This window comes from Nyctibius grandis, chromosome Z (assembly GCF_013368605.1).
Source record: "Nyctibius grandis isolate bNycGra1 chromosome Z, bNycGra1.pri, whole genome shotgun sequence".
NCBI classification, from domain to species: Eukaryota; Metazoa; Chordata; class Aves; order Nyctibiiformes; family Nyctibiidae; genus Nyctibius; species Nyctibius grandis.
This window is the reverse complement of record NC_090695.1, coordinates 46,548,390-46,619,248: the sequence shown is the minus strand read 5'-3', so window position 1 is coordinate 46,619,248 and position 70,859 is coordinate 46,548,390. Positions and strand designations below refer to the sequence as shown.

Here is a 70,859-nt window from a genome sequence, read left to right as displayed (position 1 = left end):
GCCTTTCACCAGAAGTTTTAAAAATCTACTTTTCCAATTAGGAATTTTTAAAAATCTGCACAACACTTACTCTAGGATATTGCCAGACAGCTGTTCTTCCACTGCTGAAAAACAGGAACTTTATTATTACTTCAGTGGAAAATCAAGGACCAAAAGTAATGCCAAGTCATTGAACAGTGATGGAGAGCTAGTTTTTCATGGCAAAGATGGGTACCTTAACTGCCCATCAAGTGCTTTCGCACTAAACTCCCCCCCCCTCTCTGTTTATGGTACCACTGCATGGTAGTTCTTTAAGAATTAGGATGCCATTTTTCACACACATTATTCTTGTCTTCTTTGTGAAGTGTCTGAAAGGATTAAAAAAATATTTTTAGTGCTTTAACTTTGTTTTTAGCCTCAAAAACCTAAAGGGCAATACAGTGGTCTGTGTGTTGAGAAGATAATTAACCTATTATTGTTCCCTTAGAGCTCATTAAAATGGCGATGCATGTTTTTTAAGGGGACAAGGCTACTAACTCTGGTGCTAATGATACAGTGATCATCTCTCCGGTTTTTTTTCCCCCTCTTCTTTCAAAGGTTTGGCGTTCATGGGAAAAAGGATAGCTTGGTCACCATTAAATCAATCTCACCTCATATCCTTTCATAAGTGTGAAATTAATTCTGAGTGATACTGATTATAGCACCTGTATCCTGGCCTTGGTCAAACCTAATTACTGTTTCATGTGGTGTCGCACTCCATTATTGTTTCCAGGTAATGTGGCCTCCTTTTCACTCAGCAGCCTTTACAGGCAGCTCCTTGCTAATGAATAGTAAGAGCTGAAAAAACCTACAGAGAGTCTCAAATGACCTCTTTTGCATTGTAAAAAGATATGTGGATTGATAAATACACTAGGATGTGTTATTATCCATTATTCAGTTTCACAATTAGTGAACACCTGGCATGGGGAAGGTGAGATGGCTGTTCGGTTCCCATCAGTATTAATGTTGGTTTCCAACGGCACCAGAAAGCACACCAATTTCACCCTGTTAAAGGAGATAAAAATGTGAAACAAAAATAATTTTACCTAATATTAAGAGATACAGATTTAAATGTTAACTTTAAAGGTTATGGATTACATGCCTTTTCTTAAAGTATCATTTATATGAGGCTTCCTTACGGAGTTGAAATAAGACTAACAAGGATTGTGAAAGGTCAGTCTATTTCAAGTCTACAAAATAACAAGGAGATAGGTCAAGGAGGTGTAACACTGCAGTTGGGTATAGCCACACAAAGAACATTTTGTTTTGTCTAGTTGATATTATCCAGTAGAGCTGAATCAAGCTGATTTTCAAATATAATTTAAAAAAATCTCTTCTGTAAACCACAGGTATGAAAGCTTGATAATGTTTGTTTGACCTCTGTTGGCTGTTGATTGGTTCTGTGTCTTTGGTCTCCAGATTTAACATTTTCCATTTTCATGTGTAAGCTACAAACTTCAAAGAAACATATGGATACATCAGGCTTGCCAAACAACAGTATCTTATAAAAAAGAAATGTTGAATGAAATTAAGGGGAATAGAATATCTGTTTAAGAGTGCCTTTTGGACCCCCCGAAATTCACAGCTAAGACTGCAAGTAAAACAAATGGTGCAAGTGAAAATATTAATTTTAACTTTGACTAGTCCTCATGGAATAAAGGAAGATTTATGCACAAAGGTGTGGATTATTTTTCTTTATTGTGTGCAGGGTTGTGTTTTTCTCAGCACTGAATGAATTTCTTGTCATTTATACTAAAAGCAATGTGACTCGCAGATACCAAGTAGTATATTTACCAAGAGCATTGATATTTTGATCAATAGGTATGTCAAAGTAACCCAGAATGCTTTTACAGAGGGAATGGACAGAGAAAGAAGAAAAAAGAAAGGCTTATTAAAGAGTTACAAGGAAGAAAAAAGACAGACATGTTAAGGAATATGTTATAAATACAAAAAAATTCTCACTCATTTATAGCATCAGTTCACATAAAGCCCAAACTGTCCGATGCGCTAGTAAACAAGGAATAGTCAACCACAAAACACTAAGGCACAAAATGTTTTCCATAATAAGCATCTCTTAAAATGACAGTGTGAGAAGGCAAGCTGGAGACTTTCAGTGCAACCTGCAAATTTTTCACACCTGAGGATATTTCAGCTGACTTCAGCAGGCTGCTGGGATTTGTTGTTCCAAGTGTGTGGTTAAAGGCCACTCACTGATCATGAGAAGTGGGACAGGGCGACAGAGGCATTGATGCTGTTCCGGCTCATAAAATGTACTGACTAAAGCCCAACAACACAGCACTGCGTTTATACCACCACCTCACAGGAAAAAGCATGCTTTTGTTTTCCTTTCCTGTTCCTGTCTCCCACTCTACCCTGTCTGCAGGATCTGTAGGATGCACACAGCCTGTCAGCCAGACACAACAATGCCATAAGGAAGGGCAGGAATCAATGCCAGTGAGTCTGGCTGGCCACACTACAGGACCCCACAACTCAACATAAGCAAGTCTTCCTTCCTTCCTCACCAGGTAAAATGTTTTTCAGACGAGGTTTTGAAAAACTATGCTGTCCTTTAAAGAACAAGTAGCAATAGCTGCTGTCTTCAGATCTACAGTTGTATTTGACATGTACAGCTGATTTTGTCTGCTATTTCAATACTAGGATAAAATAACTAATACAAATATGTTAAGTTTTATTAGCCATGAAAGTCATATCTCCCACGGACACCTCAAATGCATATGCATTGTCATCTTTATGGCTTTCATATTGATACAAAAAATCGGAGATCTCCAAACCCCCTTGCTTTCTAACTTTCCTCACCGAAGTGGGAAGCTAGGTGCGGCTGGGTAAGGAGTCCGAAAGAAAACTCAATAACACCAGAGTGTGTTATTAAGCAGGCATTCTTTATTGCAGCGCTGGGCAGCACTGGGGATTATCCACCATGAGTGCTCCGCCGATTTTGCAGATTTTCAGAGGTTATATACCATAAAGTTATACATAGTCATAAGATTCCCAATAACTCATTTGCATAGTCATGAGATTTCCTGGAACTCATTAATATATGTAAATGTCCGTTCCGCATGCGCAGTCGTTTTCTCTGGTGGTCGTCAGGGGTCTTCAGATGAAGGCTTATAGTCTTCCTCGCTGTGTTCGCTAACTGACCCCTGCTTCTGCGCAAACTCAGTCCAGGGATCACGTAGGTCACGTAGGCTGTGTCCTTCAAGGCAGCTGTTGCAACTCCCTTATCTTTAGGTTTCTGTGCCTCTGTTTTCCCAAGGCCAAGTTGTCTGAAGTGAAATACAGCCATCCTAATTAGAAACTATCTTTTCAAGGCCCAGTTGTCTGAAGTGAGATATACCCATCTAAATTAAAAAAAAGGCTCCCTTTGTTTATTTATATAACTAGGTTAGTCGAATGTCTAAGGTATTTATAACATCCTCCTTGTTCTTGGGGCCCTCAACCGTTTCAAGTTCTCCATCAGCAACTAGAGAAATTTGATCACAAACTAGGGTGATTTCACAATGTTGTGAGAATACTGCGAAGCCAAAGTGTTAATCAGGAAAGTAGATTTTGAAGGTGCTGCTGGTGAAGCTTCACAAGAACAAAATATACCCAGCAGAAAAAAAAAAACCCAGAGTGTGTTTCTGCTAACTACAAAAGCAAAGAGGAGACCAGCCTCTTCTACCATGCTGCTAATCACCTACAGGTGACTTTTCCACTCTATTGCATACTTATTTTACAAGTGGCTTTTCAAAGCAGGTGTTCCCATTTACAAAAGTCCTTCCCCTGAAGGGTCTTTACTTTTCCATCTACGATTAGCATTGCCAGTGTTGTTTTTCTAGGCTCTTTCATTCTCATTTTCTTTTGGTTCTTATATTACGTTGTGAGATTTTTCTTTTCTTCTGAGTCTCTATACTTTTCACCTTTTCATCTGGGATTGAGAACTTCTGTATGATTTGTTGCCAACCCTGTCTTGCTTTTTTCCATCTGAGGTGTGTTCTCTGGGTGTACGCTGTTCTAAGAGAAATCGTACACTCCCAACATTTTACACAAATGTACTTCCTATTCCATTCTTTTTTTCTAATTCTCTTTCTAATGAGGCTTGAAAGAATGTCACTGTTTACTACCGGGTCTGCTGTGTAGTAACCATTGCCTACTTCTATTGAAGCAAGTTAAGGATACTCCACTCATTTAAGAAGGTACTTAGAACTCTGAATTATATGTGCTCCATAAGACTGTATTAATCTGTACTCTAGCAGACAGACTAGATTCATAAAACTAGTACAACTACATGGTAGCACATCTGTCTGTCAGAGTCCAAGGCATTTATAAAAAAGTATGAGTTTAGTTGTACAAATGTTACAGTGCCACAAATAAGGCATGTTTAATTTTCAGTGATTTCTTTTTAATCTGATACTAACATGGACAGAAGAATAAAATTTTTAAACTATGTTAGAGAAAAGGCTCAAAGCTTAGAGAAGGAAACTGAAAAGGAGAGTATCATCAAATTAGCAACAAAACTGGGAACAGAAGAGAGGTCTTTCTCTTCCCAGTCTCAACACTTACGCACTTACTCAGGCTATAAAACTGTGAAATAAAAAGTGGTTGTTTTCTGTAATAGCATCCTTGGCTTGCCTACATTAGTTGGCAAAAAACAGAGATAAATGGAGTGTATCCACCTCCACTTTGAAGAACAAAAATTGTCAAAAGTTACTTACAACTTAAAGATGAAGCTCTGTTTTTACCACTAAGATAGTGACTTGACATGTTTTGATATGTGACACCCTTAGCAATGGAAAATTCATACATATAGTTTGGAAAGGCCCTGAGATTTACAAACTATTAAGTCCAACTGCTACCTCTTTGTACTTAAGAAATATTTCAGTCATGGTAAGAAATTTAAGCTGCTGATATAGGAAGAGGTTAGACTACATAGACCAACTGCTCTGGAAGATAACACAGACTCTTCATTCTAGTAAGGGTTGGGGAGTGTCGGGTTGGGGTATTTTGATGCAATTATCCTTAAAATGCATTTTGCTGAAACACTGTATAAGCAGCATAATTCCTTCTTCTACTTACTTCCCGTGCTTATGATACAGTATGAAACAATTAAGAAACGCCTCATTAAAATGTTTGCTATAATTTAAAGCTAGCTCAATTTGGGAAAGATTTGACTCTTTGTCTTGCATATAATGTTGTGATTTATCTGTTTGCAATTCCTTCTTGTTTGTTTCAGTGTTGCCATAGCAATTCTTGCCTTTCAAGTACCAAGTAAGTTGTTGAAAAGCACATCTTTTCTTGATTATGGAAACAGTATGCTCCTATAGAAGGAAATACTTTACTATTATGTGCACTAACATTTCATCTATTATAGCTACAGTCCTCCATTTCAATAGCAGTATATCTGTTAAGGTCTTATTTTTAAACTCTTTTTTTATTGTGACTTCAAAAGGCTGTCTCCTCACAATGGCATTCAAAAGATTTGCTCCTCAAAAAGTGCATGGTAATCAAATTATGAACGTTAATATATTGCCTTTTCGATAACTGTTTTGTAATATCCTTGTGCAAAGCCAAGCACTTAACATCAAAAGTCTGCAGCACATATGCCAGAATTCCAGTCTAGTATCTCTCTGTAGATGGAATTACTTTCAGGCATCTGAGCAAACCCAAAAACAAAAAGAAATGCATTAGAAGATACAAAGCTCACAAATGATGTGGCATTTTCCTGCATGCAAAAGCAATGTCTTGTGAGAACTGCAAATAAATGTAAAGGGAAAAGGAGAATGGATATTGCACAGAGAGATGTCATTGGTTCTTTGGGAATGGGGGTTAGGAATTTTTTTATTTTTCAAGATCATAGGATAACCTAGGTTGGAAGGAACTAAGGTATCTAGTTCAACCTCCTGCCCAAAGCAGCGTTGGCTTTGACATCATACAAGACTGCTCAGGGCTTTATACAGGAAAACCTTCAATGCTAGAGACAGTACAGTCTCTTCAGGCCCCTCTTTCACTTCTTGGTTCTCCTCATGTGGAAAATATTTCTCCTGATATCCAGTCCAAACCTCTCTTGTTTCAATCCATGCTTGTTGACTTTCTCCTTCAACTTCCTGCCATGGACCACTCTGAAGAACCTGGCTTTATTTTCTCAGTGACATCCCCATAGGTACTGGAGGGTTGCTGTTAGGTGGCCCCCAAGCCATTCCTCTTTCAGGCTGGACTAACACCAGTCCTGCAGCCTCTCATCACAGGGCCTGTACTCCAGCCTCCAATTCTCTTGGTGGCCCTCTGCTAAACTCCCTCCAGTTTATCAAGATCTTTTCTGTATAGAGGGCCCCAAACTCACTGCAGCATCTAGATATGGCCTAACAAATGCTGAGTAGTGAGGGATAATCACCCCACTCAAACTCCTGGTCGTGCCCCTGTTCACAGAGCCCAGAAGGTTGCTGCCCCTTGCTGCTGCACAGGCACATGTCTTGTGCCTGCTCAGCTCACTGGCCATGAAATGCCACCACGCCATCTACACAGTGCTTCTCCGCAGCTGGTCCATTCCCAGCCTGTGCCATTGCCAGGGTCTGTGTCTTTTCCAGGGTCTTAGCCGTCCCTGTACTCAGCACTTGTTCCTGTTGAATTTCATCAAGTTCCTGCCGATGGGTTCCTGCAGCTTACCTAGGTTCCTCTGTATGGCAGCTTTTTCCTCAAGGGTATCAACTGTTTCCTCCCGATTTGGTGACATACAACAAATGGACAAAGGTGATGATGGACAAAAGTGTCCATCGTCCCCTCCCCCACGTCACTGATAAAGATGTTAAACAGGATGGGTCCCAGAACAGATTCCTGCTGTATCCTGTTTGTTACCAGCCTCTGGGTAGAGTAAGATTTGTTAACTACTACCAATCATTCAATCACTTTTTATCCATCTGATTGTCCGCCATAATGTTCTAATTTGGATACAGGAATATTGTGGAAGAGCCTTGTTAAAGGTAACTTACATTCACTCTTCTTCCCCTGTCCACAAATCCAATCATTTTATTATCAAAGACAGTCAGGTTGATCAGTCATGATACATCCTTGGAAAATACATGCTTGCTGTTCATTGCTTCCTTCTTCAACTTCCTCTGCTCAGAAATGGGCTGTAAGAAGAATCTGTGACTTTTCCAGGGACTAAACTGAAGGTAATCACCTTGTAGTTCCCTGGGCTGACTTTTGGCCTTTTTTCAATATGGGCATATGTTTTGCAGCATTTACATTTCTTTGCTTGTCAGAAACATTTCCCAATCTCCATGACCTTTTGAAGGTGACAGAGAGCAGCCTGTCAAGGCATTTGGACATCTCCCTCAGCACCTTTAGGTGCAGACCATTGGATCCCAGGGATTTGTGTAGGTTGATGTCTTGCAAGCAATTTCTTATTCAACCCTCATCCTCAGCTGGTAGTCCCTCTCCTCCTTGAGCCTTGTCACTAAGCATAGAGGTCTGGCAGACCTTGCTTGTGAGATAAGGAAGGCCAAAAGTACTTCAGCTTTACCTGTGTACAGTCATTAAATCACCCCCACCCCATCTGCCAGCAGCAGTCTCAACTTTTCCTTTTCAGTCTTTCACTGCCCATGTTGTGGTAGAAGCTCTTCCTGGTGCCCTTGACTCAACTCCCCAACCTCAGCCCTAGCTGAGCTTTGGCTTTTCTGGTAACATTCCTCCTGCACAGGCAACATTTCTTAAATTCTTCCTGTGTAGCCTTGCCCTCCTCCCCTCTCCTGTAAGCTGCCTTTCTGAAATAAGCTGTACCATGGGCTCCCCACTTATCCAAGCTGATCTCCCAATACATTTACTTGATATCTTGACTTTAGGGGGTGGTCTGCGCTTGTGTTTCTGAATAAGCCTAAATCTTTTCTCCTAAAGTCCAGGATCTGTGCTCTGCTGATCTCCTTCCTCACTCCTCTTGGGATCTTGAAAACCATTATTTCATGGTCACTGTAGTCAGGGCTGCCATTGATTACCACATGCTCAATCAGTGCCTCCTTGTTAGTGAACAGCAGATCCAGCTATGTGTCACCCCTACTTGGCCCACCCAGTACCTGTATTAGGAAGTTACCCCCGACACTCTCCAGAAATTTTGATTGCTTGTGTCCTGTTAAACTGTTCTTCTGGAAGATGTCACGGAGGTTAAAGACCCCCACAGAAGAGCCAGGGTCTATGACACAGAGACCTCCTCGACTTGTTTAAAGAAGGCTTTGCACACTCCCTCACCTGGACTGGCTGGTCTATAACTCAGTCCCACTACGTTGTCAGCTTTACTGGTCTTTCCTCCAACCCTGGCCCACAAGCCTCCTGTACCCACCATCTGTCTCATGCATCTGACTGCTCCTTCACACAGAGAGCATACCCCTCCTCTTTTCCCTGTGTGTGTCTCCTGAAGGGCTTTTGTTTGTCCAACACAGCACTCCAGTCACGTGAGCCATCCCACCTCCTCTGAGTGATATCAGTGATGTCTCAGCTGTATGACTGCACATAGTGCGCCAGTCCCTCCTACTTGTCTCTCAGGCTACATCCGTATGTACTTACACCCTTGAGATGCCTGTCCCATTGCTCCATTTTACCATTTCTGAGGTTTCCCTTCTTCTAGAACCAACATCTCGTTTAACTGTGGGTCACCACCTCCTTTTTCCATCATTCCTAGTTTAAAACTCTCCTCAACAGTTTGGCCAGCCTGTTGACAAAGGTGCTCTTGCTCTGTTTCTCCAGGTGGACCCCATCTCTTCCTAGCAGTCCTCAATCCACAAATTGGGTCCTGTGGGAATAAAAGCCCAGCTCCTGTCCATGACACCTGCTGTGCAATGACATGCTGATTGGTGTTGATCTGCAGAATCCATCAGCTCCCATCCAAGTCTTTCCCCTGAACCAGCAGGGCAGTTGAGACCCAACCTGGGCTATCATGCCCTTGACCTTCACCTCCAGAGCCATACCATCTCTCTCGATATGCCTTGGCCATATCACTGGAGCCCACAGGGCTGAGCAGCAGGGAGGAATAGTCCAAAGGCTGGGTAAGCCACAGATTCTCAAATCCGAGCTCCCCACAAGCAGCAAACCTCGCCAGACAGCAAGTCAGAGAGAGAGCGGTGGGGTAGCGTTGTATGTTAGGGAGTGCTTGGACTGTGTCGAAATTGAGGAAGATGGTGAGGATGACAAGGTTGAATGTCTATGGGTAAAGATCAGGGGGAAAGTCGGCAGGGCGGACATTATGGTGGGAGTCTGGTATAGACCACCCAACCAGGATGAGCAGGTGGACGAGGTGTTTTACAAGCGGCTGTCAGAAGCTGCCCGGTCGCCGGCCCTTGTACTCATGGGCAACTTCAACTTGCCAGATGTCTGCTGGAAATACAACATGGCAGAGAGGAAGCAATCTAGGAGGTTCCTCGAATGTGTGGAGGACAACTTCCTCATGCAAGTGGTAAATGAGCCCACTAGAGGTGGGGTCCTGCTTCACCTGTTGTTTGTGAACAGAGAAGGACTAGTGGGAGATGTGAGGGTCGGTGGCCGTCTTGGGAATAGCGACCATGAAATGTTAGTGTTTTCGACAGTGGGGGAAGTAAGGAGGGGCAAGGGTAGAACTTCTGCCTTAGATTTCTGCAGGGCAGACTTTAGCCTATTTAAGAGGTTGGTGGACCGAGTCCCTTGGGAGTCGATCCTGAAGGGCAAAGGAGTCCAGGAAGGCTGGACGTGCTTCAAAAGGGAATTGCTAAATATTCAGGAGCAGGCTGTCCCAGTGTGTAGGAAGACAAGCCATCGGGGAAAAAGACCAGCCTGGTTAAACAGAGAACTTAGGCTAGAACTTAAGGAAAAAAAGAGAGCCTACCTGCTCTGGAAGAAGGGTCGGGTAACTTGGGAGGTCTATAGGGACATGGCCAGGTCATGTAGGGAGAAGATTAGAAGGGCCAAATCTCAATTAGAGCTTGATTTGGCTGCTACGGTCAAGGATAACAAAAAAAGCTTCTACAAATACATTAACAGCAAAAGGAGGGTCAAGGAGAGCCTCCACCACTTGCTGAATTAGGAGGGTAGTGTAGTGTCAGGGGATGAGGAAAAGGCAGAGGTGCTCAGTGCCTTCTTTGCCTCGGTCTTTAATGTCAGGACCAGTTGTCCTCAGGAGATGCAGCCCCCAGAGCCTGAAGTTAGGGATGGGAGGCTGTGTGAACCCCCTGTAATCCAGGAGGAGATGGTTAGTGACCTGCTGTGCCAGTTGGACACCCACAAGGCTATGGGCCTGGATGGGATTCACCCCAGAGTAATGAAGAAACTGGCAGATGAACTTGCCAAAACACTCTCTATTATCTACCGGCAGTCCTGGTTAACTGGAGAAGTTCCAGCTGACTGGAAATTAGTAAATGTAATGCCCATCTACAAGAAGGGTCGGAAGGATGATCCAGGGAACTATAGGCCTGTCAGCCTGACCTCGGTGCCAGGCAAGGTGATGGAACAGATCATCCTGAGTGCCATTACACGGCACATGCAGGACTATCAGGGCATCGGGGCCAGCCAACATGGATTCATGAAAGGCAGGTCCTGCTTGACCAACCTGGTCTCCTTCTATGACAAAGTGACCCGCTTAGTAGATGAGGGCAGGGCTGTGGATGTAGTCTATCTAGACTTCAGTAAGGCATTCGACACTGTCTCCCACAGCATCCTCCTAGACAAACTGGCTGCCCGGGACTTGGATGGGTGGACTCTTCGATGGGTTAAAAACCAGCTGGATGGCCGAGCCCAGAGAGTGGTGGTGAATGGGACAAAGTCCAACTGGCGGCCAGTCACTAGCGGTGTTCCCCAGGGCTCAGTTCTGGGGCCGGTGCTGTTCAATATCTTTATAGATGATCTAGACATAGGGATTGAGTGCACCCTCAGCAAATTTTCAGATGACACCAAGCTGGGTGCGAGTGTCGATCTACTGGAGGGTAGGAAGGCCCTACAGAGGGATCTGGACAGGTTAGATAGATGAGCCGACACCAACGGCATGAGGTTCAACAAGAACAAGTGGCGGGTCTTACACTTCGGCAGTCTTACAACCCCATGAAGTGCTACAGGCTGGGGGAAGAGTGGTTAGAAAGCGGCCTGGCGGAAAGAGACCTGGGGGTGCTGATCGACAGCCGGCTAAACATGAGCCAGCAGCGTGCCCAGGTGGCCAAGAAGGCCAACGGCATCCTGACCTCTATTAGGAATAGTGTAGCCAGCCGGTCTAGAGAAGTGATCGTCCCTCTGTACTCGGCACTGTTGAGGCCGCACCTTGAATCCTGTGTCCAGTTTTGGGCCCTGCACTTCAAGAAAGATGTTGAGGTGTTGGAGCGAGTCCAGAGGAGGGCGACCAAGCTGGAAGGGTCTGGAGGGTCTGTCCTACGAGGAACGGCTGAGGGAGCTGGGGTTGTTTAGCCTGGAGAAGAGGAGGCTCAGAGGTGACCTTATTGCAGTCTACAACTACCTGAAGGGAGGTTGTAGTGAAGTGAGAGTCGGCCTCTTCTCCCGGGCAACTAGCGATAGGACCAGAGGACACAGCCTCAAGCTTCGCCAGGGGAGGTTCAGGTTGGACATTAGGAAGCATTTCTTTTCAGAAGGGGTTATTAGACATTGGAATGGGCTGCCCAGGGAGGTGGTGGAGTCACCAGCTCTGGATGTGTTTAAGAAAAGACTGGACATGGCACTTAGTGCCATGGTCTAGTTGACAGGGTGGTGTCAGGGCAATGGTTGGACTCGATGATCCCAGAGGTCTCTTCCAGCCTGGTTGATTCTGTGATTCTGTGTGATTCTGTGCAGCCCTGGGCACATGGACCTGCCTCCTCCCTCTGGAGCTCTGCCTGAGTCCAGGCCTCTGACATGTTTTGCCCTCTATAACTCGAGTAAACAATCAGAACGTCAAAGCAGGGGACAGTCAGTTCCAAACCCCAAGATATTTCACAAAAATTCAGCTGCATCCCTGTGAGTGAATCGTGTTGAAAGTAAAGGCCATTCTGCATCTGGTCTTCCCAGTCACGGTATTACAGACCTTTCCCATGAATGCAGTATCCAATATTTCCAATACTATCTGGCACCAGGTAGCTGGGGCAGAACAGCATTTTCCTGTAAAGCATTATGCTGCCAACCATTAAAGTGTCTTCTCACAGTAGCCGTTCAGTCTGGCATTACCTCTGGTACACGTGTCCTGCACCTGCAACCTACATACCTAGCCTCACATTGAGGATTGCACCATAGAGGAAGGTCTTGATGCCATATCAGGCCTTATTTATTCTAACAATTTGCACAGACAAATAAGGCGGTCACATTCTGACCACTATAGTTTTCCATTCCTGTTACCTAAACCCCTAGTGTTTACAAGCGGTCCCAACACCCAGTCTGAAGCCTAATGCCTATTGCCATGTTGTTCCCGCTCGGTTTGCATCCCTCACACAAGGCAACGGCAGCTGTGATTAGTCAGTGAATTTCTGCTGGGTCCATATTCGTAAAGAAAAGCATAGCGAGACCTTGAAGGACTAATAAATTTAATCAGAAACTGAATTGTTTGTCACAGACCTGCCAGAAACTTCTGCTGCCTGACCACCAGCTGAATTATTTATCTTCTCCTGGGTATGAGAGTAGCTCACAGGAAATTCCAGACCTTTTGTCGGAAAAGTCTGTTCACTAAAATATTTGGAAAACTAATTTCCTAAGGGTAGATTCACCAACGTGCTCCTCCTCTTCTCCTCTGCATGAGAGAGAGAGACTGGAAAATATGATCTTCTCTGATTCCTACTTTTTCAGGGACTCCTAGGAAGACATAGATCTGACAAGATCTCCTACACTTTGCCCTGTGAGACCAGAGCAGAGGACTGGAAGAGCATGGCTGCTGTTCAACTGCCAGCCCCTGTAAGCTTGAGTTTCCAGCTAAGCCCTAATTAGTTTTGGGGTTTGGGAAGCAGACAGTCACAGACACAGAACCACAACTGCAGTCACTTCTGAGTGGAAGCTATGTGGGACATAGCTTGGTTTCAGGCACAGAATATTGAAGTGCATGGGAAAAAGCAGTTGATTTTCTTTCCGAGGTGATATTAACATAGGGTTGCGGCTGAGGTCTCTAAGAAACAAAACATGTCACCCTTCCCAAAGGGTGATAGTCACATATCAACAAACAGGTAAATAATTCTATTCCATAATTCTTCCGTTTTTCTGGAACAAATGGAAAAATGTACACATCTGTATTTATGTAAAGATGTACACACCTATATACCTTCATGTTTTTATGTACAGAAATCCACACTTTCATGCTGATAAATGTGGTGGCAGCTAAGCTAAGTCTACCTCCCTATTTAACTTGAGTTTCAAAAGATCTAGTAACATTCTTCAAAGCTCCCATAATACTGGTAGTAAGTCCTATTTTCTTCTACCTACCTACTTGCTTTTCTTGACCTAACTTATAATAAGCAGGTCCAATATAATGTAGACCTGCAGTCTTCCACCCTGGTGCAAGTAATGCTAATATCACCTTATTTACATTCAAAATTCTGTTTCACGTCCAGCCAGCGCCTTATCTGTAGTCATAAACATCAACCTTTTCCAAAATTTCTGAAAAATCCCTTTGGAAACTACACTGAGGCACACGGAAATCAAGGAGGTGACTGGTGACAGCTAATATGGCTTCACCAAGGGCAAATCATGTCTGATAAATTTGGTGGTCTTCTACGACGGGGTTACAGCACTGGTGGATAGGGGAAGAACAACTGATGTCATCTACCTGGATTTGTGCAAAGCATTTGACACTGTCCTGCACGACATCCTTGTCTCTAAGTTGGAGAGACATGGACTTGATGGATGAACTACTTGGTGGACAAAGAATTGGCTGGATGGTCGCACTCAAAGAGTTACGGTCAACAGCTCAATGTCCAAGTGGACATCAGTGACAAGTGGCATTCCTCAGGGGTCGGTATTGGGACCAGTCCTGTTTAACATCTTTGTTGGCGACATGGATAGTGGCATTGAGTGTGCCCTCAGCAAGTTTGCCGACAACACCAAGCTATGCGGTGTGATCGACACGCTGGAGGGAAGGGATGCCATCCAGAGGGACCTTGACAGGCTTGAGAGCTGGGCTTGTGTGAACTGCATGAAGTTCAATAAGGCCAAGTCCAACGTCCTGCACGTGGGTGGGGGCAATCCCAAGCACAAATACAGGCTGGGCGGAGAATGGATTGAGAGCAGCCCCGAGGAGAAGGACTTGGGGTGATGGTTGACGAGAAGCTCAACATGAGCTGGCAGTGTGCGCTTGCAGCCCAGAAGGCCAACCGTATCCTGGGCTGCATCAAAAGAAGCGTGGCCAGCAGGTCGAGGGAGGTGATTCTGCCCCTTCACTCTGCTCTTGTGAGACCCCACATGGAATACTGCGTTCAGCTCTAGGGCCCCCAACATAAGAAGGACATAGAGCTGTTGGAGTGAGTCCAGAGGAGGACCACGAAGATGATCAGAGGGCTGGAGCACCTCTTCTATGAAGACAGGCTGAGAGAGTTGGGGCTGTGTAGCCTGAAGAGAAGGCTCCGGGGAGACCTCATAGCAGCCTTCCAGTACCTGAAGGGGGCCTACAGAAAAGCAGGAAAGGGACTTTTTACAAGGGCAAGTAGTGACAGGATGAGGGACAATGGTTTTAAACTGAAAGAGGGTAGATTTAGGTTAGATATTAGGAAGAAATTCTTTACAGTGAGGGTGATGAGACACTGGAACAGGTTGCCCAGAGAACCTGTGGATGCCCCCTCCCTGGCAGTGTTTAAGGCCAGGTTGGATGAGGCTTTGAGCAACCTGGTCTAGAGGAAAGATGTCCCTGCCTGTGGCAGGGGGCTTGGAACTAGATGATCTTTAAGGTGCCTTCCAACCCAAACCATTCTATGATTCTATAATTCCCACACTCATAAGCAATACAGTACCCTATCTGGAGCTGCAGGTGCACTCATTAAAGGAAAACAAACAGTATTTCTCATCTGATATTTGAGACCCAGATTTGGAGGCTGTATTATACAACAAGAAAGCACCATGAGAATTTTTTTGTAACATGATTGACTACTCAGCCCACATCCCTTCTCCCAGCATTCTGGAGAACCAGACAGACACATTCGCAGACCATAGCCAATATTTGGGAATCCTGTAGAGCACTAGTGGCAACTTTTATAAGTATTAGATATGAGGACTCCACAGATTAGAATCTGCTTTTTTTTCCCTGAGCCAGCTTTCAATAGCTGTGAAGATCAAGTTTGGAAGTGTATAGAAATCCCTGCAGTTGTTCTGGGATACCTTCACCTAAAAAGACTAACCCACTTAAAGTCCCATTCCAATCAGAAATTTGCCCTATAAAAATTCCAGCACAAACTTTCTTTTTGATTAGATTAGATCCAAGAGACTTCCGGTCTATATCTTTTAGCCTTAAAAATTCAACCTGGAAGTTACGAATTTGGATTTTTTTTCCTTTACTTGCATGCTGTTGGCCAAGCAAACCCTGCAACTGAAATGTGAATTTTGGCTGCCCATATGCATCTATGAGTCAGAACGGAACCTGTTCACTTGCTCACCACTCAGTTCTGCAGTGCCAGGAGCAATAACCTACTGCAGGCATTAAAGTCAACACAAGCAATTTTCACAAGTGCTGTGAAGAATGATTGCACTAATTTACTTCTTAAACAATTACAGAAGACATCTACCTATCTTAATGGACTTTCAACTTTCAAATATTATTATTGCATACCAATAGGAACCTTATGACATTCTGAATATATTTTATTGGTGGTGCCACTGCTTTCAGCAAAATTAAAAAAAGGATACAGGAGCCACAGTTAAATAACCTTAGATCTTGACTTCTTTGGGAATGTGTGCAGGTACATCACAAGTAGGATATAATTGATCAATAAATATTTCAATCAGTAAATCTGATTGCAACATTTTCAAAACAAATTTTTGTGAAAATATCCTGATTGTCCAAGCTGAAACTTATGAAAGACATTAATGTAGCTTTATGGATTTTTTTATTGGGAAGGTTTTATAGCATCCCAGGTCAGACAGTTATTTCAGATGAGAGAGGATGAAATTAAAAATCTGAATATTTTATCCAGAGATTGATATTTTAATCCGACTTTATTTGTGAAATGCCTTAAAATTTTTGGGTTTACTCCAGTGCAGAACAGAAACAAACTTTAAAAGCTTGACTGTTATAATGAAATTGAATTCTTGTCTTTCACAAACTCTAATAATTTTATTATTTTCCAGAGGATTACAAAACTGGACTCAAAATATTCATTCAGACAACAGTACTTTTAGAGCCTTTTTCATGAGAGGATCTCAAGTGTAATTAATTAAGCCTTTCAATACTCCAGCCATGAACATTATGCCTACATACTACAGAAAACACAGCACAGAGATTAAATAATTTCCTGCTGTCACACTAGCAGCCTGCCATGGAAATCACACCTCCTGACTCACAGTCCTTTTACCTGAACACAACGATTCTGTCAAGTTGTGGGAACTAACGACTATCATTAAACCAATCCAAAATATTACTGTCCACAAAAGCAGAAGTCACACTGTAGGTCTCAGAGGAGACAAAAGCTAAAAAGAACCTGTATTTAGTAAGTGATTTGCTATCTGTCAACAAGTAAAGTTCAAAATAATTTTTCTTTTTCAAAAAATGAGCTATTTCAGTATTATTGTCATCAAGCGATGCATCAGTTATTTATTAAATAAGAGACCACTATTACATCTGAAATGTGGACTAATTATTCTAAAAGCATTAATCAAGAACTCTTCGGTAATAATGTAGTCTCTTTGTTGCTACCATGGTAAGATTTACCTCACATAACCATAATCTGCTTACTGATACAAATACCACCTCCTTTTAGTTAATTTCAGGAAAACATTTTAGAAGTGTTCTAGGCTGAAAGGGATGATAAATAATTTTTAGACTGAAGGTTGAAGTGAAGCAATTTTTTATGTTTTACACAATAAAAAGATGAACTGCATGGTTCATGGAGCCAATTTGCAGAGCAACCTCTTCTCTCTAATTGCTGCTAGACTAATGTAGAAGTACACTCCTAGGAAGTAGACAAATCCATTTACCCAATCATGTCATTTATGTAGCGAACACAAGTAGTGGATTTTTCCATTACCTTTCATATTAGCCTTGCTACATTCCACCTGTGACCCTCATTTTAAGAGTGCAATGCTCTTTAATACAATTTTGTGACCATAATAAAGGTCTACTTCAAAATTTTTCAAAGTAGACTAAGGACATTTTTAAAAAAACATAATTGGGGACATAACCAATCTCACTAATTCCTGGTAATGTATTGTAAACCCAAATTATTTACTAAAAGGTCTAATAAATTCCCATCTTCAGGAGGAGAAAAGAACATTTCCTCTATTTCCTCTGGCACAAGAATCTAGTGACCATTCCCTTCTGATTGCTTTCTCTGTGGTTGTCCTGGCTGTATTAAATTTATTTTAAGAATTGTTTGGGGTTTTTTTAACAGGAAATGAACAAGCTCCTATTTAAAGCAAGATAGGATTTTTCTTTAGTACTATGCACATGAAAATAGATAATACATTTTTGTTGGAGAGAAAAAAGGCACATTTTTACCTTCGCCCATTACAGCAAGTCAGAGTAGACAGCATAATTAGCTTTATGTTCCAGATGTCCCCTCTAAGGACTATTTCTATTAATTGCTGGAACTGCATTCAAAAGAATAATGTAAGTAAAGACAACTGTGGGAGCAGAAGTTGGTTCTGTGCAATGCTTCTAAGTATCTTTATTGAAATAAGAACGTGTTTTAAAAGTTATTTTCATAAATACCTAGTAAGAAAATGCAAACATGTTTGAAGAAAGTATTCTTCATTATTTCAGAATAAAAGCAAACAACATCATTGACAATGTCAGGTTATAGAGAGTTTCCTAAGACTGAAATACTTTTATATAGTGTTTTCTGATCTTTGGATGAAATGTATTAAATAAGTGCAAGGTTTGTGACCCTGTTATTGCAAAATATTTTCTATGTTATAGCAAGACAATCATTAAAGAAATGATTCAGGAATAACTGCTCTAATTCTTCATTAAACACACAGACACCTCCAAAATCTGAAAAACTGTTACAGCTTTTGCTGTAGGATACAAAAGATCTGCACAGAGAAAAATGAAGAATTGGAGATGCCAGCTTAGTTTTTTTAATGACAGCAGTGCTACTTGTAACACATTAATACAGCTAATAACATTCTCTTTGCTTAATGCTCTGCTTTAAAACATAATTAGAGAAACCTGACACTTCCTGAAATCTGTATTAACAACATTAACTGCAGTAATTCAAAACAAAAGTTAAATAACTGCTACTTGTCTAAAGTCTACTACTGATTTGAATGTATTATTTCGATACCATAACATCAAAGCTAGCAAGGATACATTTGTGTTGTAGTATGAAATGGTTTTCAGCAGTACCTGGGGTTTTAAAACAGGCCTTACAATGACCTGGTTGGGATGTTTGGGAAAAAGAAAGGAGCTAGTAAATACATTTTTTACAAAGGCACATTTTAATGAACATATTGCACATACTGATAAAGACAGGGCATAGTGCTTTTAAAATAATTAGCATCTTGAAAAAGGGTCAGTAGTCACGGTCCACCTGCTGCATGCGCTGGTAATCCCACTACAGATACGGGATTTACTGAAGATTTAGATAAAATGAGTTAAGTAACTCAATCTTCAAAAGAATATGACTTCTCCAAGCCATATGTAGCTCATGACCTATTCCAAGGAAACCAAGGAGCAAGTGAAAAATGGGCTATGATGTTCTGTTTGAACAGCAGGGACTGAATTAGCGAAGGGTGTTACAGACAACATCTACAAGTTCCCTGGAAGCACAGCTGCAGGTTCAGTTCCACCACATAATAGTGAAGTGGGATCTGGACAAGATGGGTGTAATTTTCTGCCTTGAATTCCTTCTAAAGGCCCTTCTTTTTTGGTCTCTCCTGAGATCCTTCCTAGCAAATGTTTGATATTGAGTAGGGAAAGTTGTGCCCTAAAATATTTACTGATTTTTTTTTTCAAACTCCGTTTTAGCAGCATAATTTCAATGTCTTTGCTAGATTTAAAACTGATTTATATCAGTAAAACTGTGAAGGGAAGCAGGCCAGCATATTTACTTAACATTAGTGTAAAAAACTTAAATGAGAACAAAACTGGCTTTTAAGGTGTAAATGGAATTCTGATAATCAAGGTTTCAGACTGGCACAGTGTGGATGATATAAGCATTTTGCCTGCTGATTTTTTAAAACAAGTTACTGAACAAGCAAGATTTGCAAAATAAGGTATATAGTGTTTTAAAATCAGATTGCGGTTTTGAAAATTGGAAAACCTCCAGTTCTCTAGTACTGGAGGCAGTCATCAGCAGTTAGCTTCTTCATGGATTCAGTTCTGGATATCACAAAAGTTTCCCTTCCTGCTACAGGGACCATATCTTCTTTACCATTTCTTGCTATGTATTGCACAGGTTGCAATCCTAAAGTTAAAACTACCCAAATAAGCCTGGTTTATATCAGAGATGCCTGCTATTTGTGAAGTGGTATGATGGCTGAGTGACAGGAGTTGTGTGAGCAGAAGTCTCTTGCATAAATAGGACTCCACTGGCAAAACTGCATCGATGATTCTAAGTGGTAGATGCAGAAAGTATACAGCTGCGGATAAGCAAAGACAGCACACTTGTAGATCACAGTCCACTTTTGTTAGGATAAAACCAAACCTTTTAGGTAAGCCCACATTTTCTACGTATAACTGCATCCACCCCTGGAACAGCTTTAGGAATATCTCAAGTGTTGGTACTCTTGAACAGAAAAGCACTCTGTATTTTAATCCTAAAAGACTTTACAGCTGCTTATAATTTTACAGTCATAGGAAAAAACATCTGAAGGGATCTACCTCTATTCTGCAGCTCCAAACCAGATAGCCATGTTCAAGGCTTTCCCAACTGATCTGGCCTAACCTCTTCCTAAAAGTTTCCTGGCTATGGAGACCACCACCTCCCCAGGTTCATAAAAGATTTATTTGAGGTCTCTGCAGAGGTACCTTTAAGAATATTTTTCTCCTGTCTAATCTGAATCTTTTCTGCAGTACTTTAAACCTGTTACTTCTTGTCCTACTGCAGACACAGAAAATAGATTAATTTCTTTCAGTGTGTAACAATCTTCTATAAAAATCTTACGTGTATTTGAAGACCATCATGTTTCCCCATCCCTCCTTCCAATCTTATTTCAGGAAAACAACCTGATTTCTTTCAACCTGTCCTCTCCACACCTTTTCTCATCATTCCTGCTGCTTCTCTGTATTTTTCCTGTTTGGTTCACATCTTCCCTGAAGTGTAGTTCCTCAGTCTACATGGGGTAAACTTGCACAGACTTAGCAGTGATGACAAGAGAATTATTTCATGCGTTGTGCCGGTTTTGGCTGGGAGGCAGTTAATTTTCTTCATAGCCCCTCATATGGTGCTATGTTTTGGATTTGTGACCAAACCAGTGTAGATAACACAGGGATGTTTTAGTTATTGCAGAGCAGTTGCTGAGCAGTATCAGGGTCTTCTCTGTTTCTCACGCTGTCCCACCAGCGAACAGACTGGGGGTGCACAAGACGTTGGGAGGGGACACAGCCAGGACAGCTGACCCCAGCTGACCAGGGGGATATCTGATGCCACACGGCATAGTGCTCAGCCATATAAGTTGGGGGAAAGAAGAAGGAAGGGGGTACATTTGGCGTTACAACGCCTGTCTTCCCAAGTAACCGTCAAAAGTGATGGAGCCCTGCCATCCTGGAGATGGCTGAACACCTGCCTGCTGATGGGAAGGAGTGAATGAATCCCTTATTTTGCTTTGCTTATGCGTAGTTATTGCTTTACCTACTAAGATGTTATCTCAACCACACGTTTGCTCTTTTACCCTTCGATTCCCTCTCCCATCCCACTGGTGGGGAGGGAGTGTGTGGCTGCATGAGGCTCAGCTGCCCACCAGGGTTAGCTTACCACATGTGTCTTTCAGGTTTTAACCCTTTTCATATTTCCCTGTCTGACACCTGTCATTTTCAGAGTCACAAAAGGCTGAGGATCACCTGCTCTGTGGTCCACTACACCCCATAACTCCCTTCCTGAAGAGCTGCTGCATAACCAGCTACTGCCCATACTTAATTTGAGTGGTCTGTTGCTCCTCAAGTGTAATACCTTGTACTTGTTCTGACTGAATTTCATTGTTGGTTGTTTTTAAACTACACGTTCAATTTGCCTAGACTGTTTTGAATCATACTTAAAATATTCAAGCATCATCCTAGATTTCTGCCCCAGGCTAAACTCAGTGAAATTTTAGCAAAATGGTTAAGTAATTTCTGAGAAGAGGATGACAGAAAAAACATACTATTTTGGCAGTGACTTGAAAGATGTTTTAGAAACTGGTGCATACGATCCCATCTCTCTTATCTCTATGCTCATAGGCATCATATCTTCAGCTTGGCTGCCTGTCCCTTTCTGCCATACCATCAAGCTTTTTTTTCCAGCTCTGCAAGTTTTCAGTGTCCCAACTTTCAGCTTCTGCCCATCTACCATCATCTTACTGTTCATGCTCAGACCCTTTCCCACATTTATTCAAGTTTCTCACTTTAACCAACCTGCCCTTTTGCATCTGCACACCACCACATACCCAAATTTCCTTTTTCTCTGTCTCACTGACCCTTGCCTCCCTCTTACATATATCTCCAGTTTTTGCTTCTTGTTCTGTCCAGGTACTCAGAAACTCAGGACTGTCCTCTGTCCCTGGACAACCCTTCACAAAAATACGATTTGCTGCATCTTTCATGTTTTCAATTCCTCTAGCCTCTGCCTTTTCCTTACTTTCTGTCTTCTGAAAACTCAGTCTTCTTCACTGCATTTGCCCATTTCTCTCTCACAGACGTTGAGGTCTGCAGGGCAGGAAAAACTCCTCTCCTCTTAGCTGGTGTGCTAAGTGCCAGAGTGCCACTGACAGTCAGTGACTGCAATTATAGAGAAAGCCCTCATCAGTCATTTCAGTTTTGAGAGGCCCCACACAATGTGCAGTACAGTTAAAACAGAAAGCCTCTGAAGGGAGGGGTTGTGTGTGTGAAGTGGTTATCGTCAGAGACCCTACTTTTAATAGAGTACCTACAAATATAGGGGGTATACTAATGCGAAGACAACAGTGCTGCCTCCATTCCAGCTGTTACGTGGTTATCTGAAATCATATAAAAACCAGAACCCTTGATTTTGGAGGAAAGCGAGTGTGGAGAAAAGCTTGAGAGTATGCGTCCTCAGGCTTGAATATCAGGAAGTAAACAAAAAAGTCTTAATATTTTTGAGATGTAAAATAAAAAAGTAGTTATGCCAGTCTTATGCTTCTTGGAGCAGAAATACCTACTCTACTCCCACTATTGTTTTCCCCTTTTTTTTCTTTTTCATCACTCAAAAGCCTGGAACAAGGAGGGAACATGATGGAAAAGTGCTGTATTCATCTTATGAAATAATTAGCAACCTCAGTTATCTTCAGGATTGTAAACCAAAGGGCAGACAACGAGCTTTTTCTGACCAAAGAATTTATTCTACTTGATTTCCTTTATCCAAAAGGGCAGACTTTGGAGGTAACAATAAGTTGCCTGGGGTACCCAGCCCCCTGAGCTGGAAGACAGGGATGCAGAGCAGAATGAAGTCCACATAATCCAAGGGGAAATGGTTAGCGACCTGCTACGCCACTTAGACACACACAAGTCTATGGGCCAGGTAGGATCCACCCAAAGGCACTGAGGGAGCTGGCAGAAGTGCTCACCAAGCCACTTTCCATCATTTATCAGCAGTCCTGGCTAACCGGGGAGGTCCCAGTTGGGTGGAGGTTAGCAAATGTGATGTCCATCTACAGGAAGGGCTGGAAGGAGGATCTGGAGAACTACAGGCCTGTCAGTCTGACCTTGGTACCGGGGAAGGCTATGGAGCAGATCATCTTGAGTGCCATCACGCAGCACGTACAAGACAACCAGGTGATCATGCCCAGCCAGCACAGGTTTATGAAAGGCTGGTCCTGCTTGACTAACCTGATCTTCTATGACAAGGTCACCTGCTTAGGGGATGAGGGAAAGGCTGTGGATGTTGTCTACCTAGACTAGCAAAACCTTTGACACTGTTTCCCACAGTGTTCTCCTGGAGAAACTGGCTGCTCATGGCTTAGACGGGTGTATGCTTCGCTAGGTAAAAAACTGGCTGGATGGCCAAGCCCAAAGACTTGTGGTGAATGGAGTTAAATCCAGTCGGCGGCCAGTCACAAGTGGTGTTCCCCAGGGCTCAGTGTTGGGGCCGGTTCTCTTTAATATCTTTATCAATTATCTGGACAAGGGGATCGAGTGCACCCTTAGTAAGTTGGCAGATGACACCAAGTTGGGTGGGAGTGTTGATCTGCTTGAGGGAAGGAAGGTGCTACAGAGGGATCTGGACAGGCTGGATCAATGGGCTGAGACCCAATTGTATGAGGTTCAATAAGGCTACGTGCTGGGTCCTGCACTTGGGGCACAACAACCCCATGCAGCACTACAGGCTTGGGAAGAGTGGCTGGAAAGCTGCCCAGCGGAAAAGGACCTGGGGGTGTTGATCGATGGGCGGCTGAATATGAGCCAGCAGTGTGCCCATGTGGCCAAGGAGGCCAATGGCATTCTGACTTGTATCAGAAATAGTGTGGCCAGCAGGACTGGGGAAGTGATTGTCCCCCTGTACTCAGCTGCACCTCGAATACTCTGTTCAGTTTTGGGCCCCTCACTGCAAGAAAGACACTGAGGTGCTGGAGTGTGTCCAGAGAAAGGCAACGAAGCTGGTGAAGGGTCTAGACCACAAATCCTATGAGGAGCGGCTGAGGGAAATGTGGTTTGTTTAGTCTGGAGAAAAGGAGGCTGAGGGGAGACCTTATTCTCTACAACTACCTGAAAGAAGGCTGTAGCGAGGTGGGTGTTGGTCTCTTCTCCCAAGTAAATAATGACAGGATGAGAAGAAACAGCCTCAAGTTGCACCAGGGCAGGTTTAGATTGGACTTCAGGAAAAATTTCTTCACAAAAAGGGTTGTCAGGCATTGGCACAGGCTGCCCAGGGCAGTGGTGGAGTCACCATCCCTGGAGGTATTTAAAAGACGTATAGATGTGGTGCTTAGGGACATGGTTTAGTGGTGGACTTGTCAGTGTTAGGTTAATGGTTGGACTCTATGATCTTAAGGGTCTTTTCCAACCAAAATGATTCTATGATTCTAAGTAAAAAACTTTTTATATTTCGTATTATGATATACTTAAAAGGTCCAAATGAGAGCAGGATCAACAATATTAGAAAATTTAGTTAATAAATATGCAATTAAAAAAATAGTACAAATCTAATGAACTTATAGTTTAAGAAAACAAAATGTAAGGAATAGGAGAAAAAAAGTATAAGCAGTACACACAACAGGAAAGTGAGAAAATGGGAAACAGGATTAAATTATTGGTAAGGCTTCTATGTGATTGAGGTACTTGTTCTTAGCAAAATAACTACTTCTGTGTATTTATTTCTCTAACTTAATTAAGATTCTCCTTAGAATGGCTCTATCTACCCTCACTGAAGTTAACAGTTCTCAAAAAGATCTTTCAAAAGAATACTATCATACCATTTCATGTAGCATTGCTATGAATTCCAAACAATTATTAATTCATACTATGATGATTAATTTAATGCTACTTATAAATGTTCAGTTATTGTTTTAAATTAGTTGATTTTCATACTTAGATTAACTTGTATGGAGGTTTTTGGTGGTTGGGGTTTTTTTGGGTTGTTTTTATGGTTTAAGAAATACTACTGATATGGGGATTATGGTATTAACTGTACTTAGTGACTGTAAGCATCTAAGATTTTTTAAAACAGATTATCCTGAATAAGGCCTGTGTTGTAACAGAAAGGGATAGCAATGCCAGCAAACTAGGAATACATCTTGTATCGACAAAATATTTGTTTTTTGAATAGAATTTTTGCAGTCCCTGAATCAGAGACAGTATATAAGAATCATATTTTTAGCCAACATTTTATATTCACCAAACCTTCTGGTGTAGGTGTAGTCCAATTATCGCATTTTCTTGATTTCCACCAGGGACCATTAAGTACAAAGGTACAACCTCTGGCTGAGGGGGTCCACGAGCCCGAGACTGCTGAAAGAATCAGGGAGGTAGCGCTATATGCTTGCCATGCTACCCTTCGCACCCAATACTAGACATTTTCAGGGACAAAATACTGAATTACATGGGTTGTTGATGTCAGCCTTTACAGGCTCCTGTATTTTTGTTTATAGAAAAAAATTATTAAAAATTTCATGTAGTTGCCCTTGTATTTCAACATAAACTAATATTTGAATTCTTGTGTAGGAGCTTATTTTGTGTACAAATGGTTTTCTACACACTAGAGGTGTGGAAAATTATATTTTGTGTTTACCATATCATTTATATATTTTTAGTAATGTATTCTGAGAACTCATTAGGACACATGGCTGGAAAATTCTCATTTAAAGTAGAATAGTTGTTAAGCAACTTTAAAATTTAATTAAAACCCTTTGCTGCATTTCATTATGAGGTTATTTCATAATTACTCAGCAGGTCCTAGGTATTTACTAATGCAGAAGTGACAGTACATGATACTGCTGAATTGTAACTGCACAGCTGGAGAAGACACAGAGAAATAAAGAACAGATAAATGCATCATTTAAAAAGCACCAGGGGAACACTCAGCATTGAGCATCCTTCCACCACCCTGCCCTTCGCAGCTGTAAATAATGCTACAAAATTCAGCATGGTTGTCTGTCTTCTAATGACTTAAGGAGCCAACCAAACAGAACCAGTTGGTTCTTTACTTACACAATTTACAGGAATTGGGATATTAGCACCTAGAAGAAAGCTATGCTCCTAACCAATGGGGAGATGGGCAAACTGCTACGAATGGCCGTGTTACTCTAGTGCGTTGGATTTAGTGCAGCGAGTCAACAGGATGGGGTAGAGCTGGGTTCAAAATACAGAGACATACCACTTTTTTTTTCTTGAGGAAAACCCCCTAAACCTACAATTCCTTTCGCATGAGTAATACTTGCATTGCACACCCTCCTAAATTCTGCCGTGAAAAATGAAGTTAACACCATCATTCAAGACTGTTTAAATAATACGGTAATATGTTACTACCTCTCAGAGAGATAAAGACATTATTATTATGCAGACATTCTGCACTCATTTACAGAAGTATAGTTTATATTTTAACACTTCCAGACATAAGAAATTTAAGTTCAACGGAATACTTATGAGAAAATAATGATTCACTGTGCCTTCCTTCCTCTTTTGACTAGGAAAATTCCAACAGGAAACACAGTGTAGATACTAAAGCCTCTGACATTAAGCAATTTCTTCCAATTATTTTGCATAACTTCACTGGTACCTTTAATCAGTATAAATATCTATGTTTTTCATTTTTAGCTTCTCCTGCAGTTGAACTGGGCTTTCTGCAATGTGCTTACTCTTTTTCAACATCCCAGCCAGCTTTAAATTTCCCTTTTTTTCCCTCCTCCTTTATTTATTAGTCTTTAATGCTCCTAACAAAGCCATTGTTTGATTCATGGAAGAAAACAGAAGATACAGTAAGCTTTTTCTCATTGTGATATTCAGAGCTCAGCTTCTTTCCCTTCTTTCTTTACTTGGTCTTTTTCTATATTTTCATTCTATTTTCCTACCACTGGTTCCAAAGGATGCCTGTTGCTATCCATCAGCAGAACTGCAGCTGTGGCTGGGGTTTCACATGCATTAAGCCAACATATGCAGGTCGCCATGACCCTCCCCCTGCTTCTTTCCACCCCTGCACCATTTCCTCCTTTGTACCTCAGGGAACTGATTCAAGTTAAAATCCAACCCAGCAACTAAAGAAAATTTTTAACCCAGCAGGATTATGGTGATGTTTTAGATAGTTTTTAACCTAGTAAAAGAAGATGCTGTGCAAGCATGAAAACAGGGGCAGGAAAGGTCTAGTAGCTTCTTTTAATGGTCAAGCTGGTTCATACAGCTCTAAAGCAAATGCCGAAGTACCTTACGAAATGATTAATTTTTTTCAGTCAGCCAAATTCCACCTAAATCTTAAGGCACAATATGGGCAGTATTTTATTAATGGAGTTATTACACAGCTTCTGCAAACCCACACAAATTATACCACTGTAAGCATATTTATACCAATAACACAATGTCGAATGATTCAGTCTGTGTCAACTGTATCACAAGTAATGTCACTTCACTGAACCTGTCCGCCATAAAAACCACACAAATTCACTTTCTGTGCCTGAAAGACATGAGGTTACCCCAGATATCTGAATGGTTTGCAGGCTTCCTCTGCAGAACAAACATACAAGTTTTTGCTTCCAAAAATATGCTGGATGAGACAGTACTGTCAAAAAACACACAGCAGTCTTAAGTTTTGACACACAAAGTTTGTAAGTACTATGGGAAATATTAAGGAGTACTTCCTGTAGATGAGTTCTGCTATGAGAGGGTCCAATAAAAATTTTGCTACTGATTGCTCTGTGCATACCACTAGTGCAACATCAAATACACCCTATGTGTAAAGAACATTGCTTCCTTGCCTAGAACAGCAACCTTAGTTTCAATGTTTTTCTACAGAAACCAAATTAAATTCAAACCAGCAAATGATGCTTGTGTTTTTAATGTTGTTTTATTTAATATTTTGCTTTTTTCCTCTACTTAGGTAAGGAAACATCTTGCTAAAATACACTTCCTTTAAGATACCTGACTTTCTCATCAACCACCCATTCGTTTTCCACTAACAAGTTCTCCTCCTCTAACAATCTCTTACACTTCCAAAATGAAGTCAGAAATGCAGACACACAGTTTCCCAATATCAGACCAATATCTTAACTGAAAGAATACTAGAGCATGCCTCCGTCATGATAAAATTTGGTTTGCTTACTTCCATCACAGAACATCTTTCTTAAACTTTTAAATCCTTGGTATAATACAATATGAACAAACAATGTATTTCTCAGGAAGATCTAAAGTGATAAATTACACTGAAGCCCTGATATTGGATTTTTAGATTCAAAACTATGCGTTTCACAAAATAATGAATCTTAGTAAATAATATTGAACTGTGCATTTAAATGAGTTTGTTAAGATTATCAAAACATTAATATTTTTTTCTTATCACACATTTTCATGTATCTGCAGCTGAAAAAACCTTTTTTTAAAAAAGCTTCCCTCTACAAAGAAGTGGCAACAGAGGCTGTAACATTTAATTCCTATCTACCAGATAGTGGTTTTGTATGAGCTCCATCAATATATAGCATGCTGTTGAAGCATATCACATTCTGTGTCACAAGAAAAAATTACTATTATTAGAAAAATATATTAAAAATGGGTAAATACATAGCCACGTTGCATTTTGTACATTTGCTTCTGTCTATGCAGACTGATTAACTCTACTTACATATGGATAAATAGCTCTTAGTCGTGAGTATTCACAGTTATTCCACTTTTTAATTTTTGCACATGTACACATTTACTGGTTATTATAAAGGCTGCTACAAAGGTATCATTAGCTCAAAATAATTCCTAGTTCTGTTTTTTGAATAAAAGAAATGGAAGAATGATAACTGTATCAGGAGTTTTAAATGCAGTTGGGAATAGTCACCTAACTGGTATTACCTGACAGAAGAAAACCAGACTTTTTTGGGTTTTGTCTCATAATTAGTCACCTACCATCACCAATGCTAGAGACAGTAGATAGAGTATTTTGCTGGAGATAGAGGATTATTTCACATTGTTCTCTCTTCTTTTATATTAAAAAAGATTATAACTTATGTTCTACAATACTAGGATTAGAAAAAAAGAAGGTCATAAATAAAAGCTAATGTAGTTATTAAAAACATCATGTAGCATCAATCACATGTCCTTTCAGGAATAGCAACAGACCCTACAGATAAGATATCTGCTTTTCTCCTATTTTGGCTTTGCCTGCACTATCAAATGTCATCCCATTACAGTATTTAACAGCTGATGCCTGTCAGCTTTGTGTCTGAACACTTGTGAAACAAAAGTAAGGCTTATTTCAGTGTTCTTGCATACCTTAACATATATTTTAAAGTGGTATAACATTTATTTTATATAGGCCCTTGCTGTACTTATGCTTGACAGCATAGTCTTGGCAGCTCAAGCATATTTTTCACCAGTGTTTGCATTAGAGTAACCAATCTGTAAGTAAAAGGTTCCAGGCAATATACATGTTTTCACAAAAATATATCTGTTGAATGATTATTTGAACGTTTTAAATCACAAGTAGATCCTTATTTACTCTTTCTATTTAATGGTATTTTCTAGTTTGGAGAAACCGTATGAGGGAAATTACACTAATAGCTGGTACCAGGAGGTAAATTATCTAAGCATGTGCTTAGGTAGTCGGCAGTGCTGGGGCTGCTAAGTTTGTTTTTCTTTACGATAAATGCCAGATCTGTGGTTTAATAGCACTAACACTTGCCCATATTTTATACACAGTATACATCTGTTAAATGATGATTGTATTGTAATTGTAAATATTAAAAGAAATTGTCCTAAATGCAGAAAAGTCTGTTGCGAATACTTAGCTTGTAATAACATTTATTTCCTAAATGCTGTTAGTGGAATAAAACATTTCCTCTTAATTACCATAAATCACACTCTTTTCCATCACAGATTTTTGAACATACCCATTTTCACCTTAGCATTTTAAGATTTCTTTTTTTAATCCAAGAGTGCTTTGTGAAGGTTGAGACTCTGCCAGTACTTTAAAAGTGAGATCAGACCATCATCTGCTGCAGTTAATGCTACTACTGCCTCAAATGTGTCCTGTAATTATTAGCATCATTAAAGAAAGCCCTTGACCCTTTATGCAGAAATAATAATCGGGCTTTTTTTCTCCTATAGCAAAGGCTGTTCTCATCCAAAGACAAAATTCAGAACTACCAAGGATGCAAACACAAAGAAGTTGCTTAACAAACATGTCAGGGTGGTCTATACCAGCCAAGTTAACTGTATAGACTGTCCGTGCAGTCTGTGCAAGGAGTTAAGTGCTTCTAAAAAGGCTAAATCGCTGGGCAGGGAGATGCCCATTTAGCTAGTAAGAAGCATTAAGTACTGAATGTCCCCCAGCTCCCACCTCCACCTATGGGTAAGGTGCTCAACAGAACTGAAAATTAGATGCTTTCAGCCACTTTGATTGAAATTCCTACTGCTCTTTGAGTAGCCACAGAATTGAGGTAAATTTATTTTTCTTTGCCACTATGACCTTGTGAGAACTCCCTCAGGAAATAGGGAAATACCATTGCCCTGAAAGGCCTCTAATCTGTAAGTCCTTCTATGAATGTCCCTCTCAGTTCATCCAACTCAGTTCACCTCTCTGATTCATGCTGTATTACTGATACAGATGGTATGTGGGAAGCCTGCATTTTGCCCTTTTTCATATTAATGGAACTTTGTTGAAATCAGTGCCCATTTGTCTTTGAAAATAGTGTAAAAGTTAGATTTTTCAAATATTCTTCTGCCACAAAACAATAGGCTGTATATTGCCATTGCTTTTTATTGTATTGTCCAGTCAAACAAGTTATGTTCTTCCACCATCCGCACTGCTGACATAGTAAAAGGTATTGAATTATTTTAAAGACAGCATTAACTGTGACTTGTGTCACAGTATGAAACCTATGATACCGTTCTCCTAAATAACTTACAGCTTACACAGGCAATACAGATACCAAAAGAAGCAGGTGATCCATGAGCAGATGACAGGAAAAGCTCTACAGGACCTGCCACTTGTAAACAAGAAACACCTAAAGATGGAAAGGTTGAGGACAGTCCTGGCTGCAGTGATCTTGATGTTGTGGTGTTGTAAATCCTCAGAGAGGTCAGCAAGTTAAATAACACATCTCTGAGCTTCGGGAGATCTGACTGTAGCTTATTAGATCTACTTGGATCCAAGGCGAGACTGCCCAGATAGGCAGAAAGGCCCAGGACAATGGGTTGTTTTTCAGGATACCCTCTTTGAAGTACACAAACACTGGACAGTGCAGAAAACCAAGCTGGGGCAGCAGGATGCCAGCATGCCAGCATGGATGGGCAGGCAACCCCTGACTGAGAATATAGGGATGGTCAAGCACAGAGGCATGAGAAGGGCAACAAACAGGGCTTCTGTAAGTGCATCAGGAGCAGAAGGACGACTGAGGAAAATGGGGCTCACTGTTCAGGGTTGGGAGAGGGGACCTACTGACAAACGACATGGGAAAGACTGAAGTACTCAAAGCTTTTTTTTTGCCTTGGTTTTCACCGGTTAAGGTCTGCTTTCTGGCCTCCCATTTCCCTGAGCCTACTAACAAGGTCAGCACAACACTGCAGTACACTGCAAGTGACAGGACAGGGAGTGCAGCGATCCTGGCAGGAGGACCATTACACACCAAGGGTTTGGTGACCCACACCATGGTTAACCTGAGCAGGCGCAGGCCTGTGCCATGCACCGCCAGCGTGGCCTTTGGGCTGCATGGGGCCACACAAACCCCTTGGCTGCAGGACAAGCTCAGGCAGAGCGTGGTGCCAGTGGAGCTGGTGGGCAGGTCCCGCTTGGTACCAGAGGTTATCCCACCTGCATGGCCTTGCCTTTATCCAAAAGTGTTACCTCTAATAACTAGCATTTTAAATGGTATTTTACAGAGTCTGAGTGTTTTTCTCACTGAGACTGTACGTACCAGCACCTCCTGGTGAAAATGGAGTACTTCACCATGCAGACACATACAGCTCTCCATGGGACCAGACAGGGTGCTGCTGAGGGCGCTGGCTCATGTCACCACAGGGCCACTCTCGGTGTTACTGCAAAGGTCACAGCAATCAGGAAGCTCCTGGTGACCGGAAAAAGGCAAGTATCATACTGGTCTTCAGGGAGAGGGATCCAGGGAACTACAGACTGGGCAGCCCGACCTCAGTCCCAGAGCTCAGAGCAGATCCTCCCTGAATCCATACCAAGACACACGAAGGAGATGGTGACTGGGAACAGCCAGCATGGGTCTACCAACAGCAAGTCATGTCTGCCCAACCCGATTCCCTCTAGGAAAAGGTTTCTGATTGAGTAGATAAGGGGCAAGCAGGGGAGAAGCTACCAGACATGGCAGGAGGGGCAGGGGGAAGGAAAGAAAGCTGTGCTAGAGAACCAGTACCACATGGGCTGATAGAAACCTCCTTAAGTTCAACAAAGGCAAATACAAAGTCCTTCATCTTAGCAGAAGTAACCCCATCCAACCGTACAAGTTGGGGACCAGCTAGTTAGAAAGCTTTACAGAGCAAGACCTATGTGTCCTGATGGGCAGGCTGAACAGACATCAGTGTGACCTTGCAGGGGTGACAACCAGGCACACACCAGGCTCTATCAGAGCAGCATGCAGGTCCAAGAAAGCGAGCCGCCTTCTGCTTTCAGCACTTGTGAGACTGCATGTGGAGTACTGTGTCCTCTTTAGAGTTTCCAAGCACAAGGAAGCCACTGACATAGTGAAGCAGGTGACCAGCAGATGGCTGCCAAGGTGGTCAGGGAGCTGGAGCACATGCCACTCCCTGGGGAGGATGAGCGAACTGGTTTTGTTCAGCCTTAAGAGAAGGCTAAGGATCAGAAGCAGGACAAATTCTGACAGCAACACACTGCAATTCTGCTTGGTTAATTTTGCCCAGTGTAAATAGGGAAAAAAAATCCTTAAGGAAAAACATTAAAAAGTGGCACACTGATACAAAAGTATGCTACATATACATTTAGATGAGAAGCTGATTTGTAGTCAACTTCTACCTCTTCTGGTGAATTAAAGAGTTGCAATGCCAGGCCGCCCTTAACCTCTCATTTGATGTCATTACTGTTGGCATTCTGTTCCTTCTAGGATGATAATGCGGAGAATTGGATCTGAAATGAGAGGTACTATTCACATTTCAAAGGCCTTTTTTGCCCTTTCCTCCCAGGTAAATACATTTAAGTTTGCTTGCCACCAGATGACTCAGAAAGTACTGTACTATAAATCACTCTTCCCTCCCTATGACAAAAAGCTTAAAGTTATTATCTTTTTATTCTAAACAGAAATGCTTGACATTATTATAGCAAGACATTAAGAAATAAGGCTTTATATTTAGAACTAAATGTTATGTTCACTGTTCTATCTAATCATGTTCCATACTCAGCTACTGTGACAATTTCTCCTACTGATATGACTTGAAATATATAATTTTTTTAGTGTGAAGTCACAGTACTGGAGCAGCACACCCTTTAAGAAATCCCTTAACATTCCTAACTGGTACATTAAAATGACATTTTCTCAACTAGCTGTTGCTTCCTTAGAACACTGCCTTCATTCAACAAGAAGGAAGTTGTTGGTCATAATGATATGCATCGTTGTGGCCAAACTAGTGTTCAGCAGCATTAGGCTAGTCCTCAAGCTGTTCTTGGCAGCCTAGTTTATTTGGAAACCTGCCACATTCTTTGGTCTAGCCACTGCCTTGTTCTGCAGTTTGAAAGTGAATACCTTTAGACGAAGTAGGGCGCAGCAAAGTTTCTGAGAACTTTCTTTTGTCTGCTACCTTGCCTTAGTGACAGTGCTTTTAAATGGGATATTCTGATGCAGCTACCTGGCACCACCATAGCCAATTTATTGGTTTTATTTTCTTTAATAACTGTAAGAAAGGCAGGAAGAGCAAACTTTCATCATTAATATAGTAACATCCAAGTCATTGTGTGAGAACACTGTAGGTTTTGTACTTTAAAACTGAATTATTTGGAAGTTTCCATTGTTACAAGCAACAAAAACATGCAGCTTATTTTTTTCATTAATATGAAAACTTTCCCAAAGAATGCAGCTTCTGAAGTTGCACACAGATACACTGCAGGTGCAGAAGTCTACTTAGCAGCTGAAACGATGTTAGCAAGAAAAGGTAAGTTTTGTAAAATAGCAGGGAGAAGAGATAACAGAAAGAGCAGGAACTGCTTTCTACTAGAAGGCTACACGTAACTCACGAGAGCAGCTGCCATGACAATTGCCTACAGCAGCTGGTACAGGAACTCTGTTGCACTCCCCAGCAGGAGTGTGGCCATACCTCTGCTCCATATCATTTCCACGGTCATTCGGTGTTGCAGCCTGTTCTCTGATCTGATTACCTGAAGGACTGCGACATGCACCACTGCTTAGCACACTGAGGCAATACGCACACACACACAATACAGACACACAGCACAGAAGTATTACGACTGGTAATAGAGAAGCTGGTTCTGAGATCCAACAAAGTGGGTCAGGCATGAAGCAATGACTGGTACGCACAGCCACATATGCCATTTTCTGTTTGACATACTGCTCTTAACTAAACATGCTTTCTCAAAATCCCTTTATTTCATTCCTTTTCTTGTCTGAAAAACTATGCAATACTTTTCATTAATTCTGAAAGCTTAAACACAGATCTGGAATCATTATACACTAGAAAACTGCACTGAAATATCCGCAGAGCGGTCAAGTTCTAAACAGCTAGCAGGACGGAGATTTACCTTCGTGCTTGCACTGCAGAACAGGCACAGGAGTAGCCTTCCAGGAAGAACATCCTGAAAATGAAGCCAAGGACAATGGAGGGAGGGGGAGAAGGAAAAGTCAGACAAGTAAAAGTGCCTTTAAGCCTCCACCAAAGTTTAAATGAAAACTTTAATATATTTATTTTTATACATCCTAAAAGCAGAAATTAAAAAAAATCCATCAAAATTAAGACCAACATTAAATATACAACAGGTTTGTAGCACAAGTATTTGACTACTCTGTGAAAAGGTAGTCATTAAGAGTTAATGAATAAGGTTGCCTGGGGGTTCAAAACTATTAACAATTACTAACACGACAAAAAATAGATTCCTCATATATTATAATAATTCTTTTCTGTTAATAAAAGACATAAAAATATTTGGCTTTTTGTTTGTTACATTCTTTAAAATATACAGCTTTTTATCTCATTTATGTATAGGGTTGTTCCCCCCCACACACACCGCTGAACATTTAGAAGAAAATATTTTATTTCTCTACACTTCAAGCTCTTGCACACTGAATATGTACTCAAGTTTTCAGGTTGGCAGTCAGAAGTGAGTGCATTTAAACAATAATACTTTGTTTAAATTTACTCAACCACTTTCCTCCAAGAAAAGACTGAGAGTGTCCTATAGCTACCTTTTAAAAATCAGGTAAGTAATCATCCTTGGAAAAGTATAATAACGAGATGGTTTGTTCTTTATTATCCATTTCCTGACAAATTCTGCTACTCCAGATCACCAGTCAAGGACGTGGAGGATTTTGCAGAATGAAAATGGTACATGAGTATTTTAAACCGAGACAGAAATATTTGGAAGCTTATTTCAATACTATCACCGTAAGAAACCAACTGCTAAGTTTCCCTCCAAGTCATCTCCTCCTCTCACTTTTCCATTATTCTTCCTGATAAAAGACATGCCACTTAACTTTAAAATTTAACTTTCAATACTCCTTCGGGGGAAATCTGACTTAAATGTTTCCTAACATACAGTCTGCAAGTTTGCACAGGTTATTTATTCAAACGTTTCTTCAATTGTTCTAGATGCCTTGCACCAGCATCCTGGAGAATTAGTACAGTTGCTTTAGACTGAAGTGGATTAAACTGTATAGTCATCAAACAACAGAGATCTATCAGTTGTTTTTGACAGTTCTCTAAACCATCCTTAAGCTTCAGATGCAAACCTGGATCCTTTTTCAGGCTATGCATTTCAGACACTGAAAAGCCAATCAAACTTGTTAGAATATCATCAGCAAAATCTACTTCAAGATATGCTGAACCATCAGAAATTTTTGCCTTTATACCCCAGGACCCATTCCTGCTTGTGAGGTTTCCAGTGAGAGTAACAATAAAACACTTCACTTTCAGAATTGTAACAGTTTCTGGTGTTTTTGCAAGGAGAAGGGAAATATATGTGAAAGGTGGAGAATCTAAATCTAAGTCTGCCTCTACTGCTCTGCAAGGAAAGGTCTGTGAATCTTGCTTCTGCTGATCTGCTTCTGGATCTGTTTTTGAGAAAAATACAGGATCATCATTTAACAGCCTGCTGTCAGATGTGTGCTGGGGTTTACATCTGCTCTCATCTAGGTCTGTATCATTCTGCCTTTCCTCAGGAGGATTTTCCAAAGAAAAATCTGCAGAACTGCAGGTCTGATGTACGCTCTTGTGCTGTGAAAAGCTACTCATACTATTTCCCTCTTCATCAAATACTGTTCTTCCAAAAGTCTTTTGCTTGCTGGTAACTTCTACAGGCTTATCTCTTTCGTTCACATCATCATTTTCACAAGTGCCATTTAAAGATGAATTGCACAAGCTTCTAGATGCATGTGGAAGTCTCACAGTAATAAAATCCATGTTTCTGTTCATGAACGCTGGTGGCACTTCTTCCAGCTCTCTTTGCATCTCTTCTTCCAGCAGAAAGTCATCTTCTAAAGGAAAGTCATTTAAAAAGCCATCAGCATCTTCTGTGGGAGGTGAAACTTGCTCATCTGAATGAGGTAAAGGAATTCCAGATTCCCGTAGCAAAACACTTCCATTGTGTGCAGTCAGTGAACCTAAGGCTGTACTAAAATTGTTGCTTCTACTGCAGTATCCGCTTTCTAAAGATGTTTCATTGTTTAAAGTAAATTCATTATTTTCATCAAGACTGGCTAAAAGCTCTTCATCCAAAGGGTCTAGAGTTTGTTCTAATTCATCCACAAGCCTTGAAACAATTTGATCGTGACCAGCTTGTCCAACAGAAATGGGGTTTTCGGTTTCTCCAATTAACCTAGCAAGGACTCTTTCCTGAGAATACTCCTCCAGAAGAGCGTCCACTTCACCCCCCAACAGTTTCACATTTTCTGGTTTAAGCAGTAGGACTCCAAGACGATAGGCAATATTACCCTGTACAGTGATTTTTGTTCCAGGAGGAAGGTTACTGTGGAGGACAGGCACTGGTTGATACTCCATGCCCTGAATTTGATGTATCCCATCAGTCAGTTGCAGCATCAGCATTCGAGTAGACTTTGCTTCCCAGGGCTTCTGGAATGCTTGAGTACTGGCTGTTACTTCTTCATTTACAGTGTCTTTCCCTCTTAGCTTCTGCAACTGGGAATATGCTGGCTGGCTAACATCAACCAGTGAATCAATCTGTATGGAGTAGAAGCCTAACAACTCTCCTTTGGGAGCATCTAAGATGCAGTCAGGCAAAATGGGATATTCCAAATCTCTTAGGTCAGTAAGAAGCCATTGCTCAAACACCTGCCTGTTAATCTGAGCTTGACTTAAGTTAGTACCACTACTTTCTTCCTGGATCCAACTAATACATGCTTCCAGCCATGTCAAAGGAACTTTAACATGCCATGTAGACGAAAGCCAAGTTTCCACTCTTGCTGCAATGTTTGACGTAGACATTTTCTTTTAAGTTAAGAGAGTGAATTCCCTAGAAGAAAACCCAAAAAATACATTTACTCTTCTGACAACTGAAGTTATGACAAGTCTCTCACTCATATTATATAGAAATTTGCTCTCAATTCAAAGTTCTGGTATTCTAAGTGTGACAACATACAAGCAATTTCAATTAAAAATACTTCTACAGATACTAAACATGCATTTCCAATATACAAAGTTTCAATCAGCATAAAAAGTATGCGCAGTTTACTCATTATGTAGTGTCAGGAAAGCATGGAGACTTCTACAAGCAGCCCTGCATGGTGACTTCTCCTTTTCTGTTGATTTAATTAGAAACATATAACTGAAATCCTTTTGTTATGGACGTAAAGCAAATGGACAAAAAAAAAACAGAAGTAGGTTGTTGTATACATGTTCACTATTTTTTTTGTTTTATTTCTGTGGGTGCTGCTGCTAACACCCAGTTTACTTTAGAAATTGACCTGAAAACTTATTCTCCCATCTCATCAGCACTGTTATGAACAGAAGTAAGAGACTCCATCTACAACAGAATCAGGGTAGGATCTGTCAGCATCTGTATCACAGGGGTGACTTTTACACTGTAATTGGATGTACCCGATAACAGAAAGCTAGCTTGAAACATCATCGTTATCTAGAGACCCACCCCAGGATTTGGCTGCAGTAGCACCAAGTCTTGGCAGTCATCATCTCAGGAATGTCAGTGGTAATGAGCTCTAGCTTCTTGTTACTTTAGGAAGTAGCTATGCACATTAGAATAGAATTGAACAGAACAGAATATTTCAGTTGGAAGGGGCCTACAACAATCAACTAGTCCAACTGCCTGACCAATTCAGGGCTGACCAAAAGCTAAAGCATGTTGTTAAGAGCATTGTCCACACGCCTCTTAAACACTGACAGGCTCGGGTGTCAACCACCTCTCTAGGAAGGCTGTTCCAGTGCCTGACCACTCTCTCAGTAAAGAAATGCTTCCTAATGCCCAGTTTAAACCTCCCCTGGCACAGCTTTGAACCATTTCCACGTGTCCTATCACTGGATCCCAGGGAAAAGAGATCGGTACCTCCCTCTCCATTTCTCCTCCTCAGGAAGCTGTGGAGAGCCATGAGGTCGCCCCTCAGTCTCCCTCTCTCCAAACTAGACAAGCTCAAAGTCCTTAGCTGCTCCTCAAAGGACATGTCCTCCAGCACTTCCACCAGCTTTGTTACAGAATCACAGAACGGCCGGAGCTGGAAGGGACCTCTAGAGGTCATATAGTCCAACGTCCTGCCAAAGTAGGTTCCCCTAGAGCACATTGTACAGGGTCACATCCAGGCTGGTTTTGAATATCTCCAGAGAAGGAGACTCTACAACCTCCCTGGGCAGCCTGTTCCAGTGCTCTGTCACCCTCAAACTAATGAAGATTTTCCTCATATTCAGATGGAACTTCCTGTGTTTCAGTTTGTGCCCATTGCCCCCTATCCTGTTGCTGGGCACCACCGAGAAGAGTCTGGCCTCATCCTCTCAACACCCACCCTTAAGGTATTTATAAGCATTGACAAGATCCCCCCTCAGTCTTCTCTTCTCCATGCTAAACAGACCCAGCTCTCTCAGCCTTTCCTCATGAGAGATGCCACAGTCCTCTAATCATCTTTGTTGCCCTCCTCTGGATGCATTCAAGGACCTTCACATCCTTCTTAAATTGTGGGGTCCAGAACTGCACACAGTACTCAAGGCGAGGCTGCACCAGTGCTAAATACAGCAGGAAAATCACCTCTTTTGACCAGCTGGTTGTGCTGTGTTTGATGCACCCCAGGCACGGTTTGCACTCTCAGCTGTCAGGGCACACTTCTGACTCACATTGAGCCTGCTGTCAGACAGCACTCCCAAATCCTTTTCTGCAGGACTGCTCTCCAGCCACTCCTGTCCCAACTGATCTTCTGCCTGGCATTACTCTGTCCTAGGTGCAGAATCTGGTATTCCAACTTGTTAAATTTAATCTCATTAATCACAGCCCAATGCTCCATTCTATCTAGAGCCCTCTGAAAGTCCTCTCGTCCCTCAAGAGAGTCAACAGCATGGTTCATTCAACTCCTGCATCCAGTTGATACAAATATTAGAGAGATATTAGGCTGCCTAACTGTGTCTGGATCATGTTAAACCCCTTAGAAAGGATGACCAAGGAGCTCAACCTCCCCACAGAGCACAATGAAAACAAAAATTACCCTAAGAACATTTGAGAAACATCAGGTTTGGGGTTTTTTTGCCACTGTAACCTGCCGCGAAGAAAAAACACCCTACCTCCAAGTTCTCCACAAAGGTCCACCACTCTTAAGACACCGTGCAGTTACTGAACCGAAGTAAAGCGCCTGCCCGCCACTCGCGCGGCGCTGCCTCCGCGGGCCTGGGCCCTGACGGGCGCTGAGGGGAGCTGAGGGAGCAAGGGGTGCGGTGAGGCGGGGTGGGAGGGGGTTCGCACCCCGCAGCCCCTCGGAGGGCCCAAACCCCATTCCCCTCCGCCCCTCGCCGCCCGCGGCTGAGCCCCCCGCACTTACCGGGGCAAGCAAGCGAGGCGGTACCGGCGGGGCGGCCCCGGCTCCCACGACAGCACGTCGGGCGCAGACGGCGCGGCCGCTCTCCGCGCACAGTCCCCCAAAACCCCGCGCGCCCCAGCAGCCAATAAGATGGGCGCGTCGCGCGCGCTTTTAAGCATCGCGAGAGCGCGTGCGCGCACACACACCCCCCACCCCCGCCGCCGCACAGCGAATAGAAGGCGGGGTTTTTGCAGACGCCATTTTCTCTTCTCGCGGCCGAGGTCGCTCTCGCTTCCTTTGCCGCCCCCCGCTGCCTGCACCGCTTCTATCGCGGCTCCCACCGGACAGGTAAAAAGACCAACCGTCCGCGGCGCGGCGGTGCGGGGCAGATGGCGCTGCCCTCCTCCCGGCGGCCGGGCCTATCTCCCCCTGGCCCTCACGGAGGGCGGGGCGGAGCGGGGGGCCCGCCCCCCCGCTGACGGGCAGCTGCCTTACCCAATGAGGCGGCGGTGGGCCCGCGCCGGGGGGAGGCGGCGGGGCCAATCGCTGGTGGCGCTGGTGGATGTGCGCGTTGGCGGTGGGGGCTGCTCCCCTTTCTCTCCCGTACGCGGTGGGGCCGGCGGCGGGCGCAGGTACGCGCAGCTCGCGGCGAGATGTAGCCGGGGTCGGTGAGGAGGGGGCGCTGTGGGCGCGCTGGGGTGGGGGGAGCACGACAGGCCGGGCCGGGCCTTGCTGGGGCTCGCAGAGTTGCCGTCGCGTCCCTTTCGACGCTGTTGGGTGACACAGCGATGCGGGAGGCCCACGCCTCCCCAGTCGCGGTGCCTCAACCCCCGAGAGCCGTCGCCGTGCCCCGGGAGTGCCGTGGGCTCCGGCTGGGACGGCGGTGGCATGGTGTGAGCGCTGCGTAGAGGAGAGCAGGGTGTCGGCGCCTCAGCTAACACTGGGGATAGTCCCTCAGACGGGGGGGGGCTGAGGGCAGTCTGCGGGCCCCAGGGACTCCTCCCGCCCCGAGGGGAAGGCGAGAAGGGTGGCCGCTGTCTCTGCGGGTGGCCCTGGGCCCTGCGGCCCAGCCAGCGTGGCTCCCGGAGGGGCGGTGCGGTGGAGGCCGGCAGCGCTAGCGGGTACAGTCTCAGGGCGGGGAAGCGGCTTCCGCCACCGCCTTCCTGCGCCCGCCCTTGGTAACTCCGTGCCCGGGGCGAGTTGTCGGGAATTATGGCGGGCGGAGGGGAGGGCGCTCTCGGCCGCGGCCTCTGCGGAGGCGGCCGCAGGAGGCCGATCGGGGAGCGCCCCGTGTCGCGCCCCGCCTTTTTCGAGAGCGGTCGGGGCGGCGGAGCCCCCTTGGCGGCGAGGCTGTCCCGCTCCGCCGGCTGCACTGGGGCTCGGGCCGCCGGGCGCCTCCTTTGTGTCTCCCTGGGCAGCGGGGGGTAAATCTGTCTGCGACCGCGTGGTGGGGGTGGCTTTTCCGCTCCCGGCTCCGCCTAGCAGCGGGCAGGCGCCATTACAGTGGCCGCCATTTCTGCGGGTCGCAGCCGCCGGGGCGATGAGGCTGGGGCTGCGGGAGTTATGTAACGCCGCCGCTCCCCCTCCCGGCAGCCGAGCGGTCGGTGGAGGCCGTGCCGACGGCTGGAGGGGCGGCGGGCGCCGGGGCCGCAGAGAGAGAAGACAGAAAGGCAGGCGGGAAGAGCCGCTGCGCCCCGGCGGGAGCTTCCTAGCTCCTAGGTCTGTGGTAGCTGGTGGCGCCTCCCGCCTTTCGTGGCCGCTTTATTCTTTCGGTGTTTGTAAAAACATGGCGTTAGTCACTTTAATCCCGCGAACTCGATTTACCCCACAGAGAGAGAGCACCTTACGTACAGGCGGGTAGGGGAGGTTTGCCTAGGTGGGTAAATCTGGGAGATGACTAGGGGAGACTGAGCCCTGAGCAGTGCATTACAGTTCGCTTTCCGCAGCCCTAAAATTCTTGGGATGGTTGGAAATAAAATAACCGGGCTGCGAAAGGGCTATTTAAACCTTCTCAAAGTCTGCCGGACTCCTCCCTACTCTCCCCCTTAGAGCAGCGTTTTGGCGACGTGTGGTTGAGACTTTGCTGTCATTAAATCTGTGCGTGTCCAGTTAGCTCACTTTTAAGTGCCTGGTGAGACCAGCGTGTGCTGGGGAGGCAGTGCCAGCTGTTAGCCTGTGCAAGCAGGGCAACAATTACAAACGGCTAGCTAGGAGTATGTTTAAAAAGTTAGATGCACCTCATTTTTTTTTTTTTCTTTCATGGATACCAGAATGAGTGGCTACCGGTTGTTGAGGCAATGGAAATTAATAAAATACAAGGGGGGAATATGTGATTGTTTGGCTGTGTTATCTGTAGAAACACATTTTTGAAGAGAGTAAGTTGCAAAATTGTTCATTTTGTCTAGACTTCTCCCTAATGTGACTTACTAGTATTCCAAGATCAAAAACAGGTCACAAATAAGATACCTATTTCAGAAAGTCACAGCGAAGTTCAGCTGCCTTTGAGGTTCTTGGTTGTGTGCGTGCAGAGGATTATATGTAACTACAGAGGGGGTAGTATTTTTAAAATATTTTTTTCCAGTGTGGGTAGAAGTTGTAATTTATCTTTTGCTCATCTGTTATACTTGAGTGGAAGACATGCTAAAATGCCTGCTAGTACGTTGGTAGAGAATTTATAAAACTAATGCTGACAATTACCATAATAGGACTTTTTTTTTTTTTTATTTTAAATTGTTTAGAACTAAACAGCAGGAACAGATTGTTCTGTAGTGTCCTTTAAAAAGTACATCCAAGGCATATGTAACATGTTTGCTTTAAATATCTGAAAATAATTTTTGGTAAATGTAGTTATTTAACACTAGCATGTGCTCAAAAACTGCAATTCAGACAGTAATTGTTTATTTGTGAGTGTACAGACTTGTCTTTTATCTTCTGTTAGGGGTGTGTTTGGCCTGGGTATGCTTCCTCTTTTATAAAGAAAAACTTCACAGCAAAACCTCAGGTCAAACCTCTGGTTTTTGACTGTAGTGAGAATCAGAGCTGTAAGGGAGCAGAGTCACAACTGATAATATGCTATTTTCGTAGGCCCTTGAAGCAATAGGCTGTTGGATTTTGATCCCGCCCAGAATACTTGAGGTTTTTCTCTGCAGGGATATATAATAGCGGTAAGTTCTAGAAGCAGGCATTTCTTTTTTGCCTTTTCCCATTAGGACGATGCACAGTTTGCCTTTTCACAAAATAGATGTACCAGCTTTTTTATTCTTCAATAGGTTTTGCCTGCCAACCTAAGAAAAAAAGGCAATGGAGACTGAACAACAGGAAGAGACCTTTACCAACACAGAGACAAATGGTAAATTTTTTAAAGGAGTATTTCTTTTTAGAAAGAACCTCTTTAAATTTCAGTGTTTCTAAATATTTTGTAATGCTTTAACTGTATCAAATGTTTGTATCAGCAGTAGTTTTGCATTCTGTATTAAATCTTTTAATTATTAGTTAGACTATATCACCACATATGCTTTTGAGGTATAAATGCATAATCTTTCTGTTGGCATGTTTTAGACATGGGATAGGTAGCTGAAAGTTATGGTAAAGGATTTGAAGATATTTCGCGGTTAAATATTCGGTATTTGTGTGGAGAGTGTGAATACGTAAGAATACTATCAGGCATATCCATTAATTGCGTTTTGTTTATTTCAGTTTTTACATGCAGGAGTTTAAATATGTGAAATACCTCTGAAGATCTTCGTTAAAAACTTCTTGGACATAATTAGCGAGGAAGTTAAGTCATTAGTGTCCTTGATTCATGCTAGCTTTTTCCAAACAGTGTTTGAAGTGCTACTTTACTATTATTCCACCAGTATTTCAGTGTTGGACAAACAACATTTGAGCTTTTTGCCTGATAGGTTTTTCCCAATTGTAAATTATAAGTAAATACTAAGTAGGTGATGCTGCACTGCTTTAAACAGCGTGTCATTAATTTCTCACTGGCTGTGTGCGACATTATCATTTAAACCATAACTCATAGATTTTAAATGGTTTTTTAGTGGTTAATCAATACGTAAGCTGATGAAGTGAAGACCTGTTTCCATACTATGGATGCTCAGAGTAGGTGTCAGTAATTAGTGTTGGGCTGATAGGAAAGAGTTTGTTAAAAATACAGAGTGTAAATTTGGCATGTTGTGTTCCATTTTATTAAGACTTAGAAAGTTAAATAAATGTTTGTGTTTCCCCCCTATGGACCTCTCTACAGGCAAACGTCCTGCAGAAGATATGGAGGAAGAGCAGGCATTCAAAAGATCTCGGAACGCAGATGAAATGGTTGAATTACGCATCCTGCTTCAGAGCAAAGTATGCTTTTTCGTTTTTACTGGTTTTGCTTATAGGATTGCTCAAGACGGTGACAAGGTGTATGTTGAGATATATGTTTAGAAAGAATATGTACTTTATTTAATATGAGATAACTTATTAGGAATAATTTTAAGTGTGCATGAATGGTAGTAAAAGTATATTGCGATGGAATTCTCTTTGGTGCTTTTAAAGGTTAAGTCCCTAAGGATCAATACAGCTATTTTTAAAAGATGTACATGCTGAAAAAATAGAGCAATAGAAATTATAAAATGTTTTTATCTTTGAGTGGAAGGTTGTTATTTTGAGGGGAATGACACTGTATTAGTCTTTGTAAGAAGCAGTTCAAAGAATGATCAGCTAGTGATTGTAAATTAAATATGAGAGGCAAGATGAGAGCCTTCCTTAGGATGTTAGTAACTCTCCCGAATAGATCTACTAAAGTTGTTCAAATATATCAACAGGAAGAAATGTGGGAGTAACGCTTCAGGGGTTGCAACAGTTTCATTGACAAGCGTTAATAGTTACAGTAAAGTTGCTATGTATTAATTTCCTCTGGTGTTTCCAGTTGATTAGTACTTTCTGAAGTATCTCAGTATTTTGTGTTGGCATGGGGGAATGTTACTGTAACTCTGCGTGACATTTCTGACCAATAAGTCAAGTTACATGGGGTATCGCGACATTTTTTGCATGCTGTTAGCGTAATATATGATCTGTGTACGTAAAGCAATACTTTTGCTTGTAATCCTTGAGATGACCTGGTAAAAAATACAGTTTTGCAGTTACTCTTTGTGGCTATCTATCTGCCATTTTATTCCTGTTGATGTTGGAAACTTGGAAGTTAGTGGCTGTTAACATTGGCTTTAACCTTTTTCATGATATACTGCTCTGAGAAGTCAGTTCAGCTACAGAGGCATAAACTGAAATTAGCACTTGAAATTATCAATAAATGTTTGGAGTGTAAACATGGAATTTGCAAACATAGTCCTTAAAAAAAAATTAAGGAAAAAAATAGTTGATCAAATAAATTAGGGAAATCATTGACCTACATTACATTCATTCAGTGTATTTTTTTGAGAGCTACAGTCTATGAGATTTCTTTAACATAAGCAGAATTGCCTGGAAACTTCCATTTGAGATTGAAGTATTAGTTGCAAAAGTGAATATCCTTCTCTTTCTTAAGTTCAGTGCTAAAAGCTATTGGTCATTTTTTCCCATGGACAAACTAGATCAGTTTGTTTCAGTTTGATTTGAACCTTTCAAAAGCAGTGCCTGCCCTGCCCCAACAATCTAGGCCAAGAGGGTAATGCAAAAATAGATTTACCATGCTTAGTCTTTTGAGTTCAAAAACAGAGTCTTGGCAGGGTTGGCATAACATAACTTCTGAAAACTATTTTCCAGAATGCTGGAGCAGTGATTGGAAAAGGTGGCAAAAATATTAAGGCACTTCGTACGGACGTGAGTATATATAAGTTTGAACTAACCTAACACCAATTCTTTCAGAGCGCTACATCAAAAGCTTGATTGCTTGCCTTTCTAGAAATGGGAACAATTCAACTCTAGACACCAATAGTCTAGTTACAAGCCATTTGTAGTGATTGTTAGAGTAGGTAACTTAGTTCTTCAATTTCAATTGTAATTAAAACCCAGCTTGACTTACATGGGAGGAGAGATTTATATTAAATCTCTTCGTTTTTGAGTAGGATCCTGCTAAATTACACACTTCAAGTGAGTTAACATCCTAATTAGAAATATTAACAAAACTTAAAACCCTTAATTGTACCATTTCCCATATGTGTGAATCAATTATAGTACTCATGAAACCATTGTAAGTGGCTGGCTTAACCCAGTGATAGAGGAATTCTTTTAACATCCTTTAAAAAAGCAGACAAACAAAATGGTCCATCTGTTCTTCAACAGCTTGCACATGAAGCATGAAAGCATTAATGTTAAGGTTGCTTGATTTAAATACGAGTATAGAATAGTGAAGGAACATTCTATTCTGTTACTTGGAAGCATTTTTAAATGGTCGTGACTTGCCTGTTCACATTTTACAGTGGGTTGACTCTTGTGATTAGACACATGCTCAGCATTAATGTCGTGTATTTATAAAACTTGGCAACGCTTCTTAAATTCCATTTGTTTACACTCCTGTACTTAACATCAGCTACAATTTCAACAGTTTTTTCCGATCGAGACTCTGTTCAGCACAAGATTTGGCACTATATCATTACAAATCAGTTCCAACTAAGTTCATAAACTACCGCAACTAGAATTGAGGTTTAAGTTGAAAGGGTCAGGAATCATACATATGCTCACTAACTTTGGCAGCCGTTTGTTTTTGGTTTTTTTTTTTAGGGTGTTTTTTTGTGGTGGTTTTTTTGTTTTTTTTTGTTTTTTTTTTTTTAAGTAAATCAGTACATCACCTAAGTCCACGTAATTTAGATTGTTCTGGAAAACTAACTTTCCCGATTTGCCCGAGGTTCTACTAGTTTCAATCTTGACAGGTTTTGTGTCTACCCTCATGAGCCAGCCTGCTACTGAAACATCATATGTTAAAAGTAAAAAGTAGTTTAGTCAGATCAAGTGACTCATTTTTAAGGTCCATACTGTTAAGCCACAGTCGGTGTAGCAATCCGTTATTGTGTTAGTCTTCAGAACAACTTACGCTTGTTTCATTAATTGAGAGTAATGAGTATAGTTTGTATTAAATTAAAATTTATTGCTTTTCCCCCTTTTCCCTCTCCTTGTTTTTTTGGCCATATATCTCCGTTGCCCATGTACTGGATCGACTTGCCCCTGCGTTGCCCACCATGACGTTGGCCCATCCGCCCCTGAACGCCCATGTGAAAACCCTGGTTGGCTATGCCCAAAAATGTGCTCGTTGCCAAACGGGTACCATACTTGACAACTTCCGATTGAATACCCATGCCCAATGCCAACATCCACGAACGCCAATGACCAATGCAGTACAATGCCAGTGTTTCAGTCCCAGACAGCAGTGGCCCCGAGCGGTATGTCCCAACAGTTTATGCCTCACTGCCTGATTAGAAAGAGAGAAATGTATTTTATTACCTGCCTTTGATATAATTAAATAGTATCCCCTTATAGACGGTGTATTGTTTTTTTTCAAGTTTTCTGTCTTATTTTCCCCATTAAGTCTTTTTGTCACTGAACTTTTACGTGAGTTGCCCACCCAAACGATCCACTAATTTTATTTCAATGGAAGGAGCACAGCTTCAAGTGTTGCATATTTGCTGCATTGTAAATCAAATTGTTTCAAAATAGTCTCTCGCTCTGTCTTTGTGGCCCACCTTGCTCCCTTCAACATTGCCTGTTCATAATTATTTCTGATGAAATGCTAACTCCAGTTCACTTTCCTTCACTTCTCATGTGTTTTTGTCTTTTTTTTTGTCTTGTATTTGTTTTCTTGGAGAGCCCATTAGTAATCTGATTTCTAACGGGTCTCATAACCTTACTCCAGGTACGATGTTCACCACTTACATATCCCCACTTTTTCTATGAGAAGGTGTGCCAGTTTTACCAATGTAATAGCGAGGGTATCCTAAATTAGTGGTGGCGGGGAACGTGAATATTCACTTCTACTTTCAGTTCTGTGTCAATTTCTTGCCCACTTAATCTGAGCCCTTCCAAAAGCCCATTCTGTCTTCCTTTCTCTCTCTCTGCAAGATCTACCTAATCTTAAATCTATCATGCATATATATCTTGGGCATAAACAAAGATGCATGTGTTGTAAATTGAGCAAACAGGTTTATTTTAATGGGGAATATTAATTTTAAGCTCTTCTGTGTAGTACATCTTGTTAAAATTTTGTGTATGATGATGAAAAAAATTTACTTCTACTTTTTCTTTTCCACCCGCTCCATATTGTCTGGTGTTATGGCCTCCAACAGCATCTTGAGTATAAGTGCAGATATAGAGACGATTGGAGAAATCTTGAAGAAGATTATCCCTACTTTAGAAGAGGTATGTCTCTTAGCGTTTGTTTCTTTTTAGAGGTAAAAGATAGCTTCTGAAACAAGATGGTTCTAGATGATTTGCCACTTTTTAAATACAGTAAATTAGAAAATAAAAAACAAAAGCCTTTTAAAGAAGGGTTATGGCTCTCAAACTACATGTTGGCTTTTTTTTGGTAGAGGACAGAGTCAGTCACTGATTTAATAAACTAATGTTTTGAACAGCCTCCCCCCTTTCAAAATACTTGCCTTTTGACTTGTTTCGTCCCCATTTTGAAGTAGTTGTGTTGTAACTTGTTTACTGTCTTGGCTTTGTAAGTAAAAGTGTTGCACTGCTTGATATCTTCTTAAATATTTGTAGAAAGTCATGCAATGTAATGTAATAAATAAGGAAAACTGATTTGACATCAATTTATGTTGAGGTGAGGTGCTTAAATAGTTGTGATCCTATCAAAGGAAATGTAGAATTACAATTCAGCAATAAATCAAGTCATACTATTGTGTTTGGAGAAAAAACTTAAAGCTCAAAATATTTCAGATTTTTGTGTGACTAACACTTCATTCTTTCCTTGTATAAATCTTTCTTACAGTATCAACACTACAAAGGCAGCGACTTTGACTGCGAATTAAGACTTCTCATTCACCAGAGTTTGGCAGGAGGAATTATTGGTGTCAAGGGTGCTAAAATTAAAGAACTCAGAGAGGTACTAGTTTCCTGTTCTTCTGAGATTCACTTTTTGTTCAATAAAGAACTTAGTGTTTAATTAAAATGGCAGTCATCACTCCTTCTAGAATTGCTGCATAGACTAGATTTATTCTTGTGGTTGGACATGCAAAATGGTTTAGGGTGAATGCATCTCCACAAACTCTTATGATAATTCACTAGGTGTCTGAATTTTACTGTAAAAGGGCTTTATTTTTATAATTTTTTTTAAATTCTACCTCCTAGAAGACCATTGTGGTTTTTTTTTTTTTTTTAGTGAATGAATGAGATTTTAAAAAGCTAATGGTCTCTGTGAACTTAAAACACCTGTTTTCTGTCGTTTCTTGACATTGTGTCAGAGGCAGTTTCAGATCACTTCAGGTATAAGCTGATACCTGTTTCTGTGGGTTGAGAAAGGCAAGATAACTAGACATAAGCCTAGCAACATCGCTGTCTTGCATCCAAAGCATGTTTTCTTGATAGTGAAGGTTAATACAACCTCTAAGCTCACAATGGATATGTGGTCCTTTTGCTAGTATTTAATTAAATGATGGTGTAGACGAGCCATAATTGAAAGAGGAGAAAATTGAACTTTTTTCCTCTTCATATGAAACTGTGTCAGCACAGATCTTAAAAAAACTGTAATCCTAAAATTAAACTTGTTGTGAGAACTCAGAAGTAAGCATGCACTCAAAATGGCCAGGAATTTAATTGTCTTTTGTGGTGTTTCTTAAAAATGTTTTAATGGTTTTATAAAGTTGTATAAAATACTTATATTAGACAATTTTAGAATTTTTTTTTTTTTCCAACAGAACACTCAGACCACCATTAAGCTCTTCCAAGAGTGTTGTCCGCATTCTACTGACAGAGTGGTGCTTATTGGTGGAAAACCTGATAGAGTTGTTGAATGTATCAAGATTATCTTGGATCTTATCTCTGAGGTAATGCTTATTAAATTTGTTTTGTTCTTTCATTGGCATTCATGAATGTTAGGGATCATTTGGATGAAAACCAGTATCTTTCTGTTCCTATTTTGAATTTAGTACCTCCTACTTTCCCAGTAACAAAGTGATTGACTGTTACCACCTTTTGAAACTTCCCATTTTCTAGAATTGGGGTGCACCTTATGGGGGAGGGAAGCAATTTTTGGTACTAGTGGGCCATTATTCATGCTTTACATGTCATTAAGATGCAAAAATTGAAGAGGAAGGGACACAAAATGTATTCACCGCTGCTAAGTAACAGCAGTTTCTGTATCATAGTTAAGTTCACAAGAAACACATCACCATCTCCTCCTTTCTTAGCAGCATTGTGAAATCAAGAACCTGTTCCAAATGCATAAATTCATATTTATAGATTTAATATATTAATTTAATTAAATATGCCAATTGTAATAGTCCTAACTGGGTTGGGGGGGATTGTTTTTTTGTTTGTTTGTTTTAGTCTCCGATTAAAGGACGGGCCCAGCCTTATGATCCCAACTTCTATGATGAAACATATGACTATGGTGGCTTCACAATGATGTTTGATGATAGAAGAGGACGTCCAGTGGGCTTTCCGATGCGTGGAAGAGGAGGTTTTGATCGAATGCCCCCTGGTCGTGGCGGACGACCTATGCCTCCGTCAAGAAGAGATTATGATGATATGAGCCCTCGCAGAGGACCTCCACCACCTCCACCAGGTCGTGGTGGGAGAGGTGGCAGCAGAGCTCGTAATCTCCCTCTTCCTCCTCCACCACCTCCTCGTGGCGGGTGAGTTGTAGCATAAACACATTATACAAAATTCAATGTTGTGTACAATCTCCTGAATCATGTTCATCTTCCCAGTGGTTTTTTTTCCATGCTTCCTTGTTGTTAGTGGTTATGCAGGATTGACTGTGTATTGGACCAGAGTATTTTGAAAAGTACTGGGATTTAGTTATTTGCTGCACTGTAGTAATCCACCAGGCCTCTAGCCAGTAGTTCTAAAACTTTAATGTCATTCAGTACTTGGCTAGAGTAGTTTGAAATTAAGTTGTGCATGAACCACAAATGTGAAAAATTAAATTAGAATAGGTAAACTAGTTTATAACGCAACTCACGTGCTGCTGCTTTTTTTCGTTTTAGAGATATTATGTCCTATGACCGAAGGGGCAGACCAGGAGACCGTTACGATGGCATGGTACGAGTTTAAAATTTGCCTTGTTCTGTTTTGTAAGCACAGTTAGCGTGCTGACTGCCTGAAGATACTGTTACTGAACGCATGCACATAAGTGTGGGACATGCGTGGTTCTGATGATACAACCAAAACGTTTTGTCCATACAAATGGTCTGTCCTGTGGAGGAATGTTTTGGGTGTAAGTGGTATCTGAGACATGATTGGTTTTCTTCCACTTTTCCCTGCCATCAGAAATGATACAGAAAGTTTTACTGTGCTGTACCCTGCAAGTTTTCTTGCACTGATGGTCTTTTAGATTTTTTTTTTAATCAGGATGACAGAAATAGGAATTGGTAGGCTTTTCGGATAAAGAAAACATGTCAGAACAATGTTCTCTGAAATTCTTTGATTCATACAAGCGTTCTTAACGCTAATGTTGGAAAACACAAGTATAGATCTAATAATACAGATTATAGAGCAGTATCTATGAAGAGCTGTAGTTGATCTGGAAGGTGATTGCTCTTTTGAATCAATTCTTGTCTATTTGCTGGTTTCTGTGTTTGTAGATCTGTAATTCCAAATATTTTGGAGCTAGGGCCACTGCTAAGTTGGATCCTAAATTAAATTGGGTACATTCAACCATATTAATGCTAATACTTGCTGAGGAAAAAGGTGTCTCATAGTATATAGAACCTTAAAAAAAGGCTTAGAGATACTCTTCCATGTTGTATTCTGAAATGCGACTTCCCAGCAGTCATCTGCTGTTGTACTAGATTCCTCTTTCCTGGGAATAGAAATCATATGTGTCTGGGAGGTAAATCTCTATAGTGACAATCTTCTTTTCTCTTCTGGCTTTGGTTTGGTACCTTCTTTAAGATGATGGGTGAGACAGGATATGTGGTTTTTTTCCTGCCCTTCTCTGGGTATCTGGGTGAGCACAGTCTTACTTAGCTTGACTCTTGGGCAGTAGTGTCTTCTATTTTTATTCCATTCCAGCTAGAATAGAAAATCTGTTTTGACTTCCATTTAGCCTGACTTTTCTCAGATTGACCTTTGCTTTCTTGACGTGAGTTTCTACAAGTAAGTGGAGTCATCTCCGTTCATTTTTTCTTGTTCTGAAAAGCAATTTTATTTCCTCTTCACAGTCAAGCTGCTCATGGCTTTGGCTCCTTTATGACCAAGTATCATAGCCTGCTTAAAGTAAGAACTGCTTCCCAACAAAGACTGTATTTAATTTCTAGTTTTCATTAACCATGATCCTAGTATCTTAAATTGTGTAAGCAGATAGGAAGTCTTCATGTGGATTGGGAGGCTGGAGCTGGAAATGTCATGCCAGAAAGCGTGTGCTACCCTTTGTTTCACATACAAACCATTCTCAAAACATTTAAACTAGAGTAAACCAATGTCATTGTGGTTTGTGAACTAAGTAATGCATGGGAAAGGCTGCTCTTAGCCTTTTTGCCAGTTTTCTTTTCCACTAAAGGCAGAAAGATTGAGTAGTTCAGGACCTTTAAAACTGGGTACTGAATTGTGAATTTTCTGGAATTCCAAAGATGTGACAGTATTGACAGCCTTGTAAATGCTGAAATGGGAAAAATCCATTTAGATTTTAAAAGATAGGTTAATTCCCCTTGTCCATGCAGAGTCATCCACTTAAGAAGATACTGGTCTGTTTGCTTGGCCTACAGTTGTATTTTAATTATGCACTGCTGTTGAAAGAGTTTGTTTGGTTTATAATCTCTGTTCTGAAGCTTTTTCCTGAAGGACAGACTTGTATTGTTTCTGTGTTACCAGAGCTATATATTTCAGTGCGTAACTACTCCAAATCAAATGCCTCTGTACCATAAGGGCTATTCTGACAGTTGAAAAAACCTGAATGTATTTCCAGTATTTCTTTTTTAACACCTTCATCCTCAGAGGTCTTTCAGATACATAATGCAAACAGATACCAGTGGGAGGGGTGGAAAATAAAGTAGACAAGCATATAAAGTCATTTTACCCCCTCACTTCTTTTTTGATCAACTGATCAGGCACTAAAATTTTAAAATCTGAGTTAATAGAGACTTAAACTAGAACGTCTCCTGTTAAGTGGACTGTCTCGTCACAGACTTCTGTGAGTGTCTTCAGACTTCTAATGCATTTTTGCTCCTTCAGATGCTTCCTAATTCTTGATTTTTTTTAACATATATGTATGTGTACGTACACGTGTCTAGACATACAAACACTTGAATAAAGGCACATGCACTTAAAAAAATAAAAAACGTTCTTTGTGTTTAAGAGATGTGACATTAACAAGCATGTAAAAAAATAAGTAAAGGAAAAATGTATGACAGCTCTTCTATTTATCCTTGCAGATGCTCTAAGAAAGTAACAAAATTTCACTCTCCTGGGTCACTGTTAAAAAACAGAAAATTATTATAAAAGAATTTGACATCAGTTAGGACTGCACACATTTTCTTTCATCAGATGTAAAAGTTAAGCTCTTTGCCTTACCCTGGCAGTGTGTCATCTGGTTTCTGGTGTAGTACCAGTAGTCACTAGCACAGTTGAGTCTATAGGATAGAATATTTTGTTACGTATGTTAGGATGCGGTCTTTGAGAAACTCATTTTAGGGTGCACAAATGAACATCAATTGCTGAAATTCTAGAATTCTGAAAGAAAGCAATGCTGTGTATCACGTTTTAAAAACACAATTAAACTTCTAATATAGTTAGGCAGCAGTAGATTGTTAGTCTAGTTGTTGGCTATATGAGGTTATATGGAAGTGAATAGGTAGAACATGAGAGCAGTGTCCTTCCTGCTTGACCTGCTGTTGGCATAGAGATAATCACTGACAATTACGTGTTTCAGTCTTACTAAACCTTCATTTTGTAACACATGGCAGAAAGAAAAGATTTTTATAAAGCATGACAGAAATAAAAAATTTTGTTTATAATAGCACTTAAAGGTGTTCTGAAAGAAAAAAAGCTTGTTCAGGCTTTGCTCTGCCATTAGCTGTCTGACCTTTGTTAGATGAAAAATCTGTTTACACCACAGAAAAATGGGAAAAAGTGAGGTGACCACTTACAGTTCCCTCAGAGTGGAATTAAAAGGAAGAAAGTCTTGAAAGTCACATACCTTTAAGTCTTTGTTGTAGTGTAAATGTTTCTGTGTACTAGTATGTATGGTATTTGCTTGCCAAGTTACCTATAAATCTGCATGACATGGACTTAATTTAGATTTCTTTCCTCTCTTCGTCCTGTTATGTTGTGTCTGGAAGATGATGCAGTGTCATGTGGATGCTTGTGACGACATGCAGCCACCAGAGTTGGTGAGTGTGCTCAACCGTTTTTTGAAAACTGCTTTATTGAACAGGTTAAGTGCTAACAGGAATTTCTTGATCATGAGTGTAGTCAGTGGCACCTCACACCTATTGAAAACCACAAAGCTGTCCTTCTGAGTCAGAATTTATTGGCAGTTTGTGTTAGCAGTGTGTCCTGTGCAGGCAGGTAATGGTAATAGAAACGTGGAAGTATGCAGCAGCACAGGCGAGAGAGAGGAGCTTTCCTGTACCTCTTTTTACCTCTTTTACACCCCATTTTTGTGTTGTAAATAGTATCTGTCTCCCCAACTGATGCATTGTAGATGCATGCATTTAAGATACATGTTTTGTATTAACTTCATAATGTTGTGTTTTCTCATATTTCAAACAGCAGATATTAAAAGTAGCTTTTTACATATATTTGTGGATAAACTATTATGCTTCACTTATCAATGTATTTGAAAATATGCAATTTGATTGGATAGGTTTTGAGAAGGGAAGTTATGGGGTTCGTCAGGTGTTCATACTGTCTAGAAGATGGCAAAGTGCTGCCGAATATTAAACATCCATTCTTGCCTTACTTAAACACAGTAAATGTAATTGCTTAAATTGTGTGCTGTTAGGTTCGTTTGCTGTCCTGTAGTCTGAGGAGGCAGAAGTGATCAAGGAAAGGATTGTTCTTTAAAACAGATTAGCCCAAAAAGGGGTCCTGTGGCAAGTACCAACAGGAATATGTCTATGTGTATGCAGTATGCTGCTCTGATTGGCCTCTGAATTGTCTTAAGCAGAGTCATTCATTCTCTTGAATTTTGGACTCCACTACAAGCTCTATTAGGTTGTATTACAATCTGTATTGCTAAGTAACGTGATTACACAATATAGGTTGCTTAGAGAGACAGGATAAGCTCATTTCTTTGGTCTGAGTAGCTTCCATTTTCATCTTCTAAAAAGACAGCAGGTAAATAGTATTTGGGGAGAAGTTACTGCATTACAACTTCTGCAAACAAGTAGCTGTGGTTAGTTGAACTTGGCTGGCTGCCAAGTGCCCGCCCAGCTGCTGTCTTCAGCCCCCCTCCTCAGCAGGATGCAAGGACAAAGTAACATAGAAAAGCTTGTGGCTCAAGATAAAGACAGGGAGATCACTTGCTAATTACTGTCATAGGCAAACAGAGTGGACTTGAAGAAGATTAATTCATTGCCACTTAAAAATAGAGTAGCATGGTGAGAAACAAAGAGGAAACCTAAAAACGCCTTTCCCCCACCCTTCACTTCTTTGCATTTCAACTTCACTCCTTCATTCCCTACTTTTCTACTTCTCTGCCATGAGTGGTGCAGGGGGGATGGGGAATGGCGGGTTGCAGTCCATTCATCACACTTTGTTCCTTCCTCTTCATGCTGTTCCTCTGCTCCAGTGTGGGGTCCTTCCCATGGAATACAGTTGTTCACAAACTGCTTAAATGTGGGTATTTCCAATGGACTTCAGTTCTTCAAGAACTGTCCAGCCTGGGTCCTCTTCATGGAGTACAGTCCTTCAGGAAGAGACTGTTCCAGTGTGGTTCCCCCACAGGCCACAGGTCCTGCCAGGTGCAGGCTGGGGCTCTCCACAGGCTGCAGCTTCCTTCAGGGCGTATCTACTTGCTCCCACCATAGGATCCTCTGTGGGCTTCATGTGGCTATCTGCTTCAGTGTGGTCCTGTGCATGGGCTGCAGGAGACTCTCTGTTCCAGCTCCTGGAGGACCTTTTCCCCCTCCTTCTTCACTGTGGTGTCTGCAGGGTTGTTTCTCTCACTTTTTCCCCCCTTGCTCATCTCTCACAACTGGTGCACACTGGGGTTTTTTTATGCTTTCTTAAATGTTATCAACAAGGTGCCACCAGCTTTGCTGATGGCCTCGGCTTTAGGCAGCAGTGGGTCCATTTTGGTGTTGGCTAGAACTGACTGGCTTTGTCTGGCACAGGGGGAGCCCCTGGCCTCGTTTCACAGAGGCCACTCTGGCAGTCTCCCAGAAGTTGAATTCTGGAGAACTGTGCATATTTATTCTCTGTTTCTATAGGAAAGTATAAAAATGGGGTCCTGTGCACGTAGAAGGCATTGGATGGTCTACAAAGGCAAATACTGGTCTACAAAGCCTAAAAATAAAAAGGGGCCAAGAGTGTTCCTTGCAGTGATTTGGATTTGGTATATGGTGGTTTTGGCAGAACAGAAGTAACTCATGTCATGATTATCTGTTCTAAAATAGAAAGTATTGCAGCATAGTCTGAATTGAGAGACAAGTTATAGAGCTGTTCTTAAGAGCTTTGGTTTTTTTTTCTGGAAGACATAGATGAAGTAGGAAGATTCACAGTCACGGCATGAACTTTTTGTCCCAAAACTGAAGACTTGAGTCTCTCTTGAGCTGTATTGGTAGTGTTAATAAGGTTGTACTCTCATCTTCTCATTTGAATGTTAGTTTAGTCCAAGGGTCAGGAGTATGTCGGCATCAAGAGTGGTCTACCAGCAGCTGAATTGGTGAGACTGCTTGGTAAATGGCTCCTTTATGTCATTTTACGCCTTAACTCTGAGAGGTTTTGACAGGGCAGGATAAGATGTTAATGAGATTTCCCCCACCCACCCCTTTTGTTTGTGGTCTGGCCTCTTCGCCTCAGTCTGCCTTTGATGGCACAACACTGTTGTATTTATACTAAGGTTGAGGACTGAGATTTTTGCATAAAACAGGCTCAAAGTTAACAATATGATACTTAAGATGAAAAGATGTTAATGACGCATGGCTATTCTAAGGTTTTTTTCTTTCTCTTACAGTTTGAGGGTGGCTCTGGATATGGTAAGTGTTTATATAAAACCTTCTTATGTACTTTATTATGTACTTACCGAAGGGCTTGATGCATACGTTTAAATCAGACTATTCTTACGCAGGGGGGCGCGGTTCATATGGAGATCTTGGTGGACCCATCATCACAACACAAGTAACAATTCCCAAAGATGTAAGTAAAGTTAACTTGCTTTCAACTTGTGTTTGCTCTTAAAAAAACAAACAAACAAAAAAACAAAAAAACACAAAAAAAAAAAACTCACAGCTTTTTCTCAGACCGTGTAAGTAAATCAGAAGTATTTAGGATGCTTGATAAGTACTTGTAATATAAAACAAGTGTTTCTAAATCACCAAAATTTTATTCTTTGAATGTTTGTTTTGTGTCTTCACTTCAGAGACTCGTTGAACAGTTTTACTGATTATTAATATTCAGTAGTAGAGATGGCCGGTGTATCTAGTTTTTTGCAAATGAGCAGCTGGTTCTCCCAGTTTTATCCCACCTGTGTTTATACAATTAATGTTGCAGGGGATGTTTTGAGGCTGTAAGGAAGTAAGCTTCCATTGCAACTCTTAAAACTAAACTTGTGGCAGCTACTCAAACACTGCTATGATTTTTGTAACTCTTTTTTTAGAGAGAAAGTTGTATCAGGAAATGAATGCTCTGCTTTCTTCCCTAGTTGGCAGGATCTATTATTGGAAAGGGAGGCCAGAGAATCAAACAAATACGTCATGAGTCAGGAGCTTCAATCAAAATTGATGAACCATTAGAAGGCTCAGAAGATCGGATAATAACTATTACGGGAACACAGGACCAGATACAAAATGCACAGTATTTACTGCAAAACAGGCAAGTTAAAGTTTAATGTTGTCCCTTCTGTAAATTTTAAACTGACTGATGTGTACATTCTAAAGCTGCTCTTCTCTGTGATAGAAGGCAGGTTTTAAGTAACTATATGAACCTAACTTCTCCAGTGGTAGTTCTGCCTTGATTCTTTCCTGTTCTGCATTCTAATTAAAATGAAGACACCCTCAAAACTAATCTTGCTGGAAGACGCCCTAACCAAGCAGTCCTCTCATTTCTCTGGTGAAAACTGCTGCAAAAAAACTATTTGTAATAAATTACATAGAGCCTGTAGAAATAGAAGATTTCGGTGGATGTTGGTCTAGTTCTGTGTGGAAGACTAGTGATTTTGTTGTTTTTAGATAACTAAATTGACAACAAATCACAGTCTGCCATATGGCACAGACCATGCCTCTACAGGACAAGTTGAAATCGATTTGGTGCTGTTATGCAGCATTTCACACCTTGCTGACAGTACTTTGTATTTTCTGCCAAATATTAACAGCTTCAGATTTAATTTGCTTAGTTTTGCTTTATTAACATGTTGGCTGTCATAGCAGATTTTAATGTTTTAACTTGAATGTTTGGCCTTAGATTACTAATATTTAAACATGCCTAAAATACATTAATATACCTGTAATTATTAGCCATTAATCTTTCAAAATCATTTACTTAGAAATTTGTAATTTAATCTGTTCTAAGAATGTCATTGTGAATGTTGATGCAAGATGTATGGTCCATCATTCTAATATATGCTTTTTTCTTTTTCTTTTATAGTGTGAAGCAGTATGCAGATGTTGAAGGATTCTAATGCAAGATTATTTTTTCTTTTTTATAGTGTGAAGCAGTATTCTGGAAAGTTTTTCTAAGACTAGTGAAGAACTGAAGGAGTCCTGCACCCCTTTTTTTTTTATCTGCTTCTGTTTAAAAAGCCAACATTCCTCTGCTTCATAGGTGTTCTGCATTTGAGGTGTAGTGGAATCTTTGCTGTCCACCAGATGTAATGTTTTAGTTCCTTACAAATACATGGGGGGAGGGAAGGGGCGCACGAGACTAACATTGAAATTTTGAAGCAGCAGCAGAGAGAGTGAATTTTATTTTTGTTCACCATTGGTGGTAAACTGTAATGCTGTTCTGTAATTGTTGTGAACACCCTGCTTTATGTACACTGTATTTTTTTTGAAGGGAGGAGAATACTGGTAGCTCACATGTCGCTGGCATCCTTTGGAGCAGTGTGCAGAATATAATGCTCTTTTGTAAGAAACATTTTCTGATTTTTAAATAAATTTAGTGAACCTATTCTTGGTGGTCATTTTTCTTCAGCTGTATACATAAGGTAGTATCTAAAATGGATACACCCTTTTTCCCCCACATAAATGAAAGTTGCTGTTAAGTTTGCTCTTCCGCTTCTTTGTAGATGGGAGTTATGCGGGGTTTTTTGACAAATTAAAGAAACCGTGTAAAAGCAATGACTCTGCTTTGCTGTTTGGGAAAAATGCAAAAATATTCCTGCAAATGTTGTGTAAAACTTGAGATTTTTGCAAGTGTTTGGCCCTCTTTGCAGTACATATATATATTGGTGGCAGTATATAAATAAAATATTTTAAAACTTTGTGATGTCACTGAGTGAACAGTGGTGAAGTACACCTGGTTATAGACAGCTTGCTTAATGCAGATAACACTGTTAGAAATAACAGTTGCTGTACCATTACTAAATAGTTGTTTTCTGAGCTTTCATTTCTATGAGGTAGAAATTCTTACAAATTGGCAAATTGACAGTATCTAACTCTGTAACTTGTTTTTCATTGTACGCAAAACTTAAACCTTGTTTGGTTTCCCTGTTGTATGTTGAATTCCATAGGAATTCTTTGTGAGAAATATAAAAATATAAAGCCTCTGGATATCTCATGTAATACCCTGGCATTTGTATTTATAGTTTACAAGTTTTAATTTCACTTCCTGAATAAAAACAAATTTGAAAATGCAAAAGTGTATTGTGCATACGGATATGATGGGTCTGGACTAAGTGTGGATTCTTTTACTGTGTTTTGGTTTTTTTTTTCCTTGGTTGTAGAACATTTCACATTGCTTTTTTAATGGTGTGGAGTAATTCCTGTCCTAGTAAGCAGCTACTCTTAAAATTTAATGGGAAAGGCAAGGAGCTAAGGCTGACCTCCTTGGAAGAACTACAATCAGTCCTTTAAAGAGACAACGCTGCCACTTGGTTTTTGTCTGTGGGAAGGAGAGCGGCAGCTGGTTCAGCAGTAAAATGCGCCTGTAACGCTGGCGCTTGGCGGGAAAGGCTGAACCCAAGTTGGAGAAATCTGCAATCAAGGCGAAGGTTTTGGTTAAAATGCAAGTCAACTGAAACATGGGTGCCGCGTTTTTCTGTGCACCCCCAACTTGGGTGTGTGCAGAAGGGGGGGGTGGTGGGTTGACTGCATTTTTTTTTTTAATCGGGAGGGAAGCTCCACAAGTAATCAACGTGCGCGTTATTTGTTGTTTTTTTCTTCTCAATGATGCGGATCTTTTGGAAAAGTTCCTTACTAGGAAGCGGAGCGTGCGCACTGCTCCGGCTCGGCAGGGTTGTTTGGCGTTTTCTTGAGCGTAACCGCACATGCTTTTGGATGCGTCACAGGGCTTCCCGCCGGCCCAAGAGCTCCTGCGGCGCCGGGGTCAGTGCGCGTCCTCCCGCGGGTCTCCGCTCTGCCCGCCCAGCCTCGCCTCCCCTGCTGCCCCCGAAAGCCGCCCGACCCCGGCGGTGCGGGCGTGCCGGTAGCGCGCCCGGCCTTACCGCACACGCAGCTGAGACCCAGCTCCGCCGCGCGGTCTGTACCGCTGTGTGCCGGGCAGGGCTCCTCTTCGCAGGCCACCTCCCCGCGCGGGAGCGGCTGGGTGCTAGACCCCGGCCTTGAGCGGGGCGCCGGTCCCTGCGCCCGGAAGGAGGCGGGCGAGGGGCTGCGGGCCGCGTCCCCCGGGCCGTGCTTTGTGTGAGGCCGCGCGCGGCCCAGGTGCCGCCCCAGTGCGCAGGCGCGCGGGGCAGGCGGGGCGGGGCGGGAGAGGCAGCGGGGATTGCGGCGGCCTTGACGGCTGATGCTGCTGCGGAGCGAGGGGCGGCTGCGGGAGCCGGGACTGCGCCGGAGCATGGCGGCGTGAGGCGCGCTGGGCTACGGGTGGTAGGGAGGCCTGCTGCCGCGCCGTTTGCCGTCGGTGCTCCGCGGGCTAGCTGGCTCCGGGCCGGGGCGGGGGCACGATGGAGGGGCTGGCCTCGACAGCTTGCGTGTTTCCTGCCCTCAGAGAGGCGGCCGAGCATGGAGGTGTTCGTGTCCCCCCTGGAGTCAGCCAGGTTTATAGCCAGCAACAGCAAGGATGTCTTCGTGGACGAGGAGGGGGCGCGGCGCGTGGCGGAGAGTTTGTTTGACAAAGCCTCGGCGGCGGAGTTCGGGCTGGCGGGGTGGAAGCGCCTGCACGAGCTGAACCCCCGGGCCGCCGGCGAGGAGGCGGTGGGCTGGGTGTTCCTGGTGGACACCCTCAACTTCTCCTTCTGGTCCGAGCGGGAGGAGCAGAAGTACCTGGTGAAGTACAAGGGTAGAACCTACAGCGGCTACTGGTCCCTCTGCGCCGCCGTCAACAGGGCCCTTGACGACGGTTAGTGAGCGCCCAGGGAGCGGGCCTCCCGCCAGCAGCCGGGCCAGGCCTCCCACGGGGGAGCAGCCGGAGCGGGGGGGCGTTAGTAGCTGAGCCTTGAGTATAAAATCAAGGTGCTACCTTAGGAACGGGAGCCGTTTCTGCAAGCTATTGCTTGCTGCCTTGATAGATCTGTGTGTGCAGGCCGTCCCGTGGAGCTTGGGGGGGGGATAACTGGAAGCGCTTCATTAATACCTTGTATTGGAAATACGTAACTTGTGGCTCTAATTGGGTTATCTCTTTTCCATTAAAAAGACTTAAAGGAATGTCTGTAGTCAGCTGTTCGTGACTTCTGTTATTTCACGTGTGTTCTTATGATAAATTGCTTATTTCCGTGACAATGAGAAAACAAGGCTTAAACTGAGAATCCTCTGGGCTAATCTAGTACTTGTATGCCTCCAAAACCAGTATTTTAGTGCTCATTCGTGTTGCTGTCATTAGAAAAAGAACTATTTGTAGGTATAGATGGAAGTTTTAATTCATTTCCTACATATTTATTTGTAAGTTCAGGGAAGGTTTGCATTAAAATACTTTCTGTAAATGCACACCATGATGAGGAGCTAAGGGAAAGCAGGCCTGTGCTGACTATACTAACTATATACGAACTATATTTGCCAGTGTGCTATGTAAACACCACATCTTCAACGACGAAGACTAAGTGGTTAGAGAAAATTACATACAAAAAGTTAGAAAGGTTCCATGGTTGCACGCTGGAAATTGTTGTCTGTAGAAGGAAGCACTGTGTGCAAACGCGTTTAGTTTTAAGCAGCTTTGCGAGTGCGATTATCGCTGAACACTCAGTTGATTTTGAGAGTTGATAGACTCTTTAGATCTTACCATATAAATGCTCTCATCTGTAGTAGGCCAGTGCATTAGGTCTTCAGATATGTTATGATAGCCTAAACATCTTGGTTTTACTTTTCTGAAGGAATACCTATTACCAGTGCATCGTATTTTGCCACCATGACGCTTGACCAAGTTAGACATGTATTTCGCTCTGATACAGAAGTGCCTATACCTTTGATTGAAGAAAGACATCGAGTGCTGAATGAAAGCGGAACAGTTCTGTTAGAGAAGTTTGGAGGCTCTTTCCTGACCTGTGTTAAAATGAGTGAGAAAAGTGCTCAGAAACTACTACGTCTAGTACTGGAAAATTTTCCTTCTTACAGAGATGAAGCTGTATTTGAGGTAAGCTCGTTCTAACATTGAATTTTTTATAGTAAGAATTTACTCCTTACTGACTGTGGCTTTAAAAGTTAGCTCTTAGGTTGTCTATGTAAATTTTTCTGAGAGGATAGTCAGTTCAGAATTGATCTCATATTCGTGAGTTGTTGGGAGTTTTTAATCCAGGGAGTGGAAGATGAACAAAAACGTTCCTGTGGAACTCAGTGTATTCAAAAGTAAAATTCAAGGGAAATAAGAAGGAGAATTACTATTATTTTAATATTTTTGACTCAAATCAGTAAAGATATTCGTCTGTATAATGAAAGGAAAGTCAGACTATGAAACAGTTGATCTTAATTTTGTAAATTGCTATGAGTCATACAGATAGGGAAGAAGGTTTTTTAGATAGTAGTCTTGGACCACAGTATAATTATTTGTTAAGCTGGGGTAAAATTATTGGATTTAATTTCTCTATCAGTATAAACTTCTGAAAACAAAATCACACAAAGGATCTTGACTTTCTTAAGTCCTTAACTAATCAGGAATGTGTTTCTAATGGCAAGAGTCACCTTTTTCCACAGAGGAGAGCCATTTTTTTTTCATATGCTGTCTCTGTCTTCATAACTTTGTAATTTATTTTGATACACTCCAAGTTCCCAATTAGATCATGGCTACTTTGTACTCCTGACAAATGCATAATATTTGAGATAATTTCTGCCTGAAAAATCAGAATCTTTTTTCCCTTTTTTTTTTCTCGAATTGCTACTAACCACCATCCCCTCCATCACTCTTTCTTCTTTTACCTTGAGGATCTCTGCAGCTAATGAAGGAAATGAAACTGGTAGAATTGTAAAAATGACAGCTACTGGGAACCCACACTATAGCTGTTGTTGATTTAACAGCCGTTGCACGAATTACTACAGACCAGAATTAACCCATACGATTGGCAGGGTTGACAATATACTGAAGCTTTTTGGAGCCATTTTCCTGAAAGGAAGTGATGGGAAGTAAACAGAGACTATCTAGTATTTTCTGTGTCTCTGGTTTTGCCTGTATAGGCATGATCTTCATTTAGCATCAGTGACATACATAGCTGCTCCTGTGCTCAGTTCCATCTGCAGTAGTGTTCAGCTGTTACATCATTATGTCCAAAAGACTTTATTCTAGTGATGGCGCAACCTAAACTAATAGTCAGTGCAGTCTTTTCAAGGTAACTTCCTGGGATACCAGTCACTGGAGCTTTGAACCTATTGCATTTATCACTTCAATCTGTCCTTCAGTAGGTGGCATGATTTTGTTTTCCCTTGTCTCCTGCTATGAAGTAAGATATGTTTACATGAAAAATCAGAGGTTCTTTCTAACGGATCTTTGAAGCTACTCATTTAATTTATTGGGTTTTTTTACATATAAAGTAGTTTTTTTACTATTTTTATGTTCAGAAAGGAAATATTTTCCAAGTAAAGTGATAAATAGAGTATTTTCTTGTCTTTATAGTGACTGTATTCATTGACATAATGTCTTTCATGAGATGATGCTGAGTGCTTTATAAAGCAAGCCTCCCTAAAAGCAGACTAGAGAAGGGAAAGATGTTCCAAAAATGATCCCAGACCATAAGCACTGACATAGTAGTAAAGCCTGTTGCACGAATATGGAAGCTGTTTTTCTGCTTTCACTAAGCAAGACGTGTATTTTGAAGGTGGGTGAAATAATCTAGACCAAGTTTACACCCTACTTGTTTAAAAAAAAAAAAAACAAACCAGTGTTAGCATCTAATGCGAAGTGATATGGATCACAATATCGACATCATTTCTATCGCAGCAGGTTGAGCTCTCACAAGTAAGACATTGCCTTCAATAAAAGTTTAGGAGAGAACTGAAAAGATGGTGAGATATCCAATAGCAAACCAGTGTTTTTCAGTAACTCTCCATAACAGAAATATATATGATTATAAAGTAAATTCTACAGTGGAATCATACTATCACAGACTACTACAGCTCTCCTACATACTGACCTTTGATGGGAACTTCTAAAATTAACACAATTCTTTGGCTATATGTTTTTCCAAACACATACACAAAATATTTTTTTTCATAATTACACTGAATCTAATTATAGAAGTTGCCAATGTTATTTTGCTTCTAAAAAGCGAATTGCAAACCAAAACTGAAATCCCAGAAACCTTTTTGCCCTTGGGTAGATAGTTCATATTTAGATGCTGTGCTGAATTTGAATCCTGACAGAAGTTTAAATATTAGACTATGTTATGCTCACATATCAGGGTTTTCACATGCTGACATAGACGCAGTGGGGTCCTTTCTGAGCTTCTGGTCATGGACTTTGCGTGTATTTGTCTTTTATTTCCCATCTTCTGTGACCGAGGTTGTAAAATTCTTATGATCCTCCAATTCTTTGCTTTTTTTTACTAGCTGTGCTATCACATTTTGCTCTTTGCAAACACAATACACCTTCTTTCTTTTAATATCAGTAGGTCATAATTAGTTATGCCTATTGATACTGGCTCATTGTAGTGGAGAGGAGACACAAGTATCCCTATATGTGGTAGCTTTTCCTGGAAAGTGAGGGTGTTGCAGGAAAAACAGAAGTGTAGTTTTATTGCCATCTGGTGAAATATTCCATTTTTGGACACATGATACTATCTTTGAGACACAGTATCATCCACCTAATGCTTTCCTTGCTTTCTTTTGAAAAGATGGTGGGAAAATTTACTAGAAATGCTTAATAGTCTCTTCCGTATTGATAATTTTACGTAAACTTCAGAACCTCTGTGCAGCATAAAAATTAACAATAATTGAAACAATGAAATTATAAATTCATCTGCTCAATTACAAGTCCCAGTGGTTTTATTCCAAATTGAACTGCGGCATGAGATGAAAAGTTCCATTTGAATTCTCCCTTCCTCTGCTCTTGCAAAATGGTGTGGTGCTGAACAGGATCAGTTCTTTACTATATTGGAAAAATCTTAATGGTGTAAGAGCCATGTCCTTGGTTTCCATTAGCTTTGGGGCAGTCGGAGCTATGATAGGATTTGGTCTATAAATTATTTACTTCCTGTTGTGGTGTTTCAAGCGCTATTTTACTATTTAACGTTCAAAATTGTGTATGTTTTCTAGAAGTAAGTTTGTGTATCTGTGTCAAGTGAAGAACGAAGCACAGGGAAAGGAGGAGTTTTCAGGATGTTTGCAGTTGTTCGGTGAAATGGAGCTGGACGTCTTGTTCTCTGTTTTTGGAGAAGAGCATTTAGTGACAAAAATAGCTTTGCTTTCAGGAATAGTAGCATCTTGGCAATAAAGTAAAATAAAATTAGCTTAAAAAAATACCTGGATTGGCACCAGCAAAAAAGTTCATGACAAAAATAGAACCGTGCATAGTACCTAAGAAAATGTTTTTATTTGTGAATACACCTTCTATGGGATTTAATTTTCCTCTCTCCTCTTTAACTAACAAGATACAGTACACAACACAGGAGCATCCATTAAAGTTTTCCATAGAATTTTATTTCCTTAACATTACAGATAAATTAATTAAGGAAATGTTTTAATTGTCTAATCCAATACATGCCTTTTACAATTCTCTCCTCGAAATAAAAGGTTGGATGAACTCTAGGGTTTCTGAAAGAATTAATGTTTGCTGGACTCCAACTACAGTGTTTGCCAAGTGGAAGTAAACCAACATGAATGTGTTCTGAGATCCATGCAGAATCTAAACGATTTTTATTCCACTGCAGTGACTTCTACTATGTTTTTCTTTTATTTCAATTTATTTATGAGCATTCCATACAATACTTGTTTGTGGTTTGGTATTGTTTAGATTTAGGTGTTTGAGTGTTGCACTTTTATTCTGTTTTAGTTAACTAATATGTTAATTTAACCAAATGATAATTTATGTTGCATAGGACAATGTAACTCTTACATGTCTCTCTACATGTCATTTACTGTATTTATTGATGTTTCTGCACTTAAATAATTCATAAATTTCTTTCATCAGAAAAAAAAGGTGTCTTTCTACAAACGGGCACAAATACTTGTGGCTGATACATGGAGTGTATTAGAAGGCAAAGGAGACGGCTCTTTTTACGACATTTCCAGTCTGACTATATTTGCTGACTACAGAATTCCTCAAGTTCTTGTTCACTTAAAAGCCATGAAGTATTCTGAAGGACTAATGAAGAAACTACGGGAAGGTTTGTTCCTCCTTTACTAATATCAAGTAATCCCACCTCTTGACTTTGTAGACTAAAGCTACTTTTAAAATTTAATGTTTTGTCCATGTAAGGGTTATGTGTATTTTTTTTTCTTCAGGGAACAGGGACTTCTTATGTAGTGATGAGGTAACAGGAAGGAACTTATTCTCTAACAATTATCTTGAATGAGATCTTAAGGTTACGTTTTTATAAAGATTTAACTGTTCCTTAGATTAAACATTGATAGGGAAGGATTAAGGAGACTCTAAGGCGGTTGATCTCCGAGTTTCTGAAGGGCTGCTGTTGTCAAAAACACTTTTCAGGATGAGTATAGTTGTGATTTTTGAGGTTTAGATAAAAGAAGCAACGATTTCTTCATTAGTTCAAAGGTGATGTAAAAGCATGGGGATTCCTCTTTATCTGTACTGAACTGCCAGTAGCAAGCAAAGTAATACTATAAGCATCCATTAAAAAGAAAGGTTGCTTTAAATGAAGTTAATTTCACAAGACTAGGGTCTCGTTTTTAAGCATGGTTCCATCTTCCAGCACTTATTAACTATGAACTTCAGTAAATAAAAACATAAACCAATCCCTTTTCCTCTGTAAAAATAACTATTTTGAGATAGGACTGCTATTATGCAATTTTAAAATTACGCAGCAAGATAAACTATTAATGCAGTAGTCCATGGGTCTTAATAGAATGGCCATGTATATATGTGTGTGTATGTGTATATATATATATATGTATTAAACAGATCACGTAGACAATTTATCTTCTCCATTAATCCTAATAAGGACATTCCCATCCTAGTCATTCAAACAAATGGGTCCCTTTATATTTTTATATATGTAGTGTTTTGGTTTTATTTTTTAAATTTTTAAGTCTTAGTGTGATCCTGGCAGAAAATATACCGTCTCGGATTTATGTTTGACTGTACTTTTTGTCTCCACAAGCAAAGAAATAGTCATGTAATGTGCACTATAACCCAAATGCTTGTTCTTTCCTTAAACCACTCTTTTAGAATACAGGATGTTGTTTTAATTGAATGGGAGGTAAACTTACAAGGGCATATGGTAAAATTAAAGCAGTCTTTAGAAAATGTGTGGCAACATCATTAGCACTCGTAGTGTAAGTCGTGAAAAGTCTGGAGTCCTAGGATGGAATAAATGTTGAGAGGAAATAAAAAGCAAATTCAGGCCAACCTGGGGCTTCTTCTGCCTCTGGGACATAATTGGATTGCTGTCTCTCATGTCCTGCAGGAACAACCTTCCAGTCTGGAGATAAAGAGGAGGTGGAGATCCGTGGCTGTTCTATTTGGTGTTGTGCATTGATTTGTAAGCACCTGCTGGAGCTCTATGAGAAGACGGGTCAGGACATGCGTGAAAAGATCAATGCGGTTTTACTGGATTATTACCTTTGGGACTATGCCAGGGATCACAGGGAAGAGATGAAAGATACGCCGTTTCACCGAGTGCGGTGTATATACTACTAAGTCCCGTCAGATAGCTGTTGTGTTGATGCGTTGTCTGTTGAATTGCGATTATTCTTTTCATATGGTTGCTTGTCATGGGCTAATTGGGAGCTGGCTAAATCAAATTTTTATTTTCTGATGATGTATTAACAACTTGCTTTTTTCTCTCTGAATCTTTCACTCGCCGTGACTGGAATTAATCGCGTAAGCTTTGCTGGGCAATCCACGTTAATTCAGGGTTTATTACTCCTGCTTTAAGTTATGTATTTGCGTACGTGCGTGTATTTGCACACGTAGGTGTGTGTACGGACCCGCCTGTGTGTACCGGCCCCCCAGGCCGCCGCGTCATGCTGGCAGGTGCCTTGTCACACCCCAGCGCTCGCCCCTCGCCTCACGGCCGCGCGTGACACGGCCTGAACTAGAGCATTCATTGAATAAACAGTGCCGCGACACAAACCACACGGAGCGGATCTGCGTTCTCGTTGGGGTGGGCACGGCGGGAGCGAACCCGGGTGGGGGGGGGCTCCATCCGCGCCGCGGGGAAGCGCTCGCCGTGGCGGGGCGGCGGTGTGCAGCTGCCTGCGGGCCCGCCCTGCCTCGGGGGCGGCCGCCGGACGTTACCGCCGTTGCCTTTCGAGGCGTTACCGCCGTTGCCTAGCGAGGCGCCGTAAACAACGGGGAGAGGCTGGTGGCCGCCGCTGCCCTGGCTGGCTCCGCCGCGGCCTGCCGCCCTCCCTGCAGCGCACCTCCGCCCGGGCCCGGAGGACGGCTTGGCGGGCAGCGCCGGAGCGGTAGCGGGGCTCCGCGGCCCCTCCAGCCCGGGCGCCTGGATTCCGCGGCCCCGGGCGGCGCCCGAGGCCCACGCGTGACCCAGTTCCCGGCTCCTCTCAGGTTTGGAGTAAAAGGTGCACTTCGAGACACGGCAAACATGGGAAATGTACCGGCTTGCTCTCAAAATACCCCTGCCAGCAAAAAGCCTTCCCGTGTGCTCGCTCCTGCTTGCTGGCAGCCGAGAGCGTGTGGTGTGTCGACACCACAGTGTTTCTGTGGCTTTGGCATACACCTGTTTCATATTCCTGCATTCTTTTATGAAATAGTCAATAGGATTTCCCTCTCTTCCCCCCCGCACCGTGACTTGGTTTAATTTTTTTTTTAAAGATAATTTTAAAAGAGAGGAGGGAATGTCAGCACGTTAAAGCAGTACTTGCTGAGGGATAAAAATAATGCACCTGGATAAATAAAACCAGAAATTGATCAAAATGTGTTTTGGCTCTGTAGTTAGTTAGTTTATCTAGCTGTTTCTGATCGCCCTGTCCTTTATGATACCAGTCTGATTTCAGTCTCATGCTTTGCTTATTTGTTTTACTTCTGCTCAGTTAATAAAATGGGGCTTTTTTCAACTTCATATAGTTTCTCAACTCTGGATGGCCAAGTTCTCAAACTAAATGGAATAAAATGAAATACAAAAACTCTTCTCTTTGCAACCACAAGACAACTGTTTGTTTTCAACAAAGCTGAATTTTGGGGGCTTAGCTGATGAGTTTTGCCAGTTTGGTGATACAGCTTTCTAAAAGGCAATGTGTGGGAGTTTAGCAAGCAGAAAGATCAGCAAATTTTCCCTTGCACTGCAAACATTCCTAGAATTAGCAAAAAAAAAAAAAAAAAAAAAAAAAAAATGTTTGGGATCCAGCGGCACTTGGTACCTGAGAGGATTTTTGAATGTTCATGGAAGACAGCTGTAAAGAAAGGCTGTTTCTTGATATTTACAGTTGTGCTACTGTACAGTGCTTATAAGAATGAATATGCAGGGAGCAGTATAAGGAACCATGGTTGCTAAAATATATAATTTATAAAAAATAATTACATGTGTGGTTAAACATGCAGATTAAAACCAGAGGTATGCTTTATGTATAGTAATTAGATGCATTTAAAGTCACACCTCCTTTGTAGGCAACGCAACTGCTTTCTCTGTCCTTGCCGAGTTACAAATGCCTGGTGCTTCGTAAGTTGAAGAGGGTTTTAAAGCACGTGTGTGTACATACATAAAACTTTGGAGAAAAAGGTTTTGTTTGACTGATTTATGTTGCCTATGCAGCATGAATGCAGGAGTAAGAAAATGAGAGGATTCACTGTAAGCA

At 41.6% G+C, this 70,859-nt stretch overlaps 3 protein-coding genes across 14 annotated transcripts; 2 read left to right on the top strand and 1 right to left on the bottom strand.

Moving 5' to 3' along the window:
• Positions 1-34,777: 34,777 nt before the first annotated feature.
• RMI1 (RecQ mediated genome instability 1) lies at positions 34,778-40,189 on the bottom strand. Of its 2 annotated transcripts, none has more exons than XM_068423088.1 (2): positions 40,108-40,189; positions 34,778-37,589 (listed from the first exon to the last, which is right to left on the bottom strand). In XM_068423088.1, exon 2 carries the CDS (start codon positions 37,559-37,561, stop codon positions 35,678-35,680), a length of 1,884 nt encoding a protein of 627 aa, XP_068279189.1. In that variant the 5' UTR covers positions 37,562-37,589; positions 40,108-40,189; the 3' UTR covers positions 34,778-35,677. The 2 variants fall into 2 exon arrangements, with proteins under 2 accessions (XP_068279189.1, XP_068279190.1); XM_068423089.1 differs by lacking the exon at positions 40,108-40,189 and adding an exon at positions 39,854-39,899.
• Positions 40,190-40,299: 110 nt separating this feature from the next.
• On the top strand, positions 40,300-60,186 carry HNRNPK (heterogeneous nuclear ribonucleoprotein K). 7 transcript variants are annotated; one of them, XM_068423086.1, is made up of 16 exons: positions 40,300-40,434; positions 43,171-43,250; positions 43,356-43,435; positions 44,336-44,433; positions 45,832-45,888; positions 47,401-47,444; positions 48,345-48,417; positions 48,998-49,111; positions 49,923-50,051; positions 50,554-50,861; positions 51,216-51,270; positions 54,507-54,557; positions 57,347-57,368; positions 57,446-57,528; positions 58,034-58,203; positions 59,036-60,186. In XM_068423086.1, exons 3-16 carry the CDS (start codon positions 43,387-43,389, stop codon positions 59,064-59,066), a joined length of 1,284 nt encoding a protein of 427 aa, XP_068279187.1. In that variant the 5' UTR covers positions 40,300-40,434; positions 43,171-43,250; positions 43,356-43,386; the 3' UTR covers positions 59,067-60,186. The 7 variants fall into 7 exon arrangements, with proteins under 7 accessions (XP_068279187.1, XP_068279186.1, XP_068279185.1 ...); XM_068423085.1 differs by having other exon boundaries at positions 58,975-60,186; XM_068423084.1 differs by having other exon boundaries at positions 44,324-44,433.
• Positions 60,187-60,850: 664 nt separating this feature from the next.
• QNG1 (Q-nucleotide N-glycosylase 1) lies at positions 60,851-69,182 on the top strand. 5 transcript variants are annotated; one of them, XM_068423345.1, is made up of 5 exons: positions 60,851-60,872; positions 61,495-61,845; positions 62,813-63,072; positions 67,054-67,249; positions 68,510-69,182. In XM_068423345.1, exons 2-5 carry the CDS (start codon positions 61,509-61,511, stop codon positions 68,740-68,742), a joined length of 1,026 nt encoding a protein of 341 aa, XP_068279446.1. In that variant the 5' UTR covers positions 60,851-60,872; positions 61,495-61,508; the 3' UTR covers positions 68,743-69,182. The 5 variants fall into 5 exon arrangements, with proteins under 5 accessions (XP_068279446.1, XP_068279444.1, XP_068279443.1 ...); XM_068423343.1 differs by lacking the exon at positions 60,851-60,872 and adding an exon at positions 60,952-61,025; XM_068423342.1 differs by lacking the exon at positions 60,851-60,872 and adding an exon at positions 61,260-61,373.
• The last annotated feature ends 1,677 nt before the right edge of the window (positions 69,183-70,859 follow it).

Bases quoted from the DNA above. Each gene is read 5' to 3' on its own strand.
- RMI1 (XM_068423088.1), bottom strand. From the start codon at position 37,561: ATGTCTACGTCAAACATTGCAGCAAGAGTGGAAACTTGGCTTTCGTCT.
- HNRNPK (XM_068423082.1), top strand. From the start codon at position 43,387: ATGGAGACTGAACAACAGGAAGAGACCTTTACCAACACAGAGACAAAT. The intron at 45,889-47,400 runs GTGAGTATATAT...TGACCAATGCAG, and splicing joins TTAAGGCACTTCGTACGGAC to TACAATGCCAGTGTTTCAGT. The intron at 54,558-57,346 runs GTGAGTGTGCTC...TTTCTCTTACAG, and splicing joins ACATGCAGCCACCAGAGTTG to TTTGAGGGTGGCTCTGGATA.
- QNG1 (XM_068423345.1), top strand. From the start codon at position 61,509: ATGGAGGTGTTCGTGTCCCCCCTGGAGTCAGCCAGGTTTATAGCCAGC. The intron at 61,846-62,812 runs GTTAGTGAGCGC...ACTTTTCTGAAG, and splicing joins CAACAGGGCCCTTGACGACG to GAATACCTATTACCAGTGCA. The intron at 63,073-67,053 runs GTAAGCTCGTTC...TTCTTTCATCAG, and splicing joins GAGATGAAGCTGTATTTGAG to AAAAAAAAGGTGTCTTTCTA.